Source organism: Aythya ferina (assembly GCF_964211825.1).
Source record: "Aythya ferina genome assembly, contig: HAP1_SCAFFOLD_29, whole genome shotgun sequence".
Taxonomy (NCBI): domain Eukaryota; kingdom Metazoa; phylum Chordata; class Aves; order Anseriformes; family Anatidae; genus Aythya; species Aythya ferina.
Window position 1 is genome coordinate 1445013 of NW_028181463.1, and position 70752 is coordinate 1515764.

Consider the following 70752-nt stretch of genomic DNA (forward strand, 5'->3'; position numbering starts at 1 on the left):
GCGCTCCTCAGTGCCTCCAAGCCCTCTCTCCTTCTCTCCTGTCTGCCTGCCAGCTGCGGTCAGAGCCCCCAGCCCTGCTGCGCTGTGCAGAGGAGCTGCTCCTGGGCACAGCTGTCTCTCTGCAGCGCTTGCCAGGAGCTCCCCTTGTGCCCAAGAGCCCGGCCCAGCTCAGCAGCACAGCACCCGACCATGGCATTGCTTGTTCTGTGCCCTTGGGCTCCCTCGAGGTGTCCCCAAGGCCTCAGGGTTGACAGCTCCCCAAGGCAGCAGGGTCTCTGCTGGGGTGTGGTGGTTGAAGCAGACTGAAGGCATCACTGACTGCTTCTCTCTGTAGATGTCAGAGACTGATTTTTTAAAGTGTGATTTTTGCTGTTGGACTGTGGTTGTCAAACATGAGTACAAATGTTTCCCTCCCTTAACCCCTATTCTGTTCCCACTGCATGGCAGGACACCTCAGCCATGACTGACAGGGATCATTTCACCATTCTGAATGTGTCCTAACAAGAGAGGGGGGAACTGAATACTCTAAAAGGTTTTCCAAGAAGGAAATTGGACACTAAGACATCACTTGTTGATATTTCCCAGTAATCCACATGGAAGATCCTCTACTGATACACAAATCTCTTCTTCCTCTCTCACATGACCAGCATGGAGACTGGGACGTGGAACACCCTCAACACTGTGCTTGTGCCTGCCACCAAACACCTGCAGATGTAGTGCTTCCTTCTGGGGACCATGCCCTACAGTCAGCCCTGGGCTGTATGCCATCCCCATTGTCTGCAAAGCTCGGGAAGTGGAAGGTCTGACTCCAGAAGGCAGCTGTACCTGAACCAGGGCAATTTCTCTCATGTACACTAATTCCTTCTCCTCCTCCCAGCTACTGTTCTGTGGCCCCAGTGTCATAGAAACCTCTTGTACAGTTTTGCCCCATTGCTGGAGCTGTCCTGCAGTGCCACAGTGATACTCATGGTCTTTCATTTCATAATCTACATTTTGGACCCAGTCTTCCTCTTCCCTCTCATGCAGTTTTCAGGTGTGTGTGTGTCCTGTGTTGGGAGGCCCAAAGCCTTATCCACCTGCTCTTCTGTCCACACAAGTGTCACTCTTTTCTATGATACTGCCATCACAGTCTGTGTGAAGCCCATGACAGCCCTCATCAGAGATTTTAATGAAACCCTTTGCCAAGCAAACATCATCCTCCCGGTCACTCCTCAGGTTGCCTTAGAGGTGGTGTGGTAAGGATGAGAGAGGTGCTGGTGGAGCCGCAGATGTTGTTATAAGACCTCTCTCAAAGACCATGGAAAAGCCAGATATAGGAGAGACGTTGCTCAGGATTTGGAAAAGGCAGAGGTAAAAGGCATCTTCTACAAGAAAGGTAAAGAGAAGGATGATTAAGACTAACTAAGGATTGATGAAAATGCCAGCCTTAAACCTAGCTCTCTAACCAAACCTAAATTAAAAACCTCAAAACTTGTCCTTATCCCAGACCTTGAGAAGGCACCTTGAACAGAACGTTAGTCCCTCACTTGAAGCCTTTGCCATTCCCTTAACCCTGGAGGGTGACCTCTACTTTCTAAACATTAACCTGATCATCTAACCCTCAAAGCCCTCCACCATGCACACAGCACGTCTCATCCTCAACCCCACTGCTATCCCTAACTTCAGCTGCTTGTCCCCTTGGGATAGGGTAGGGACTGTGAGGTCCTGCAGCAGTCCCATGGCATTGAAAGAGGCATGTGAGGTGACAGGTATGTGATCAGATCAGAAGTCACAAGGAGGAGCTGGCTGGGAATGCTGGGATGAGGTCAGGTGTGCCTCAGGATGTGCTGGGCCTCCAGGAGGCCCATGGCTGTGAAGGAGGCTGGGAGGTCACTTCTGTCCGTGGAGCTGACGGACCTGCAGGAGGAATGGGGTACAGATAGGGACCGTAAATGACAGAAGCATGCACAAGGCATTGAAGATGATGGTGAGGCACCTTCTGTTCTGGTCAGGTGAGAGACCACAGGAAGGCTGATGGCATGGGAGTCATGCTTGAGGTATAGCTAGTGAGACCATAGAATGAGAGAATGGCTCCTGTTGGAAGGGACCTTAGAGGCATCTAGTTCCAAGCCCCGGTCCATGGACGCCATAAGCAGGGATGCCCCCCTTGAGATCAGGTAGCCCAGGGCCTCATCTCACATGCTCTTGATCAGTTCCAAGGATGGGGCATCCCTAAGGTCTCTCAGCAACCTGTTCCAGTGCTTCAACAGCCTCTGGGTGAAGAGTTTCCTCCTAATCTCTAGTCTAAATCTCTAGTCTTTTACTTTAAAAACATTTCCCTCTTGTCCTGTCATACGACTGAGCAAAGAGTCACTCTCCATCTTTTCTAGAAGTCTCCTTTGAGTGCTGAAAGGCCACAAAGAGGTCACCCTGGAGCCTTCTCTTCTGCAGAATGATCAGCCACCAAGTATGATGGAGAGAGGTTTGGCAACTACATCAGCCAGTTCCCTCAGGACCCTGGGATGCATGCTATCAGGCCCCATAGACATGTACCTGTTTAGTGTCATCAGGTGGTCTTGGACCTGCTCTTAACTCCCACCAGGTTGGACTTTGCACCCCCAGCCTCCATCTACAGGTTCAGGGAAATGAAAGACTTGGGAAGCCTCACTGGCAGGGAAGATTGAAGAAAAGACGTTGTTGAGTCCCTCAGCCTTCTCCATGTCTGTCATTACCAGTGCACCCTTCTCATCCATCAGAGGGCGTACACTCTCCTTGGCCATCCTTTTCTGAGCAGTGTATCTGTAGAATCCCTTCCTATTATTCCTTGCATCCCTTGAGAAGATCAGTTCCATCTGTTCCTTAACTTTCCTTATTCCATCTCTGCATATCCAAAACAGAACCGTGCATGAGAAAAAAAAAAATAAAATAAATAAAAGCCATTCTGGAAACAAAATTTGTAGGTAGGAAGCGCAGTTTTGTGGCAGTGCAGAACTGATGGGCACATTGTGCAGGATGCACCTAAAGATCTTTGTGTCCTTTTCTCTTCTAACTACCATGCCAATAGTGTCTCAGGAATGGAGGAGCCAACAGAGGTGAGACAGATACTCTGCGATCATGAATGTCATCAGAAGGCTGATCCCAATAAGATATGGAGATGTCAAGAGCAGCCTGGACAAGAGAGATGTGATATGTTGGGGTGGGAAGAAGAGCTTGGCCAGCAGAAACTTATGATTTCATAGAAGTAATAGTGTTTATGTAATGTGGATGCTGTGGTAGCACTGACTTAAACTAGTCACATATAGCCCTTACCTTACATGAGCCAGTAATTTTAATGCCTAAACCTAAATGCTACTACAATACTCAGAAAGGAATTTTTTTTTTTCTTTTTTTTTTTTCTCTTGCTAAACCTAATGCCTTCCCTTAACAGTAACATGAAAACTCTCTGTTTAACCCTAGACTCCTTGGCAGACTTAAAAATACCCTAAATCGTAGAGCTTGTCCATACCTTAACCACAGACACAACACCACAAGCAGAACAACACACACTCCCACTAAAACTTTGCTTAGTCTCTAACCCAAAAAGAGAAAATCAGGTACCTAGATAGTGAGAGAGAGGTCAGCTCTGCCTCAGTATTTCATGGCTCAGCAGGAGGAATGTGATGGTGGCAGGGACTGTGAGGTCACTTCTGTCTCTGCACTTGATAGGGCAGCTGCAGGAACGTGTCACAGAAAGGGACTGTGAGGTCACTTGTGTCTGGAGCTGGCAGGTCACCCTTGCCTTCTCCCTGGGAGCTGCACTTTTGGGCTGACATCTGGCAGTGGCCCTGCTAGGCCAGCACAAGGCACCTGATTGGCATGCTGACTGGGGGATCCCCTCTGCCTCCAGAGCCAGGAGGACCCAGACAGAAAGAAGGCCCCAACATGGGTTGTCCTGTCCCTTCTGCTTGAGTCCATGAGTGGGCAGCAGCAGGCACAAGGCTTGGCTGTGTGTAGCCAAGAAGCTGCAAGGCCAGCAGCAGGCCCCTGGCTTGGAAGCTGTTGCTGAGGTGACTTGTGTCTGGTTGGCTGAGAGGCCGCAAGGAGCCTGCTGGGTTGGGATGCCTACTTCAGGAGTGGTTTCTACCCTGATGGAGCCTGCTTTGGCAGTAGGAAAGAGCAGGAGAGAAAAAAAAAAAAAAAGACACAACCCTAAAAGTTGGGCACTGGCCATGAGGAGGAAGAAAAACCCAGGGAAACAACTGGTCCTGCTGCTAGTAACAGAGGCAAAGAAGGCATTAAGTACCTCAGCCTTTACCTCATCTCTTGGCACCAGGTTTCCCCCCACATCCAATAATTTATGATGATTCTTAATCCTCTTTAATTTAAAGTATTTATATAGGCAGTGTTTATTGTCTTTGACAGGAATGGATTGATTAAGCTCCAGCTGGGCTTTGGCCCTTCTAACTTTGTCCTGCACAGCCCCATAACATTTAGGACACAGCTCCTGAGAAACTGACAGCATGCATGAGAATGAAGAACAGAAAAAGTAGAATCTGGCAGCCTTCCACCCACTACCTTTCTGTGACTGTGCTGCAATTCCATTTAGCCAGTTACTCCTGTATTATCCAAACATTGGTTTAGTGGAGGACTTGTTAGTGTTAGGTCAGAGGTTGGACTCGATTATCTTGAGGTCTCCTCCAACCCAGACAATTCTGTGTGATTCTGTGTCCCCTGTACCTCCCAATACTGCTGTCTTGTCAGAGACAGCACAATCACATGAAGGCTGAACTGTCTGCCTGTGGACAGGAACATCTGACAGAACAGAGCATCGGTGTGGTGGGAGCTTGAGAAACTACAGGATTTTGTCTAAAGAAACCTCTAGACATTTACAAGGAGAAGAGCCCAGTCCTGAACGAGAGGGAGAGTAACGCCACATATCAGAGCAGACTGGGACACTGCAGAGTACACAGGACGAGGAGGGCCTGGGCACCACAAGGGATGCCATATGAGCAGAGGTGCCTCCTCACGAGGAAGCAGACCAGCTTTCTACAAAGCTGCCTCATGAGGAGTACGGCCACCAAAAAGATCTGAGTTATCATGCTCATATCAGATCCGGTATGACACCACAAGGACAAGTGTCTTCAACTAACCAGTGAAGAGGTACAGGTCTGGGATTCTCTAGGCCATCCTGGTTTGGAGAGGAGCAAGGGCTATGGCAAGGCTCAAAGTCCCAGCAGGACCCAGGTCTTTGTGTTCATGGCTATGGCTGTTGTCTCTGCCACTGAGCCCTTAGAGGAGACAGCTGATTGGTAAAGCACCAGGGCCTCATTGCCTCCTCGCCCCCACCCATGAACCAGGCAGGGGTCGTACCATTCTCCTGCACTTGGCCATGCACATCCCCATGTCCTACTGCCCCACAAAGAGCCCTGAGTAACCTGTCAAGGGAAAGGATCCCCCTTAAAATGGGATGGATGTCAAGTCCTGGCCCTTGAGCTTGGTGACACACATCCACTTTTCCTACACATCAGTGTCACCTTCACATTGCCTTTGTCTCCTTGTCCTCACTGCCTCCAGGGTTCTGCTCTAATGAGCTCCAAGGGAGGCTGTGTCAGTGCTGGCCCTCAGGGGGACACTGCAGGAAACTTGCCTCTGACTTGGACTTCTGGAGAGCTGTCTTCAATTGTCTCGGAGTGCCTGAGGTTCGTGGGCTCATCAGCAAAGCCCCCAGAGGGGTGATTGCAGTGCCTTGGGCTGGTGCTGTGCTGCTGAGCTGGGCTGGGCTCGTGAGCCCAAGGGGAGCTCGTGGCAAGAGGGCCGTGGTGCAGAGAGACAGCTATGGCCAGGAGCAGCTCCTCTGCAGAGCACATCAGGAAAGAGACATAGAAGCACAGACACAGAGAGAAGAAAATGAGAGAGGGGCTGAAGGCAGTTGGGAGTGGGAGGATGCTGAGAGCTGCCTGCAGGAGAAACCTGCACAGCCCTTGACAAGGTAAGGGTCTGGCTGCAGGGCCATGCAACTGCAGATCCTGGAAGGGTCTCCTACTGGGTCTTGTTTCTGGGAGGGCAGTGGGCAATGCAGTAGGCTTTGAGAGTCCTGCTGGGTTGCCCTGTGAGGTGAGGAAGTCTGGCAGAAGCCCCTTGGAGTGCCCTAAGGCAGGTGCCCCTGGTCAGCCCAGAACACCCTGCCCTGGCTGGCCATGCCGGGCTCTCTGTCAGCTGCCCTGTAACTCCTGCAGCCATGGAGATGCCCCTTGGCAGGGCCCTGTTGGTGGCAGGGTGCTGCAGGGCAGCGCTGAGCACAGCCGAGTGAGATGGGGTCTGTGCACATCGGTAGGGGGAAAGAAGATGTGGGCGCAGAGCAGCAGCTCCTGGCAGGGACAGCTGCAGGCAGCAGAGAGAGGGGCAGGCGGCCAGAAGGAGCTGTTGGCAGAAACGCCATGGCAGGGGGGATTCGGGCACCTCGTGGCCATGCCCTGCAGTGCAGACACCTTCCCCTGGAGCAGCCCCTCCCTGGCCTCCTCTTCCCTTGCAGCCCATGGGCTGTGGGGCAGATGAGGGTAGAAGAGGAGGTAGAGCTCAGACAGGGATGTTTCCAAGCTCTGTCTGTGTGAGAACTTCACCTCAGGTGAGGTTTCTGTCCAGCTGCACTTGGACTGGGGCTTCTCTGCTCTCAGTTGTCTCCAGTTTCTTCTCAAGGAAACTCCAGAGCTTGATGTTCCTGCGGCTCAAAGACAGCAAACACAGGGTAGATTAGAACACGACTTGTGGGCAGTGGCCTGTGTAACTGCATTCAGATGAGTTGTTTGAAATAACACTGAAAAGCTCATTGATCTGACCAGTGAACAGAACTTGAGCTTCCCCCAAGTTCCTGATTTCTTTCTTTTCTACAGCAGCAAGGACTCCTCTGCAGTCTACAGCAGCCCCTGCTCCCAGTGCACTCTCAGCCAGCACCAGCTGGAGCTCAAGTAAGAGAGCTGCAGAAAGGTTCTCCTGCAAAGACAGATGCTCAAGCTGGAGGGTGCTCTAAGACTTGCAATAAGTCTCCCTCAGAGAAGTGTGAACTAACATTGTTCTGCCTTCTCCTCTTCAACAGACAACTGTGTTCAATGTCAACAAATGCCCAACATCAGCTCAGTGAGTGAGTTCCTCCTGCTGGCATTCGCAGACACGTGCGAGCTGCAGCTCCTGCACTTCGCGCTCTTCCTGGGCATCTACCTGGCTGCCCTCCTGGGCAACGGCCTCATCCTCACTGCCGTAGCCTGCCACCACCACCTCCACACTGCCATGTACTTCTTCCTGCTCAACCTCGCCCTCCTGGACCTGGGCTGCATCTCCACCACTCTGCCCAAAGCCATGGCCAATGCCCTCTGGGACACCAGGGCCATCTCCTATCAAGGATGTGCTGCTCAAGTTCTCTTTTTTGTCTTCTTCTTTGGCTCAGAGTTTTCCCTTCTCACCGTCATGGCCTACGACCGCTATGTTGCCATCTGCAAGCCCCTGCACTATGGGAGCCTCGTGGGCAGCAGAGCTTGTGCCCAGATGGCAGCAGCTGCCTGGGGCAGTGGCTTTCTCAATGCTGTCCTGCACACAGCCAACACATTTTCCCTGCCCCTCTGCCAAGGCAACTCTGTTGACCAATTCTTTTGTCAAATTCCCCAGATCATCAAGCTCTCCTGCTCAGATGCCTACCTCAGGGAAGTCGGGGCACTTTTGTTTAGTATTTCTTTAGTCATTGGTTGTTTTGTTTTCATTGTTTTCTCGTATGTGCAGATCTTCAGGGCAGTGCTGAGGATGCCCTCTGAGCAGGGCAAGCACAAAGCCTTTTCCACGTGCCTCCCTCACCTGGCCGTGGTCTCCCTGTTTGTCAGCACTGGCATATTTGCCTACCTGAAGCCCCCCTCCATCTCTTCCCCATCCCTGGACCTGGTGATGGCTGTTCTATACTCAGTGTTGCCTCCAGCAGTGAATCCCCTCATTTACAGCATGAGGAACCAGGAGCTCAAACATGCAGTGAGGAAACTATTTTATACCTCTTCCTTCAGCATTAATAATGTGCGTAAAATGGTAATAGGATTTCTGCAAACAAACACTCTTAGTGCAAATTCTTGAAAGTAATTTTCTTTATTATCATTTCCTATAATTGGTTGCTTTGATTTAATGTTATTCTAAGCCTCCTAATTATTATTTTATTATTATTATTATGAAGTCAATAATTTCAAATAACTTTACAATCATTATTCTTGTTTAAATAAAGACAATAAAGAAACTGGGACTATTTCATTAGTCTCTGCCACAGTCTCTTCCCATCGCCAGTGCCTCCAGCAGTGAACCCACTCATCTAAAACATGAGGAACCTTGAACTAACGGTTGCAGTGAGGACACTGATTGAATACATATTCTTCAGCTTCGTTGACTATAACAATAAGCTTATAATCAGAAACACCTATTTTTTGAAAACTTTAAGATACATTTTTTTTTCTTTTTATTTGTCTGTGTTGTTATTTTCACTAGCTATTGTTTCAGATATAAATAATATTAATCTTAACCTCCTACTTGTTAAAGATTTACCTATAGAACCAGGCTTCCTGTGTAGGTAAACACAATAAAGAATCCAGAAGAAATTCATTGGTCTGAGCTGCCACCTCTTCTGATCCCCTCAGGAGCTGGGGGAGCACTTGTTGGGGCACTTGTGTTTTAGTATTTCTTTAGCCTTTGGTTCTTTTGTTTTCATTGTGCTGTCCTATGTGCAAATCTTCAGGGCAATGCTGAGGATGCCCTCTGAACAGGGCCGGCACAAAGCCTTTTCCACGTGCCTCCCTCACCTGGCCATGGCCTTCCTCTTTCTCAGCACTTCCATGTTTGCCTACCTGAAGCCAGCTTCCATCTCTTCCCCATCTCTGGACTTGGTGGTGTCACTTTTGTACTCAGTGGCACCTCCAGCAGTGAACCCCCTCATCTACAGCATGAGGAACCAGGAGCTCAAGGTTGCAGTGAGGAAACTGTTTCTATATGTGCTTCTTAAGCATCAGTGCTGTTAACATTATTGTTATTTGTATCATATCATTTTTTGTACTTAGTATTATTATCATATTGTAATAACAATAATAATCCTTTAAATGCTACCATTCTATTTTAAGTAACTGACGAGAGATTTTCATTTCATTTTTCATTTTGATTATTTTCATAACTTTTGACATTGTTTTAATTTATTAAGTAATTTATTTACTTTGACTATGTCTTCTAATCAATCATATTGAACTAGGCTTCCTCTGTAAGTACAGACAATAAAGAAGACAACATAAATTCATTGGACTCAGTATCCCTCTCTTCCCATCTCCTCTGATTCTGGGGGAGCAGCCCCAGCATGCAGGAGGGGCTCAGGGCCAAGAGGCTCACCGCCCGCTGGGCTCTGCCTCTCTGCTGCCTTCGGGTTGGGGCTGCTGCTTCCCTGGAGCCATGGCCATGACCAGCAGCAGGACGTGGTCTTGTCACTGCTACTCCCTTTGGCTTCCTCATTGTTCTCTTGTGCTTTCACATTCAACTAAGTCTTCAGATCTCATGTATCTTGCTGTCTGTACAGTGGCATCTCTTCCATTGCACAGCTCTTCCAAAGCTGGTGGAAGGAATATACCCAAGGAACTGCTGCATGAACGGACCTCTTGCTTTTCTGGCCTTCACTGTGGATCAGAATTTCAGAGTGCTCAGTGTAGTGCTGGACTGGGAGTTCCCTTCTTGGCTGGCCATGGCTCAGCAAACAATAACTGGCCTTGACTGGCCTGGAACTGTCCCCATGGTGCTTAGTCTGATGGCAAATGGCATGCTGGAGAGGAATGTGGAGCTGTGGCAGGGAGGTGGGGAGAGGTGGGCAGGAGCTGAGCTGGGCTGGGCAGTGCCCGGCAGAGGGCAACAGCAGCGTCAGGGAGTGGTGGCAGCATGCAGGGGAGGGCTCCCAGCAGGGCTTGGTGCCACAGAGCCAGGGCTGTGCCAAGGGAGCCCAGAGCTGCAGGGGCAGGGGAGAGGAGGCCGAGGGCCAGGGCGGCTGCTGCAGGGGCAGGGGAGAGGAGGCCGAGGGCCAGGGCAGCTGCTGCAGGGGCAGGGAGCTCAGCATGGCCCTTGCAGCCCCCTGCCCTGGGCCTGCCTCTGCCCTTGGCCTCGGCCTCGGCCCCGGACTTGGCTCTGCTGGCAGGAGCGCTCTTGCCATGCACTTCCTGGCCTCCCCTCGCCTGTGCACAGCTGCTGCCCACTCAGGCTGCTGCCACAAACGTGTCCTCACAAGCAGCACCAGCCCTTGGGCTGCTTCTGCTGGCCTCCCCCACCCCACTGCCTTGACTCCTTGTCTCTACTGGGCCCCACCCCACCTTCCCCACCCAAATGTGTCTCTTGACTGTTGGCTCCATTCCCCTGTCCCATGGAATTACTGTGCTATGGCAGAACGTGTCTCCATTGGGCCGTCTACCAGACACAGCAATGAATACTATGAGCAGGACTAGAGGGGTCCTGCTTCAAGCCAGGGGGAGGCAGGGAGGAAAGGGAGAAACAGGTATACTTGACTGTATATATTTAATGGCCTGGCACATCAGATCCACAAATGTATCAGGCTCTACTGCACAACGGTGCACAGAGTACCCTAATGCCATCAAGCTAGAAAGAGGTAGAACCCACCTGTATTTCTGGAGTGACAGGGGCAGCCCATTAACTGTACTGGAGGCTGAAGTGAGTCTAACTGGGAAGGAATGGCAAAAGCACCCCACTGGGACTGGCCCAGAGGCTATGTGCATCCTTGGCATAGACTGCTTCAGGAGAGGGAATTCTGAGTTTCAAGAGGGCACCACGGGTGGGGCTTTGGCAGAGCTGCCTTGGAGACAAAGGACATGAAACAGTTGTCTACCTTGCTTGGCCTTCTACAGAACCCTTCTGTTGGGGGTTTGCTGAGGGGTGAAGAACAGCAGGTGCCAATGGCTACCATGGTGGCGCACCTGAGGCAGCGTCGCGCTAACCGAGAGTCCCTGATTGCCATCCATGAGCTGGGTCATCGACTGGAGAGCTAAGGTGTAGATGCAGAGCTTGGGAGCATGGTTTAGTGATGGACTTGTCAGCAGTAAGATAAATTTGCCTGACCTGGGTTACACGTCCCAGAGTAGTGTCAGGCACAATGCAATTCTTTTTGCCTTCTGCATCTACAGCACAGGAAGTAGGATTTTTCCCTGCTCCATTGACTGGGGAGGTCTTTTCACATTACTCAATTTAGGTTTCTGTGTCTGGAAGGGGAAAATTTTCCCAAAGAGGCCAAGATCATGGGTACAGCTACAGCCAATAAAAATATATTTTCTTTAGTTTTCACCCTGAGTTTTCCACAGACGATCCAAGAGAGTCCATGGATGTCCAGGTGTCTACTGAGATTCAGGCTGAATTTCTCAGGATTCAATGGTCATTTCAATCTTTTTATTTTATTTTATTTTATTTTATTTTATTTTATTTTATTTTATTTTATTTTGTTTTGTTTTGTTTTGTTTTGTTTTGTTTTGTTTTGTTTTGTTTTGTTTTATTTTAATTATCTGAACACAACCCTGACTTATCTTAGAAAGGGTTTCATGTGCTAGGCTGGGCTGCAGTTACAGGGATAAAGACCACTGCTGGCAGTGGAGCTGTCAGACCTCCAGTCTCTGCTTTTCCTCCTGATGCAGGTCTCCATAGAAGTCACCCTGGATGAAGAACAATAGGAGAATGATCATCCAAACTGAAATGCAACAACATTCAGCCTTTGAAACAAGAAAATATATTTATTATTTGCTTTGTGAAATCTTTTCCCTTAACTACGTCATGGAAGCTCTGCAGTTAACAGCACAAGACATGAAACCTTGAAGAAAACTTTGGAGGAGATGTTAGGACTTTCTTCATTTTAATGAATTCCATGGTGTATTGTGGTGCTGAGTCTATGAAGCTCAGGTACTGAGAGGACAATGATGCAACTGCTAGAGAAAGTAAAGTCAGAAGGAAAAGCTGAAGTGAATTGGAGTATTAATGGGCCCCACTGAGGGCTGTTACTAACAAAGCCTCCCCAGAGACTAGTTAGGGTAGATAATTGGAGGCCATGATTGCAGACAGGCAAAGCACTGTGCTGAGAAAGGTCTTGGTTGGTTTTAGTGAAGCAGAAGAGCCAAGGCCTGACCCCAGCCACTGGGAGAGGAGATCCTGAACCGCCACGTCTGGCTCAAGGCTGTTCCTGTTGTCTGAGGGATGTGGTGGGCAGTGTGATGCCATGAGAAGAACAGTGGTATGACACCTCTGAGCTGCTGCACAGGGTTGCAAGGAATCAATGAGGCCCCATTGCAATGAGTATAACATATCTCCTCCTAAGCTACTGCCAAGGGGAAAAACCTTCAAGGCTGTTGGGCCTTCCCTTTTTACCAGCACCCTCTGCCTTCTCCTCTGTAGCTTTTCCTATGCTGTCCCACACATTGCCCTATTTTCTTGAAGTCTGGAGACATCCATCTCTGTTCACCATCTTGCTCTCATGCCTTGCTTTCACTGATGTCTTGTCAACCCTCACCAGCTGTTCCTTGAAACACAAAGCCAGGGTCTGATCAGAGGGTGACCTCTGGCACCACAGCATGACCCTTTGAGGGACATTTCTCCCTCTTTGTGACCAGTGCCAGCCTTTCTGGAACACTTTGTGGCAGTTTTTTTCTCTTCTGCTCTTTCTTGCTACCGCAGAAAGCTCCATCAGGGTGGAAACCACTCCTGAAGTAGGCATCCCAACCCAGCAGGCTCCTTGCGGCCTCTCAGCCAACCAGACACAAGTCACCTCAGCAGCAGCTTCCAAGCCAGGGGCCTGCTGCTGGCCTTGCAGCTTCTTGTGGAGACACAGCCAAGCCTTGTGCCTGCTGCTGCCCACTCATGGACTCAAGCAGAAGGGACAGGACAACCCATGTTGGGGCCTTCTTTCTGCCTGGGTCCTCCTGCGTCTGGAGGCAGAGGGGATCCCCCAGTCAGCATGCCAAGCAGGAGCCTTCTGCTGGCCTAGCAGGGCCACTGCCAGATGTCAGCCCAAAAGTGCAGATCCCAGGGAGAAGCCAAGGGTGACTTGCCTCCTCCAGACACAAGTGACCTCCCAGTCCCTTTCCGTGACACGTTCCTGCTGCTGCCCTATCAAGTGCAGAGACAGAAGTGACCTCACAGTCCCTGCCACAGTCACATTCCTGCTGCTGGGGCAGGAGATGCTGAGGCAGAGATGAGCTCCTCTCATCATCCCCGCCAATCTCCTCCTTGTGGTCCACAAGCTGGTCAGATCAGAGTGAGCAAGAGATTAAAGATAAAGGGAAGAGGCTATAGGCTGTGTTTTGGCTTCAAGGGATACTTTGAGGTCAGGCATAAGAGTAGTGGATTCCTGTCAGGGTGTGGAGTAGCATTTAGGTTTGGGGATTAATGTCACTGGTTAAAATAGGGGAAGGGCTTTACATGACTGTTTTAAGCCAGCGTTACAGCAGAATCAACATTGCCTGAATGTTCTAATCTCACAGAAATCATTCATTTCTGCTGGCTAAACTCCTTTTCCCTCCCTCAAATCTCACATCTCTCCTGGCCAGTCTTCTCCTGTCTTTCCCATATCAGTCATCTTCCTAGGGGCAGCTTTCTGATGGCTTTCATGATCTCAGAGTATCTTTCTCATATCTGTTGGCTACTCCTTTCTTGAGACTGACGTGGCACCTAAGTCAGGATGGAAAAGAACACAAAGGCTGTAGGTGAACCCTGCACAATATGCCCAGCAGTTCTTGTACCACCCCAAAATTTGGTTTCCTGCCTCCAACTTCTGGATACGGAATGGCTTCTTTGCACCCAGGGTATCTTTTTTCCAAACCCTCATGCATGGTTCAGTTTGCCCCAAGCATCTTGGAGGCAGTGGCCCGCTCTGTGTAGAAAACTGAAAGCAGTCCTAAAGGATGACTTCAGGCAAAAGCTGACACCTCTGACATGAAAACCCCTACCCAAGACCTCTTTCACTATGGGGCCTACCAGCTACTTAGGAAGAGCCAATCTCAGAAACGACATGCACAGCAAGTGCCTTCTGCTGCCCTTCCATGGACACTGGCAGATGTGAGCCTAAAGGCACAGATCCCAGCCAGGAGTCAAGGGTGACCTGTCAGCTACTTCAGAAAGAACTCACCTCACAGGCCATTTAACAGCCATTCACTTCTGGCTGGACTTAGTGTTTCTGATGCACCACTGAGCTTATAATACCACACCTACAAAACATCCCCTTTTTTGGCCAGGACCTGCCCAGGTAGAAGTGATCTGGTTGTGATCTCCCAAGCTCATGGCACACCTGTTGGGCTCCCAGCCTCTCTGACACTCAGGAGCCAGTTCCGTGCCAGTCCCAGGAGATGCTAGGGAAGGAGGAACCTTGCAGGCAATGTTCTAGCACCATTCCATGTTGGCGGACTGTCAGCTCCTTGTGCACAATGAAGATCATGTTCGTATCCAGAAGCCGTGAGCCTGTAACTGGCTTAGAAGACACTCAGAAGAAGTGGCCTCCAAGCCCCAGTGCCCCAGCCCCAGCCCCAGCCCCAGCTGGCAGTGCTGCTCTGCAGAGTGAGGGGGCTGTGGTGCCCGTGGCACAGGAGCAATCTGCAGAGGTGTTCTGGGCAGGCTGGGAGGCAGACCCAGCTCAGGGGGTCACTGCCATTGCCCCAGGGCTGCAAGGAATCACTCGCCAGGCTCCTTTGCTGGGGCTGCTGCATGCCCTGGGGCTGCAGGGCTCTCCTCTGCCTGCTCACAGCATACTGAGCACTTGAGCTCTGCTCAGTCCACCTTGGAGGAGATCCCCCCTTAGGAGGGAAGTGCTGCAGTGGAGGCCAGCTGTGCCACTGCCGTGCCCACTGCCTGTCCCTGCCTGCAGTCCCAGCACAGCCCCACAGCAGCACTTGCACCAAGCTGCAGGAGCAGCCGGGCCTGACCCCACCAGCAGGGCTCAGCAGGACAGGGCGGCAGTGGCAAGAGAGCAGCTCTGCATGCCCCAAGCGCTGGTGCTCCCTGGCTGTGCTGCTGGGATGGGACTCTTTTCCTCCTCATCTGTACCATAATGACTGTTTTAAGGTCAAGCATGCTTGACCTTAATGGTCAAGAGGTCAAGCATGCTTGACCTCTTGGATCATTATGGTACAGATGAGGACGTGCTCTGATGGAAGTACCACTGAGTACAGAACTGCCTCCACCAGGTCAAGGGATGGGGAGAAGTTGGAGGGAGCTTCAGGCAGGCAACCATGACAGGCCTGAGGGAGACGGACACCATGGCCAGGTGAGGGAGGCACGTGGAAAAGGCTTTGTGCCAGCCCTGCTATAGAGACAAGAGGACTGTCACCTAGATGCACTAGTTCTAATCCAAATACACTGCTCCTACCCGTGGCAGCTGGGCTCTTGGCCCTGAGCCCCTCCTGGATGCTGGGTCTGCTCCCCCAGCTCGACAGAAGATGGGAAGAGAAGGATACTGAGACCAATGAATTTCTGCTGAGTTTTTTATTGTTTTATCTATCAAGGAAGCCCAGTTCTATATGTACAATAGATGATGTGGTCAAACCTTACAAAAGATGTAACATTCTGAAAGGTAGAATGAGATTATTAAAAACAAAATGAAATATTGTTCAAATACTAACAGAGAAAAATAATTTAAAAAATGTTATGTCATTTTGCCAAACACACTTTTATTTCTCTTGGGATTCTTATTAATGACAATGTTATGATAACACTAGTAACGATAAAAATGATATGATATAATGTGACTCAAAATATTTGCATATTATTAAAAATAAATTTTCTGAACACATAATGGATGCTTAAGAAGAATGTATGGAAACAGATTCCTCACTGCATTCTTGAGCTCCTGGTTCCTCATGCTGTAGATGAGGGGGTTCACTGCTGGAGGCACCACTGAGTATAAAAATGACACCACCAGGTCCAGGGATGGAGAGGAAATGGAGGGGGGCTTCAGGTAGGAAAATATGCCTGTGCTAATGAAGAGGGAGACCACAGCCAGGTGAGGGAGGCACGTGGAAAAGGCTTTGTGCCGGCCCTGCTCAGAGGGCATCCTCAGCACTGCCCTGAAGATCTGCACATAGGACAGCACAATGAAAACAAAACAACCAAATGCTAAAAAGATACTAAACTGAAATGCCCCAAATTCTCTGAGATAGGAATCTGAGCAGGAGAGTTTGAGGATGTGGGGGATTTCACAGAAGAACTGGTCCACAGCATTGCCTTGGCAGAGGGGCAGGGAAAATGTGTTGGCCGTGTGCAGGACAGCATTGAGAAAGCCACTGCCCCAGGCAGCTGCTGCCATCTGGGCACAAGCTCTGCTGCCCACGAGGCTCCCGTAATGCAGGGGCTTGCAGATGGCAACGTAGCGGTCATAGGCCATGATAGTAAGGTTATAATACTCTGCTGATATGAAGAAGAGAAAGAAAAAGACCTGAGCAGCACATCCTTGATAGGAGATGGCCCTGTTGTCCCAGAGGGCATTGGCCATGGCTTTGGGCAGAGTGGTGGAGATGGATCCCACGTCGAGGAGGGCGAGGTTGAGGAGGAAGAAGTACATGGGGGTGTGGAGGTGGTGGTCGCAGGCTACGGCGCTGAGGATGAGGCCGTTGCCCAGGAGGGCAGCCAGGTAGATGCCCAGGAAGAGTGCGAAGTGCAGGAGCTGCAGCTTGCGCGTGTCTGAGAATGCCAGCAGGAGGAACTCAGTGATGTTGCTTCTGTTTGACATTTGCGTTTTTGGGATGTGGTCCTGCACATAGAAGAGGAAGAACAGTAATAACGTACAACGGACTTATCAGAAAAACTCATCCCATTTCTCATCTAATATCACCAGAAAAGTTGCCCACTTCCAGAAAGGTATTTGGTGGTTCCCTTTCTTGAGTTCTTCCTGATGATGCCTGAGGTTATCCCTCGGAGAAGGGGACTCCTCTGTCGACAATGGAAGAGTCAAGTTTGCCCTACAGCCAGAGATAAGGTTGAACATGGGGTAAACTCAGACTCACTTCACTGCTGGTATCAAAGAACCTTGCCCCAGTGTTGCTCCCAGGTCACCCAACTTCAGAGCAGATATATATATATGGATTTTTTAAATTTTTAATTCATAGGGTCAGATTTTTGTTGTTGCTACCCTACCACACCAGCTGAGCTTTTCTAAAACAGAATTCCTGGGCTTTTCTCCTGCACTTAATGGGAAACTTTGTGCATCCTAAGAGAAAAAAGGATTGTCCCTATAGCGTAGTGTGTCCTTTAGTGAGGACAGACAATTTGTCCATCAGTGCTGGTCTCAGCCACCTCGTGTGAGCTGCAGGAAAGTTCTACTCAGAGGTTGACCTGAGAAGAACCTGGACACTGCTGAGAGCAAAGGAATCTAGGCTCAAAGTGCACATCTCCAGACCCCTAAACCAGTCCCTGTACTCCCCTTCCTCCAAGCACACCGAGTGCTCACTCCATGGGCATGTGAAACCCCCATCCCCAGACAGCCTGGGAACAAGACCAGCAGCAGCACGGCCAGCTGGAGAAGCCAGGAGGAATGCCAGCGTGCTGCTGCCAGGGGAGGCAAGGCCAGGGAGGGACAGACGGACACTCAGCAGACCCTCCTGTGCTGCAGCTCTGCCTGCAGACGAGGCAGATCATGCTCATTGCAGGTGATCTGTGCTCACCTCAAGTCAGCAGAGACCTCCAAAAGACAGGGCACTGGTCACTGGAGGATTTGCAGCTCTGAAAGATCAGCTAGGATAAAACCTGAGAGGACCACAATGATGATGTTGGTGTAGTTTCTGGGCTGAAGTGTGGGGAGGGACTTTATGAAGTTCATTGATTAAATATTGATCTCTCACTGCAATGTTCTAGGAGTCTCAGTCTGCAGTACAAACCTGACCACCTATTACCATGAAACCGGCCTCCGCTCTACCACAGGTATCTGCAAGCACAGGCTACAGAAAAAGTCTTGCCATTCAGGTAGCCCCTGCCTTGGTCTTTCTTTTCAAAAATCCAATCATAAATGCCATTCTCTAAAGCATTTTCTACTCATTTCTGGAGAAACAGAGAGACCCACCCTGCCAGATGCTATCAGCCATCAGATGTGCCAGCTGTAGAAGACCCCTCTGGCAACCCCACTTGCATGTCCCTACTGCCAGAGCCTCACGGTGTCAAGAGCCTGCAGATGTGTCCTGCCACACGCTGCCCTCTGTTGTTGCGCTCCTCAGTGCCTCCAAGCCCTCTCCTTCTCTCCTCTCTGCGTGCCAGCTGCGGTCAGAGCCCCCAGCCCTGCTGCGCTGTGCAGAGGAGCTGCTCCTGGCCACAGCTGTCTCTCTGCAGCACTTGCCAGGAGCTGCCCTTGGGCCCAGGAGCCCGGCCCAGCTCAGCAGCACAGCACCCGACCATGGCATCACTTGCTCTGTGCCCTTGGGCTCCCTCGAGGTGTCCCCAAGGCCTCAGGGCTGACAGCTCCCCAAGGCAGCAGGGTCTCTGCTGGTGTGTGGTGTCTGAAGCAGACTGAAGTCATCACTGTCTGCTCCTTGATGAATTTGGGAGAGACTGATTTTATGCTATTAAAGTTTGCTTGTCAAACATGACTACAAATGATTCTCTCCCTTAACTCCTATTGTGTTCCCACGGCATGGCAGGACACTTCAGCCATGACAGGCAGGGATCATTTCACCCCTCTGAATGTGTTCTAACAAAAGAGGGGGGGGGAACTGAATGCTCTAAAAGGTTTTCCAAGAAGGGAATTGGACACTAAGACATTATTCATTGAGTTTCCCTCGCTGTCCATCTGGAAGATCCTCTACCCATACACAAATCTCTTCTTCCTCTCTTGCTTGACCAGCATGGTGACTGGGATGTGGAACACCCTCATCACTGTGCTGGTGCCTGCCAACAAACACCTGCAGATGCCCGTGGCCTTCTTCCTGGGGGAAAGTTGTCCTCCTTGCACAGCTCCAGCACCCTGTGCCAGGTGCTGGCCAGCTTCCTGGCTGGGGACAGCACCCCCTTTGCTCACAGAGGTGGCAGCACTCTCAGCTGCACCTTCTGCATTACCGCAGTGCTTCCTGCTTGGGGTCGTGTCCTACAGTCAGCCCTGGGCTGTATGCCATCCCTGTTCTCTGCAAGGCTCAAGAAGTGGAAGGTCTGACTCCAGAAGGCAGCTGTACCTGAACCAGGGGAATTTCTCTCATGTACAGGAATTCTTTCTCCTCCTCCCAGCTACAGTTCTGTGGCCCCTGTGTCATAGACACCTCTTGTATTGTTTTGCCCCATTGCTGGAGCTGTCCTGCAGTGCCACGGTGATACTCTTGGTTTTGCTTTCAAAATTTGCATTTGCATCCAATCTTCCAATTCCTAATCATGCAGATTTCATGTGTGTGCGTCCTGTGTTGGCAGGCCCAAGGCTTTATCCACCTGCTCTTCTGTCCTCACGAGTGTCACTGTTTTCTATGGCACAATCATCATTTTCTGTGTGAAGCACAGAACAGCCCACCTCACAGATCTTAACCAAGCTCTTTCCAAACCTTCATCATCCCCCTGGTCAATCCTCAGGTTTCTTAGCGGTGGTGTGGGAAGGGTGAGAGAGGTGCTAGTGGAGATGCTGACATTGTCATAAGACCTATCTCAAATACCTTGGAAAGGACAGATGGATCAAAGACTTTCTTCGGGACTTGGAAAAGGCAGACGTCAAACCCATCTTCTAGTAGAGGGGAAAGCAGAAGGATGATTAAGCCTAACCAAAGAGAAAAGTGCCAACCTTAGCCTTAGGCCCTCAAACCAGACCTAAACTGAAGTCCTCAAAGCTTACCCTTATTCAAAACCCTAGCAGGATCCTTAGGCACAACACCAAACAATTCCTTGAAGCCCTTGCCATTCCTGTAACGCTGGAATATGACCTCTAATTCCTAAACATTAACCTGATCATCTAACCCTCATAGCCCTCCACCCTGCACACAGCACATCTCAGCTTCAACCCCACTCCTACCCCTACCTTGTGTGGTTTTTATGCTTGGGGTAGGGCAGGGACTGTGAGGTCCTGAAGCAGTCGTATGGCACTGGAAGAGGCATATGAGATGACAGGTATGTGATCAGATCACAGGCCACAAGGAGGAGCTGGCTGGGAATGCTGGGATGGGATCAGGTGTGCCTCAGGATCTGTTGGGCATGCAGGAGGCACATGGCTGTGAAGGAGGCTGGGAGGTCACTTCTGTCTCTGGAGGTGACGGACCTCCAGGAGGAATGTGGCACAGATAGGGACCGTAAAGGCCAGAAGCATGCACATGGCATTGAAGATGATGGTGAGGCATCTTCTGTTCTGGTCAGGTGATAGACCACAGGAAGGCTGATGGGGTGGGAGTCATGCTTGAGGTATAGCTCGTGAGACCATAGAATCAGAGAATGGCTCCTGTTGGAAGGACTTTAAAGATCACTTATTGCTAACCCCCTGGCCATAAACAGGGATGCCCCCCCTATGAGATCAGGTTGCCCAGGGCCCTTTGCACAGGAATCCCTTCCTCTGTTGCATCAACTACACCTCTCAGCTTGGTGTCATCTGCACACTTGCTGAGGGTGCACTCGACCCCACTGTCTATGTCACTAATAAACATATTAAACCATACGGGTCCGAGGACAGACCCCAGAGGTACAAGACATCACCAGCCTCCACTTGGACATAGAGCCATTGAGCACCACTCTCCGGGTGTGATCTTTAGGCCAACTCCTTATCCACTGAATGGTGCACCCATCAAATGCGTATCTCTCTAATTTGGAGACCAGGATGTCATGTGGGACCATGGCAATGATCTTACAGAAGTCCAAGTAGATGACATCGGTCAGTCTTCCCTTGTTGTCTGATGTGGTCACTCCATTGTTAGAAAGCCACCAGACTGGCCAGGCACCATTTACCCTTTGGTGAAGCCATTCTTGTTGTCTCGGATCACCTCTTTGTGCCTTGACACTGATTCCAGGAGGATCTTTTCCATGATCTTGTCAGGCACAGAGCTGAGGCTCACCATTCAGTAGTTCCCTGGGTTATCCTTTCTACCCTTTTTCAAAATGGGAGTGATATTTCCCTTTTTAAAGCCACCAGGGACTTCACACAACTGTCAGGACTCTTCAAATATGATGGAGAGAGGCTTGCCAACTGCATCAGCCAGTTCCCTCAGGACGACGGGATGCAAGTCATCAGGTGCCATAGACTTGTACTTGTTGAGTTCCATCAGGTGGTCTCAAACCTCCTCTTCACTTTCAGTGGGTGGGACTTTGCACCTCCAGCCTCCATCCATGGGTCCAGGGAAATGAAAGACTTGGGAAGCCTGACTGGCAGAGAAGACTGAGGCAACAATGTTGTTGAGTCCCTCAGCCTTCTCCATGTCTGTCATTGCCAGTTCACCCTTCTCATCCATCACAAGGGGTACACTCTCCTTGGCCTTTATTTTCTGAGCGATGTATTTCTAGAATCTCTTCCTATTACTCCTTGCATCTCTTGCCAAGCTGAGGCTTACTCACCCAAATGCCTTCCCTGGACACTAGTATCAAAATGATCTATTTATCCCTCGATTTCTTGGCAGACCTAAATAAAATGCTAAACTACAGAGCTTGTCCATACCCTAACCACAAAAGAATACCAAACATTCCCAAAAAAACTCTGTTTACACTTTAACCCAGAAAAGTGAGTCCTAGTCCCTAAGGGACTAGGGAGATGCAAGCTCTGCCTCAGGATCTCCTGCCCCAGCAGCAGGAATGTGACTGTGACAGGGAATGTGAGGTCACTTCTGTCTCTGCACTTGATAGGGCAGCAGCAGGAACGTGTCACAGAAAGGGACTGGGAGGTCACTTGTGCCTGGAGGTGGCAGGTCACCCTTGGCTTCTCCCTGGGAGCTGCACTTTTGGGCTGACATCTGGCAGTGGCCCTGCTAGGCCAGCACAAGGCACCTGCTTGGCATGCTGACTGGGGGATCCCCTCTGCCTCCAGAGCCAGGACGACCCAGGCAGAAAGAAGGCCCCCATATGGGTTGTCCTGTCCCTTCTGCTTGAGTGCATGAGTGGGCAGCAGCAGGCATAAGGCTTGGCTGTGTCTCCACAAGAAGCTACAAGGCCAGCAGCAGGCCCACAGAATCACAGAATCACAGAATTGTCTAGGTTGGAAGAGACCTCAAGATCATCGAGTCCAACCTCTGACCTAACACTAACAGTCCCCACTAAACCATATCCCTAAGCTCTACATCTAAAAATCTTTTAAAGACTTCCAGGGATCGTGACTCCACCACTTCCCTGGGCAGCCCATTCCAATTCCTAACAACCCTTTCGGTAAAGAAGTTCTTCCTAACATCCAACCTAAAACTCCCCTCGTGCAACTTTAGTCCATTCCCCCTCGTCCTGTCACCAGGCATGTGGGAGAATAGACCAACCCCCACCTCTCTACAGCCTCCTTTAAGGTATCTGTAAAGAGCAATAAGGTCACCCCTGAGCCTCCTCTTCTCCAGGCTGAACAAGCCCAGCTCCCTCAGCCGCTCCTCGTAGGACTTGTTCTCCAGGCCCCTCACCAGCTTCGTCGCCCTTCTCTGCACCCGCTCAAGCACCTCGATGTCCTTCTTGTAGCAAGGCGCCCAAAACTGAACACAGTACTTGAAGTGTAGCCTCACCAGAGCTGAGTACAGGGGGACGATCACCTCCCTAGCCCTGCTGGTCACACTGTTCCTGATACAAGCCAGGATGCTGTTGGCCTTCTTGGCCACCTGAGCACACTGCTGGCTCATATTCAGCTGACTATCCACCATCACTCCCAAGTCCTTCTCTGCCTGGCAGCTCTCCAACCATTCCTCTCCCAGCCTGTAGCTCTGCTTGGGGTTATTGCGCCCCAGGTGCAGGACCCGGCACTTGGCCTTGTTGAACTTCATGCAGTTGACCTCAGCCCATCGGTGCAGCCTATCCAGATCCTCCTGCAGAGCCTTCCTTTCCTCAAGCAGATCGACACACGCGCACCTAAGTTGGTGTCATCTGCAAACTTACTGAGGGTGCACTCAATGCCCTCGTCCAGATCATCGATGAAGATATTAAAGAGGACCGGCCCCAGCACCGAGCCCTGGGGAACGCCACTAGTGACTGGCCTCCAAATGGACTTGGCTCCATTTACCACGACTCTTTGGGCCTGGCTATCCAGCCAGTTTCTAACCCAACGAAGCGTGCGCCAGTCCAAGTCAAGAGCAGCCAGTTTCTTGAGGAGAATGCTGTGGGAGACGGTGTCAAAAGCCTTGCTGAAGTCAAGATAGACCACATCCACAGCCTTCCCTGGCTTGGAAGATGCTGCTGAGGTGACTTGTGACTGGTTGTCCGACTGGTTGCAAGAAGGCTGCTGGGTTGGGATGCCTACTTCAGGAGTGGTTTCCACCCTGATGGAGTTTCCTTTGGTAGTAGGAAAGAACAGGAGAGAAAAAAAAAAATGCTACAAAATGTGCATTGGAAGGATGGCACTGGCCATGAGAAGGAAGAAATGTCCAGGAGAACAACTGGTTTTGTTGCTAGTAAAAGAGGCAAAGAAGACATTATGTGTCTCAGCCTTTACCTCATCCCTTGTCACCAGGTTTCCCCCCAAAAATCCAATAAAGCATTATGATTCTCCCTAACCTTCCATCATTTAAAGTATTTTTATTTTTTTATTTTTTTTATTGTCTTTGACAGTAATAGATGGATTGAGGTCCAGCTGGGCTTTGTCACTTCTAATTTTCACCTGCATAGCCCCATAACATTCAGAACACGATTCCAGAGAAACTGAGAGCATGCATTAGAAGAAAGCACAGCAAATGTGGAACCTGACAGCCTTCCATCCCCTACCCTTGAGTGACTGTGCTGCAATGCCATTTAGTCAGTTACTCCTGAATTATCCACATTTCCCTGCAACTCTTGCTGCTGCTGCTGTCTGGTCAGAGATAGCACAATTACACGAAGGTTGAAATGTCTGCCTGCTGACATTAACAGCTGATAGAATGGAGCATCACTGTGGGTGAACCTTGAGAAACTGCAGGATTTTGACTTCAGAAAACTTTTGACTTTAACATGGAGAAGAGCCCAGTCCTGTACCAGAGGGAGAGAAACCCCACACATCAGGGCAGACTGGGACCCTGCTGAGTGAGTAGTGCCCAGGAGGAGGAGGGCTTGGGCACCACGAGGGATGCCATACGAGCAGAGGTGCCTCCTCAGCAGGAACCAGGGCAGCTTCCTACAGAGCTGCCTTACGAGGAGCATGACCACCAAGAATATCTGTTATCACGCTCAGCTCAGATCTGCTGTGACACCACAGAGATAAGGGTCTGCAGCCAAAAAGGAAAGATGTGGAGGTCTTGGAGTCCCTAGGAAAGCCATTTATAGACAGGTTAGAGGGTTGTGACAAGGCTGAAAGTCCCAACAGGACCAGGTCATTGTGTCCATGGCTATGGCTGTTGTCTCTCTCACTGAGACCTAGGAGGAGACAGATGATCATTAAAGCACCATGGCCTCATTACCTCCTTGCCTTCACCTATGAACCAGGCAGGGGTTGTACCATTCTCCTACACTTGGCCATGCACATCCCCATCTCCTACTGCTCCACAAAGAGCCCTGAGCAACCTGTAAAGGAAAGGATCTCCCTTCCAAAGCACTTGGAGTCGAGGCCTGACCCTTGTGTTTGGTGACACACATCCAGTTTTCGTACACATCAGTGTCACCTTCACATTGCCTTTGTCTCCTTGTCCTCACTGCCTCCAGGGTTCTGCTCTAACGAGCTCCAAGGGAGGCTGTGTCAGTGCTGGCCCTCAGGGGGACACTGCAGGAAACTTGCCTCTGACTTGGCCGTCTGGAGAGATGTCTTCAATTGTCTCTGAGTGCCTGAGGTTCGTGGGCTCATCAGCAAAGCCTCCAGAAGGGTGATTGTGGTGCCTTCGGCTGCTGCTTTGCTGCTGAGCTGGGCCGGGCTCGTGGGACAGAGAGAGCTTGTGGCAAGAGGGCCCTGGTACAGAGAGACAGCTGTGCCCAGGAGCAGCTCCTCTGCACAGCGCAGCAGGGCTGGGGGCTCTGACCGCAGCTGGCACACAGAGAGGAGGGAAGGAGAGAGGGCTTGGAGGCACTGAGGAGCACAACAGAGGGCAGCGTGTGGCAGGACACATCTGCAGGCTCTTGAAACCGTGAGGCTCTGGCAGCAGGGCCATGCAGGTGGGGTTGCCAGAGGGGTCTTCTACAGTGGGCACATCTGATTACAGATAGCATCTGTCAGGATGGGTTTCTTTGTTTCTCCAGAAAGGAGTAGAGAACGCTTTAGAGAATGGCATTTATGATTGGAGTTTTCAACAGTAAGACCAAGGCAGGGGCTACCTGAAAGGCAAGACATTTTCTGTAGCCTGTGATTTTGTTAGAGTGGGCGCCATTTTCATGGTAATGGATGGTCAGGTTTGTACTGCAGACTGAGACTGCTAGAGCATTGCAGTGAGGGATCAATATTTCATCAATGAACTTCATGAAGTCCCTCCCCACACCTCAGCCCACAGACTTGTGGTGCTCTCATGTTTTATTCTAGCTGATATTAAGGAGCTACAAACCCTACGATGCCCAGTGCCCTGTCTTTGAGAGGTCCCTCCTTGCTTGAGATGAGCACAGATCACCTGCAATGAGCAGGAGCTGCCTCCTCTGCAGGCAGAGCTGCAGCACAGGAGGGTCTGCTGAGTGTCCGTCTGTCCCTCCCTGGCCTTGCCTCCCCTGGCAGCAGCACGCTGGCATTCCTCCTGGCTTCTCCAGCTGGCCATGTTGCTGCTGGTCTTGTTCCCAGGCTGTCTGGGGATGGGGGTTTCACATGCCCATGGAGTGAGCCCTCAGTGTGCTTGGAGGAAAGGGATTATGGGGACTGGTTTAGGGGTCTGGAGTTGGGCACTTTGAGCCTGGATGTCTCTGCTCTCAGCAGTGTCCTGGTTTGTTTCAGGCAAACACAGGAGTGCAATTGTCCCGTAGGTCAAAGAGACACCAGCACAGGGCAGTTGACTCTAGGACTAACACACAGACTTGATGTGCTCTCTCAAGGACACTACACTGAATACATCGCCACGTTGATGAAACACAAGGTTTTACTTTGAGTACAGTAGGGCTGCTAGAACAAAGGAGAAAATAAAAATCACTATATGATCTTTGCCACTAGCTTGGTGCAGGACTGACTCCCGCATTGCCCACAGCAAGTCCCATGCTCTCAGTGACACCCTCTAGCAGCACCAGCCAGAACTCATGAAAAGGACCTGTCAAAAGTCTGAATGGAAGTGGAGAATCATTTGGGATGGATTAAATGAAAAATGGAATGAGTTTCCTCTGAAATGTGAAATTAAGTCATAAAAGAATTATTATTTTTTATTTTTTTTTGTAAGACAACTCTGTTAAGATAACTCTGATAAACTCTCAGTGTTTTTCTGTTCCTTGTGCAGGACCTCATGACCAGAAGCAGGAAATGCCCAACATCAGCTCTGTGAGTGAGTTCCTCCTGCTGGCATTCGCAGACACGCGCGAGCTGCAGCTCCTGCACTTTGCGCTCTTCCTGGGCATCTACCTGGCTGCCCTCCTGGGCAACGGCCTCATCCTCAGTGCCATAGCCTGTGACCACCGCCTCCACACCCCCATGTACTTCTTCCTCCTCAACCTCGCCTTCCTCGACGTGGGCTGCATCTCCACCACTCTGCCCAAAGCCATGGCCAATGCCCTCTGGGACACCAGGACCATCTCCTATCAAGGATGTGCTGCTCAAGTTCTCTTTTTTGTCTTCTTCTTTGGTTCAGAGTACTATCTACTCACTGTTATGGCCTACGACCGCTACGTTGCCATCTGCAAGCCCCTGCACTACGGGAGCCTCGTGGGCAGCAGAGCTTGTGCCCAGATGGCAGCAGCTGCCTGGGGCAGTGGCTTTCTCAATGCTGTCCTGCACACAGCCACTACATTTTCCCTGCCCCTCTGCCAAGGCAATGCTGTGGACCAGTTCTTTTGCGAAGTCCCCCACATCCTCAAGCTCTCCTGCTCAGATGCCTACCTCAGGGAAGTTGAGGCACTAGTTTTTAGCGTTTCTTTAACATTTTGTTGCTTTGTTTTCATCATGTTATCCTATGTGCAGATCCTCAGGGCAGTGCTGAGGATGCCGTCTTCTCAGGGCCGGCACAAAGCCTTTTCCACGTGCCTCCCTCACCTGGCCGTGGTCTCCCTGTTTGTCAGCACTGCCGTGTTTGCCTACCTGAAGCCCCCCTCCATTTCCTCTCCATCCCTGGACCTGGTGGTGTCATTTCTGTACTCAGTGGTGCCTCCAGCAGTGAACCCCATCATTTACAGCATGAGGAACCAGGAGTTCAAGGTTGCAGTAAGGAAACTCTTTGGATACGTGTTTCTTTGCAATCAATGTCTGTGAGTTCCCTGATTATTTCAGGAACTGTGAGGAAAATTTTTGTTACTACTCTATAAATATTTTCTACAAATTATTTGTTCGGATTTAACTTATGTCATCGTTAACCTGCTACCTGATTTTCTTATTTTTATTTTTTCATTTACAGTCATCTACTCAGTCATCATACCCAGTCATCTAATTACTGAAAGAAGCAGGTTATGTAGAGAAACACAATAAAAAAGGAAATAAAACAACACATCAGAACTACACTGTTATCAGCTGCCATCTCTTCCCATACACTCAGGAGCTGGCGGAGGAGCCCCAGTACACAGGAGGGTCTCAGGGCTAAGAGCCCAGCTGCTACATGGAGTTTGGGTAGGGGCTGCTGCTTCTCTGGAGCCATGGCCATGGCCAGCAGCAGGACATGGCCTTTTCACTGCTGCTCTCTTCTGGCTTCCAGTGTGTTCTCCTGTGCTCTTTTATTTCGACAAGCTTTCAGATCTCATGTACCTTGGTGACAGTCCTGTTCTCTCTGCAGTGGCATCCCTGTGACTGCAGGCAGCAGCAGGCACTGTGCAACCCTGGGTCACAGCTGCCTCCCTGCAAGCACAACAGTAACAGGAGGGTCTTGCTCTGGGCAAACCCAGAAGCCTGGACGCCTCTCCAAAGATGCTGCCAGGAACATAGCCAAGAGGTTGTTCCCTGCTCTTCTGTTTTCTGGGGTTCTAGTGCCGGGTTCCTCACCTGGGCCGCAATAACCCCAAGCAGAGCTACAGGCTGGGAGATGAGTGCTTGGAAATCTGCCTGGCAGAGAAGGACCTGGGAGTACTTGTTGATAGTTGGCTGAATATGAGCCAGCAGAGTGCTCAGGTGGCCAAGAAGACCAACGGCATCCTGGATTGCATAAGAAGCAGTGTGGCCAGCAGGTCCAGGGAAGTGATTGTCCCCCTGTAATCAGCTCAGGTATTTACAGGAGAGTGATGTAACTGCTTGAGAAGCTAAAGTCAGAAGGAAAACTTGAAGTGACTTGGAGTATTAATGGGCCCCACTGAGGGCTGTTACTAACAAAGCCTCCCCAGGGCCTTGTTAGGGCAGATATTTGGAGGCCATGGTTACAGACAGGTAAAGCACTGTGCTGAGAAAAATCTTGGTTGGTTTTAGTGAAGCAGAAGGGCCAAGGCCTGACCACGGCCACTGGGAGAGGAGACCCTGCACACCCATGTCTGGCTCAGGGCTAGTCTTGGGGTCTGTGGGATATGGTGGGCAGTGTGATGCTATTTGAAGAACTTCATTTTGACACCTCCGCAGCCCTGCACAGTGTTGCAAGGAAGCAATGCCAACTGTCAGCATGCCAAGCAGGTGCCTTCTGCTGGCCTAGCAGGGCCACTGCCAGATGTCAGCCCAAAAGTGGAGATCCCAGGGAGAAGGCAAGGCTGACCTGACACCTCCAGACACAAGTGACCTCACAGTCCCTTTCTGTGACACATTCCTGCTGCTCTCCTACAAACTGCAGAGACAGAAGTGACCTCACAGTCCCTTTCTGTGACACGTTCCTGCTGCTCTCCTACCAACTGCAGAGACAGAAGTGACCTCACAGTCCCTGCCACAGTCACATTCCTCCTGCTGGGACAGGAGATGCTGAGGCAGAGCTTAGCTCCTCAGAGCATTCCCACCCATCTCCTCCTTGTGGCCCACAAGCTGATCAGATCAGGGTAAGCAAGAGAGTAAAGGTAAGGGAAAGGGGCTACAGGCTGTGTTTTGGCTTGAAGGGATACTTTGAGGTCAGCCATAAGAACAGTGGATTCCTGTCCGGGTGTAGAGTAGCATTGACGTTTGGGGATTAATATCACTTGTTAAAATAAGGGAAAGGCTTTACATGACTGTTTGAAGTCAGTGTTACAGCAGAATCAACATTGCCTGAACGTTCTAACCTCACAGAAATCATTAATTTCTGTTGACCTCTTCCCTCCCTCAAATCTCACATCTCTCCTGTCCAGGCTTCCCCATATCAGTCATTTTCTTAGGGGCAGCTTTCTGATGGTTTTCATGATCTCAGAGTATCTGTCTCATATCTGTTGGTTACTCCTTTCTTGAGACTGATATGGCACCCAAGTCAGGATGGAAAATATCCCAAAGGCTGTAGGTGAACCTTGCACAATGTTCCCAGCAGTTCTCGTACCACCCCAAAATTTTGTTTCCTGCCTCCAACTTTTAGATATGGAATGGCTTCTGTGCTCCCGGGCTATCTTCTTCCAAACCCTCATGCATGGTTCAGTTTGCCCCAAGCATCTTGGAGGCAGTGGCCCTCTCTGTGTCGAAAACTGAAAGCAGTCCTAAAGGATGACTTCAGGCAAAAGCTGACACCTCTGACATGACAACCCCTACCCAAGACTTCTTCCTCTATGGGGCCTACCAGGTACTTAGAAAGAGCCGATCTCAGAAACTACATGCACAGCAAGTGCCTTCTGCTGCCCTACCATGGACACTGGCAGATGTGAGCCTAAAGGCACAGATCCCAGCCAGGAGTCAAGGGTGACCTGTCAGCTACTTCAGAAAGCAGTCACCTCACAGGCCATTTAACAGCCATTTGCTTCCTGCTGGACTTAGTGTTTCTGATACACCACTGAGCTTATAATACCACACCTACAAAACACCCCCATTTTGGGTCAGGACCTGCCCAGGTGGAAGTGATCTGGTTGTGATCCTCCAAGCTCATGGTACACCTGCTGGGCTCCCAGGCTCTCTGACACACAGGAGCCAGTTCCGTGCCAGTCCTGTGAGGTGCTAGGGCAGGAGGGACCTTGCAGACAATGTTCCAGCCCCATGCCTGTTGGCAGTCTCCCAGCTCCTTGTGCACAGTGAAGATCACGCTTACATCCAGAAGCCTGAAGCTGGCCTAGCAGACACTCAGGGGAAGCACCCTCCAAGCCCCAGCCCCAGTCCCAGCACCAGCTGGAGGTGCTGCTCTGCAGAGCGAGGGGGCTGTGGTGCCTGGTGCACAGGGGCACTCTGCAGGGCTGTGCTGGGCAGGCTGGGAGGCAGACCCAGCTCAGGGGGTCACTGCCATTGCCCCAGGGCTGCAAGGAATCACTCGCCAGGCTCCTTTGCTGGGGCTTTTTTGAGCCGTGGGGCTGCAGATCTCTCCTCTGCCTGCTCACACCAGATTGAGCACTTGAGCTCTGCTCAGTCCACCTCGGAGGGGATCCCCCCTTAGGAGGGAAGTGCTGCAGTGGAGGCCAGCTGTGCCACTGCCGTGCCCACTGCCTGTCCCTGCCTGCAGTCCAAGCACAGCCCCACAGCAGCACTGGCACCAAGCTCCATTATCAGCCGGGCCTGACCCCACCAGCAGCGCTCAGCAGGAGAGGCACGTGCTTTGCTGGAGGCACCACTGAGTACAGAACTGCCTCCACCAGGTCAAGGGATGGGGAGGAGATGGAGGGGGGCTTCAGGTAGGCAACCATGACAGGCCTGAGGGAGTCGGACACCATGGCCAGGTGAGGGAGGCACGTGGAAAAGGCTTTTTGCCAGCCCTGCTATAGAGACGACAGGACTGTCACCTAGATCCACAAGGTCTAATCCAAATACACTGCTCCTACCCGTGGCAGCTGGGCTCTTGGCCCTGAGCCCCTCCTAGATGTTGGGGCTGCTCCCGCAGCTCGACAGAAGATGGGAAGAGAAGGAAACTGAGACCAATGAATTTCTGCTGAGTTCTTTATTGTCTTTCTCTACCAAGAAAGCCCGGTTCTGTATGTACAATAGATGATGTGGTTAAACCTTACTAAAGATGTAACATTCAGAATGGTAAGAATGAGATTATTAAAGACAAAATGAAATATTGTTAAAATACTAACAGAGATTAGTAACAGAGATTAGTAAAAAATGTTGTGTCATTTTCCCAAAGACACTTTGATTTCTCTTAGGATTCTTATTAATGACAATGTTATGATAACACTAGTAACGATAAAAATGATATGATACAATGTGAATCAAAATATTTGCATATTATTAAGAATACGTCTTCTGAACACATCATGGATGCCTAAGAAGAATGTATGGAATCAGTTTCCTCACTGCATTCTTGAGCTCCTGGTTCCTCATGCTGTAGATGAGAGGGTTCAGTGCTGGAGGCACCACCGAGTACAGAAGTGCAACGACCAGGTCCAGGGACGGCGAGGAAACGGAGGGAGGCTTCAGGTAGGCAAATATGGCAGTGCTGACCATCAGGGAGACGACAGCCAGGTGAGGGAGGCATGTGGAAAAGGCTTTGTGCCTGCCCTGCTCAGAGGGCATCCTCAGCACTGCACTGAAGATCTGCACATAGGACAACACAATGAAAACAAAACAACCAAAGCATAAAGAAACACTAAACACAAGTGCCCCGAATTCCCTGAGGTAGGCATCTGAACAGGAGAGCTTGAGGATGTGGGGGATTTCACAGAAGAACTGGTCCACAGCATTGCCTTGGCAGAGGGGCAGGGAAAATGTAGTGGCTGTGTGCAGGACAGCATTGAGAAAGCCACTGCCCCAGGCAGCTGCTGCCATCTGGGCACAAGCTCTGCTGCCCACGAGGCTCCCGTAATGCAGGGGCTTGCAGATGGCAACGTAGCGGTCGTAGGCCATGACAGTGAGGAGGCAATACTCTGAGCCAAACAAGAAGAATAAAAAGAAGACTTGAGCAATACACCCTTGATAGGAGATGGCCCTGGTGTCCCAGAGGGAATTGGCCATGGCTTTGGGCAGAGTGGTGGAGATGCAGCCCAGGTCGAGAAGGGCGAGGTTGAGGAGGAAGAAGTACATGGGGGTGTGGAGGCGGTGGTGGCAGGCTATGGCGCTGAGGATGAGGCCGTTGCCCAGGAGGGCAGCCAGGTAGATGCCCAGGAAGAGCGCGAAGTGCAGGAGCTGCAGCTTGCGCGTGTCTGCGAATGCCAGCAGGAGGAACTCGCTCACAGAGCTGATGTTGGGCATTCTCTGACATTGAACACAGTTTTCTGTTAAAGAGGAAAATGCAGAAAAATGTTAAAACACATTTCTCTGAGGAAAACCTATTGTGTGTCGTAGAGCACCCCCAAACAGAGCCTCTCTCTTTGCAGAAGAACCTTTCTGCATCTTTCTTGTGTGAGCTGTGGCTGGTGTTGGCTGAGAGGAACACTGGGAGCAGGGGCTGCTGTGGCTCCATAGAAGTCCTTCCTGCTGTGCAGCTGGAGAGAGTCAGAAACATGGGGGAAAATTACATTCCGTCCAATGGTCAGATCCATGAGATGTGCAGTGTTGTTGCCAAAAACTCATCTTAATACAGAGGCAGAGCTGCAGGGATTTTGTTTCCTTTGTTTTGTTCCAATTATCCCGATAACACTTAGGAGAGGTATTGGATGGTTGATCTCCCTGACATTTCCTGTGCACTCCCAGAGAAACCCTGTGGGTGCCAGGAGCCAAAGGGGCTGTCCCTTGGTGAAGACTGAGCAGAGCAGCTCTGTCGATCAGACCAGTTCTCAGCAGGCAATTGTCACCCCTCTGAGCTGCAGGACAATCGCTCTCAGGTGTTTCCCTGAGAAAAAATGTAGATGACTGCTAATCAAGGAGGGCCAAATCATGCCAGAGTTTGAGAGCATCTCCTCGTATGGGCTCTGCCTGTACTGCTGGCCATGCCTGCCCCACATCCCATGGGCTGCAGGGGGAGAGGAGGCCAGGGAGGGGCTGCTCCAGGGGAAGGCGTCTGCACTGCAGGGCATGGCCACGAGGTGCCCGAATCCCCCCTGCCACGGCGTTTCTGGCAACAGCTCCTTCTGGCCGCCTGCCCCTCTGTGCTGCCTGCAGCTGTCCCTGTCGGGAGCTGCTGCTCTACGCCCACCTCTTCTTTCGCCCTGCCCGTGCCCGCAGACCCTATCCCACGCGGCTGTGCTCAGCGCTGCCCTGCAGCACCCTGCCACCAACAGGGCCCTGCCAAGGGGCACCTCCATGGCTGCAGGAGCTACGGGGCAGCTGACAGAGAGCCCGGCATGGCCAGCCAGGGCAGGGTGTTCTGGGCTGACCGGGGACACCTGCCTTAGGGCACTCCAAGGGGCTTCTGCCAGACTTCCTCACCTTGCACTGCAACCCAGCAGGACTCTCAAAGCCTACTGCATTGCCCACTGCCCTCCCAGAAACAAGACCCAGCAGGAGACCCTTCCAGGACCTGCAGCAGCATGGCCCTGCAGCCAGACCCTTACCTTGTCAAGGGCTGTGCAGGTTTCTCCTGCAGGCAGCTCTCAGCATCCTCCCACTCCCAACCGCCTTCAGACCTTCTCTCCTTTTCTTCTCTATGTGTCTGTGCCTCTGTGTCTCTTTCCTGCTGTGCTGTGCAGAGGAGCTGCTCCTGGGCACAGCTGTCTCTCTGCACCAAGGCCCTCTTGCCACAAGCTCTCTCTGTCCCACGAGCCCAGCCCAGCTCAGCAGCACAGCACCAGCCCAAGGCACTGCAATCACCCCTCTGGGGGCTTTGCTGATGAGCCCATGAACCTCAGACACTCAGAGACAATTGAAGACAGCTCTCCAGAAGTCCAAGTCAGAGGCAAGTTTCCTGCAGTGTCCCCCTGAGGGCCAGCACTCACACAGCCTCCCTTGGAGCTCGTTAGAGCAGAACCCTGGAGGCAGTGAGGACAAGGAGACAAAGGCAATGTGAAGGTGACACTGAGGTGTAGGAAAACTGGATGTGTGTCACCAAGCACAAGGGCCAGGCCTTCACCTCAAGTGCTTGGGAAGGGAGATCCTTTCTTTTCATGCAGTACTCGGGGCTCTTTGTGGGGCAGTAGGAGATGGGGATGTGCATGGCCAAGTGCAGGAGAATGGTACGACTCCTGCCTGCTTCATGGGTGGGGGTGAGGAGGCAATGAGGCCCTGGTGTTTTAACGATCAGCTCTCTCCTCTTTGGCCTCAGTGACAGACACAAGAACCATAGCCATGGATACAAAGACATTGGACCTTTTCAGACTTTGAGTCTTGCCATAGCCCTTGCTCCTCTCCAAACCAGGATACCCTAGAGACTCCCAGATCTGTACCTCTTTACTGACTATTTGTAGACACATGTCTGTGTGGTGTTACACCAGATCTGAGCTGAGTTTTATAACTCGGATCATCTTGGTCACTATGCTCCTCGTAAGGCAGCTCTGTAGGAAGCTGGCCTGGTTCCTGGTGAGCAGGCACCACTGCTCATATGGCATCCCTTGTGGTGCCCAGGCCCTCCTCCTCCTGGGCACTGCTCACTCAGCAGTGTCCCAGTCTGCTCTGATGTGTGGGGTTCCTCTTCCTTTGTTGCACGACTAGGCTCTTCTCCCTGTAAGTGTCAGGAGGGTTCTGAAGGTAAATCCTGGAATTTCTCGTGGTTCCCCCAACCAATGCTGCATTCTGTCAGCAGTTAATGTCTTCAGGAAGATGGCTCACCCTGATTGTGCTGTCTCTCACAAGATAATGACATCAGCAGTTGCAGGACAGTTTGTATAATACAGGAGTAACTAGTTGAATGGATTTCCAGCACAAACTTAGAGAAGGTTAGAGGATGGAAAGTTGCCAGGTTCCACCTTTTCTTTGCTTCTTTCCATCCATGCAGTCATTTTGTGTAGAATTGAATCCTGAATGTCATGAAGTTTTGCAGAGACAAATTCAGAATGGCCAAATCCCAACTGAAGCTCAATCTGACTATTACCTTCAAAGACATATGCTGCATATTTTTATGTGTAAATACATTAAAATAAAAAAAAAAAAATAATAATAAAAAAAAAGAGCACTTAGGGGAATCTTCATCCTGTATGGGATGTAGGGGGAAGCATATTCACAAGAGTTGAGGAAAAGGCTGAGGTACATAACGTTCTCTTAATGTACTCTTTGCCTCAGTTTTCAGCAACATGACCTGTTGTTCTGATACTCAGCCTCCTGAGCTGGTAGATAGGTACAGGGAGCAGAATGAAGCCTTCATAATGAATGAGGAAATAGAGCCCTGCTACTGCGCAAAGATTTACACACATCTATGGGACCACATGGGATCCACCTGTCACTACCAAGGGAGCTGGCAGAATCACTTCCCAAGTTGCTTTCCATCATTGATCAGCAGTCCTGGCTATCGGGAGAGGGACCAGTAGACTGGTGACTGACAAATATAATGTGCGTCTACAAGGGCTGGAAGGAGGTGTCGGGGAACTACTGGCCTGTCAGTCTGACCAGTGATGAGGAAGTTCATGAAGCAGATTATCTTGAGTACCATCATGCAACACTTACAAGACTTACACTTACAAGGTGATCAGGCCCAGTCAGTAGGGCTTTATCAAAGTCAGGATCTACTTGACAAATCTGAACTCCTTCTATGACAAGGTGATGCACTCAGCGGATGACGTAATGGCTGTGGCTGTGGTTTATCTGGACCTCAGTAAGGATTATGGCACTGTTTCCTACAGCATTCTCCCAGAGAAACTGGCTGCTTGAGGCTTGGACGGGTATATGTTTCCTTGGATTAAAAACACTCTGGATGGATGGGCCCAAAGAACTGTGGTACATGGAGCTAAATGCAGATGGAGGCCGTTCTCTAGTGGTGACCTGCAGGGCTCAGTTCTGGGGCCAGTTCCCTTTAATATTTTCATCAATGATCTGGACAAGGGGATCGAGTGCACCCTCAGTAAGTTTGCAGACAACACCAAGTTGAGTGGGTGTTGGTCTGCTCAACGGTAGGAGGACTCTGCAGAGGGTCCTAGATAGGCTGCACCCATGGGCCAAGGCCAAATCTATGAAGAACAACGAAGGCTAAGTTCTGGGTCCTGCACTTGGGGCATGACAACCTGTTGCAATGCTGGGGAATGGCAGGTGGAATGCTGCCCATTGGAAAGGGTCTTGGGAGTAATCACAGAATCACAGAATCACAGAATAGTCAGCTGAATATGAGCCAGCAGTGTGCTCAGGTGGCCAGGAGAGCCAACAGCATGCGGGCTTGTACCAGGAATAGTGTGGTCAGCAGGAGTAGGGAAGTGATTGTGCCTCTGTACTCAGCCCTGGTGAGGTCACACGTCAGGTATTGTGTTTAGCTCTAGGGCCCCCAGAACAAGAAGGACACAGGTCTATTAGAACGAATCCAGAGGAGGGCCACGAGGATGATCAAGGGGCTGGAGCACCTCTCCTCTGAAGACAGGCTGTGGGATTTGGTGTTGTTCAGCCTGGAGAAAAGAAGGCTCTGGTGAGATGTTATAGTGGTCTTCTAATACTTAATGGGGGTTGTAAGAAAGCTGGGGAGGGACTCTTCATCAAATAGTGTAGTGATAGGACTAGGGAAAATGGTTTTAAACTGAAAGAGGGTAGATTTAGATTAGGTATTAGAAAGAAGTTCTTTACTCAGAGGGTGGTGAGGCACTGCAACAGGCTGCCCAGAGATGTTGTGGATCCCCCCTCACTGGAAGTTTTGAAGGCCAGGTTGGATGGGGCTTTCAGCAACCTGGTCTAGTGGAAGGTGTGTCTGCCCATGGCAGAGGGGTTGGAGTGTTATGATCTTTAAGGTCCTTTCATACCCAAACTACTCTCTGATTCGCTGATTCTGTAGAGCACCATACCAGTGACTAGGAAGAAAAATTAAGTCTATCCCATCTAAAACTCAGACTATATCCAGCCCTTATTCCATACCATTGTTCCTATGTCATATTCAGGTCTGACACTTACTTAATAACTATCACCACTTTTCCTGTCTTTTGATATACACACAGAGATATCTTGCCCTTAGCCTATTTGTGTCCTGGTTTTGGTTTGGATTTAATTAATTTTCATCCTAGTATCATAGAATCATAGTATGGCTTGGGTTGGAAGGGACCTTAAAAATCATCTAACTGAAGTCCCCCCAGATTCCACCCACTAGATCAGGTTGGCCAAGGCCCCATCCAGCCTGGCCTTGAACACCTCCAGGGATGAAGCATCTACAACTTCTCTGGGCAACCTGTTCCACTACCTTACTACCCTTACAGTGAAGATTTTCCTCCTAATGTCTAATGTCTAGTCTAAATCTCCCCTTTTTAGTTTAAGACCATTCCCACATCCTCCTGTCATTATCTACCTGAGTAAAGAGTCCTCCATTTTTTTAAAAAAGACTCCTGTAAATATTGACAAGATGCAAGGAGGTCTCCCTGGAGCCTTCTCTTCTCCAGGCTGAACAAACCTAATTCCTTCAGCCTGTCTTCATGGGAGAGGTGCTCCAGTCCTCTGATCATCTTTGTAGCTCTCCTCTAGATTCTCTGTAAGAGGTCCACGTCTTTCTTGTGCTGGTGGCCCCAAATCTAGACACAGTACTCCAGGTGAGGCCTCACAAAGGCAGAGCAGAGGGGGACAGTCACCTGCCTCCACCTGCTGGCCACTCCTCTCTTGATGCAACCCACGATGCAGTTGGCCTTCTGTGTTGCAAGCGCTCACTGCTGGCTCACATCAAACCTTTTGTCCACCAGTACCCCAAGTCCTTCCCCACAAGGCTTCTCTCAATGTGTTCTTCTCTCAGTCTGTACTCATGTCCAGGATCGCCCCCACCCCAACCCGGATGCCACAACTTGCACTTGGTCTTGTTCAACCTCATTAAGTTCACGTGGGTCCAGTTCTCAAGCTTGTCCAGATCCCTCTGGATGGCATCCCTTCCTTCTATTTTATCAACTGCATCACACCGTTTAGGGTCATTTGCAACCTTGCTGAGGGTGCACTCAATCCTACTAAGTCATTGTTGAAGATATTAAACATTTCTGGTCCCAGGACAGACCCCTGAACAACACCGCCCATCACCAGCCTCCACCTAGACATAGAACCATTACCCCTACTCTCTGGTTGTGGCCATCAAGTCAGTTTCTTTTCCACCAGGTAGTCCACCCTTCAAATCCGATATCTTTCCCATTCAGAGAGTAGTATATCATATGGCACCGTGTCCAAGGCCTTACAGAAATCCAAGTAGATGACATCAGTCAGTAGATCGTCCTTTTCTAATTGCACCATGGCTTCCAGGTCCTCCTGCTTGTTTCCCATTCTGCATGCATTGGTGCAGAGGCCCATCAGCTGGGCTATGGGCCACATCACCTTTTTAGAGGAGTCCTTCCTAATTCCTATGGGATGATTCACAGGTGTTTCCCTGATATTTGTTAAGGTTATTGGCACTCAGGGGTTCTTCTGAGTCACTTACAAGTACATCCCCTTCCCCTACCAAATCTAGTTTAAAGCCCTGCTAATGAGTCTGGCCAGCTTGCTGCCCAAAACACTATTGTCCCACTTGGTCAGGTGCATCCATACACCGCCTCCTCCTCAGATCCCAGTCTCTAACTGGGAGGATTGAGAACACTACTTGTGATCCAGATCCCTTCAGCATCTTTCCAAGGGGCAGAAAGTCCCTTTGGATGCTTCTGAGCCTCCTTGTCATGGCCTCAGTTGTCCCTACGTGCAAGAGCAGGAATGGGTGATAGTCCGCCAGCTTGAACAAGCTCGGTAGCTTCTTTGTGATGTCACAAATACCGGCCCCAGGCAGGTAGCAAACCTCTCAAGAGAGATTGTTTGGGCAGAAAATGGGTGCATCACTGCCACTCAGAGAGGAATCTCCAATCACCAACACAGTCTTTGTTTGTTTGTTTGTTTGTTTGTTTTGTCTAACAGGTCCTTAAAGTAGTGGTATGCTGGTCTACCTTTTTACAGTTGTCCTTTCTGGTGCTTTGGTACCATTACCATTGGTGTTATTGACACCCTCTCCTTGTTTGAGTGCCAGAGCATTGTAACTGTTGTGTAGGGGTACGTCAGAGGCAAGGGGGAGGTTCCTCAGTCTGCTCTGAGCAGAGACAAGGGTCTGGTATTCCTCCTCTTGTGAGTCCACCAATTCTGCTGGTTTCAGGTTGGAAACCATTTTACCACCCCATTGCAAGGAGTTAAGGCAAGTTTGTAAGACTGTCGCTCAGTCTATGCCAGCTCGTGATACCACGCGTTGATCTCTCGCTCGGATTCCTGGATGCATCGCAGCCTGCCGAGCTCCTCTTGCAACCTGGCCACTTGCTTAGAGAGTGTGTCTATCTGGTCACGATTGCACCCACGAAACACAACCTCTGCCTTCAGGCCTTAGGGGGACTTCCAAATTCTGGAGTTCCTTCAGCTGAAGGTCTGGGCAGCTATTTCAGTCCTTGGGAGGATAGTCTGGGTAGAGGCATCTGCCAGGATGGGTCGTGGCCCCCCTGTCTGGGTTTCTCAGCCCGGCAGGTGCAACAGGTGGACACCATTTTTGTCTCACTACAAAGCCACTCCATATTGCTCCCAGAAGAGAGAGTAGAGAGCCATCTGCTTCCTGCCCTCCCTGGTCACTCTGCATGTGTGCACTCAAATATTGCAAGGGAACATGGGAATGCAGGCCCTCACTACCACAAAGTATGCAGCCAAGGTTCCCACATTTGGAAATCCACATTTTGGATATCCTCCACATTGCAGGGGCCAGCACACCTGGTGTGCAGGGGATGAGCCTCACCCTGGGAAAACAACCTGCCTGATCACGGAGTCTCTGCTGCCCCAAGTGCAGGAGCCAGCACTTAGCCTTGTTGAACTTCATAGATTTGGCCTTGGCCCATGAGTCCAGCCTATTCAGGTCCCTCTGCAGAGCCCTCTTACCCTCGAGCAGACCAATACTTGTGCCTAACTTGGTGTTGTCTGCAAACTTACTGAGGGTGCACTCCATCTCCTCATTTAGATCACTGATGAAGATGAGAACTGGCCCCAATACTGAGCCCTTGGGGTCACCACTAGTGGCTGACCTCCAAATGGATTTAGCTCCGTTCAGCACGACTCTTTGGGCCCAGCCACCCAGCCAGTTTTTAATCCAAAGAAGCTCTAAACCTTGAGCAGCCAGCTTCTTCGGGAGAATGTTGTGGGAAATGGTGTCAAAAGCCTTACTGCATTGCAGGTGGACCACATCCACAGCCTTTCCCTCATCTACTGAGTGCATCACCTTGTTATAGAACGATATCACATTCGTCAAGCAGGACCTGCCTTTGATAAATAACTTCTGACTGGGCCTGATTACCTGGTGGTCCTGGAACTGTTCCGTGATGGTAGTCAAGACAATCTGCTCCATGAACTTCCCCGTCACTGAGGTCAGACCTACAGGCCTGCAGTTCCCTGAATTGTCCTTCTGGCCTTTCTTGTAGATGGCTGTCAAATTTGCTAGTTGCCAATCGACTGGGACCTCCCCTAATAGCCAGGACTGCTGATCAACGATGGAAAGCTGCTTGGGAAGTGATTCTGCCAGCTCCCTCAGTAGTGACAGGTGGATCCCATCTGGCCCCATAGATGTGTGTATATCTTCGTGGAGTAGCAGATCTCTAACCATTTCCTCATAGATGATGTAGGCTTCATCCTGCTCTCTTTCCCTACCCCCCAACTCAGGGGGATGAGTACCAGGGGAACAACTGGTCTTCCTACTAGAAACTGAGGCAAAGAAGGCATTAAGTACCTCTGTCTTTACCTCTCCTATTGTCACAATGTTTCCCTCACATCCAATAAAGGATGATGATTCTCCTTAATCCTTCTTTATCTGAAGTATTTGTATAAATATTTTTTATTGTCTTTCACAGTAACGGATGGATTGAGCTCCAGATGGGCTTTGGCCCTTCTATATTCGTCCCCGTACAGCCCCATAACATTTAGTACACAGCTCCAGACAAACTGACAGCATGCATGAGAAGGAAGCACAGAAAAGGTGGAACCTGGCATCCTTCCATCGCCTAACCTTCTGTGACTCTGTGCTGCAATTCCATTCAGCTGGTTACTCCTGTATTATCCAAACTTTCCTGCAGCTCCTGATGCTGCTGTCTTATTAGAGAGCGCACAATCACACAAAGGTTGAACTGTCTGCCTGCACACATGAACATCTGACATGATGTCAATTTAGAGCTTGATAGTGTGGTTTAGTGATGGACTTGTCATTACCGAGGTGAAGTTCCATGACCGGGGTTACAGGTCCTCAGCCTTCTATGTTCCCTCTAAGCACTTTTACATTCCTGATGGCCTCATCCTTAAGAGTCTGATGGTATCATCAACCATGGGGCTTGCCAACCTCGATGGCCACACCCCCACATGTCCCCCTTCTTTATGTCAACCATCTTCTTGACACAAATATTACTCCATATATCACACACCCCAATGGGACTAGTTTAGAGGCTATGTGCATCCTCGGCTTAGACTGCATCAGGAGAGGGAACTTCAGCGTTTCAAGAGGGCACCACTGGTAGGGCTTTGGCAGAGCTGCCTTGGAGACAAAGGACATGAAACAGTTGTCTACCTTTCTTGGCCTTCCACAGAACCCTTCTGTTGGGGGTTTGCTGAGGGGTGAAGAACAGCAGGTGCCAATGGCTACCATGCTGGAGCACCTGAGGCAGCGTCACGCTAACCGAGACTCCCTGATTGCCATCCATGAGCTGGGTCATCGACTGGAGAGCCAAGGTGTAGATGTAGAGCTTGGGAGTGTGGTATAGTGATGGACTTGTCAGCACTAAGGTAAAGTTGCCTGACCAGGGTTACACGTCCCAGAGTAGTGTCAGGCACAATGCAATTCTTTTTACCTTCTGCATCTATAGCACAGGAAATAGGACTTTGCCCTACTCTATTGACTGGGCAGGTCTTTTCACATTACTCAGTTTAGGTTTCTGTGTCTGGAAGGGGACGATTTCCCAAAAGCGGCCAAGCTCATGGGTACAGCTACATCCAATAGTGGTATATTTTCTTTATTTTTCACCCTCAGTTTTCCTCAGATGACGCAAGATAGTCCATGGATGTCCAGTTGTCTACTAAGATTCATTTACAATTTCTCAGATCCCAATGGTCATATCAAATTTTATTTTATTTTATTTTATTTTATTTTATTTTATTTTATTTTATTTTATTTTATTTTATTTTATTTTATTTTATTTATTACTTTAATTGTTTCCCAAGGAACCCCTGACTTGTCTTAGAAAGGGTTTCATGTGCTGTGCTGGGCTGCACTTACAGGGACAAAGACCACTGCTGGCAGTGGAGGTGTCAGACCTCTAGACTGTGTTTTTCCTCCCTATGGAGGTCTCCAAAGAAGTCACGCTGGATGAAAAGCAATATGAGAATGATGCTCCAAACTGAAATGCAACAACATTCAGCCTTTGAATCAAGAAAATATTTTTATTACGTGCTTTGTGAAATCTTTTCCCTTAACTACGTCATGCAAACTCTGCAATTAGCTGCACAAGGTGTGAAAGCTTGAAGAAAACTATGGAGGAGATGTTAGGAATTTCTGCATTTAAAGAGTTCGATGGTGTATTGTGGTGCTCAGTCTATGAAGCTCAGGTACTGAGAGGAGAACGATGCAACTGCTAGAGCAAGTAAAGTCAGAAGGAAAAGCTGAAGTGACTTGGAGTATTAATGGGCCCCACTGAGGGCTGTTACTAACAAAGCCTCCCCAGGGCCTTGTTAAGGCAGATAATTGGAGGCCATGGTTACAGACAGGCAAAGCACTGTGCTAAGAAAAGTCTTGGTTGGTTTTGGTGATGCAGAAGAGCCAAGGCCTGACCCCTGGAAGTGGGAGGGGAGATCCTGCACCCCTACATCTGTCTCAAGGCTCTTGCTGGGGTCTGTGGGAAGTAGTGGGCAGTGTGATGCCATGAGAACAACAGTGGTGTGAAGCCTCTTAGCTGCTGCACACAGTTGTAAGGAATCCATGAGGCTCCATCACAATGAATATAACATATCTCCTCCTAAGCTGTAGCCAAGGGGACAAAACCTTCACGGCTGTTAGGGCCTTCGCTTTTTACCAGCACCCTCTGCCTTCTCCTCTGTAGCTTTTCCTATGCTGTCCCACACATTGCCCTATTTTCTTGAAGTCTTGAGACACCCATCTCAATTCAGCATCTTGCTTTCATCCCTTGCTTTCGCTGATGTCTCGTCAGCCCTCACCAGCTGTTCCTTGAAACACAAAGACAGGGTCTGATCAGAGGGTGACCTCTGGCACAACAGCATGACCCTTTGAGGGACATTTCTCCCTCCTTGTGACCAGTGCCAACCTACCATGGAACACTTTGTGGCAGTTTTTTTCTCTTCTGTTTTTTTTCTACTAGAACAGAAAGCTCTATCTGGTAGGAAACCACTCCTGAAGTAGGCATCCCAACCCAGCAGGTTCCTTGCGGCCTCTCAGCCAACCAGACACAAGTCACCTCAGCAGCAGCTTCCAAGCCAGGGGCCTGCTGCTGGCCTTGCAGCTTCTTGGCTACACACAGCCAAGGCTTGTGCCTGCTGCTGTGCAGTCATGGACTCAAGCAGAAGGGACAGGACAACCCATGTTTTCGCCTTCTTTCTGCCTGGGTCCTCCTGGGTCTGGAGGCAGAGGAGATCCCCCAGTCAGCATGCCAAGCAGGTGCCTTGTGCTGGCCTAGCAGGGCCACTGCCAGATGTCAGCCCAGAAGTGCAGCTCCCAGGGAGAAGCCAAGGATGACCTGTCAGCTAGATCAGAGTTAAATGACCTCCCAGTCCCTTTCCTTGACACGTTGCTGCTGCTGTCCTATCAAGTACAGAGACAGAAGTGACCTCACAGTCCCTGCCACAGTCACATTCCTGCTTCTGGGGCAGGAGATGCTGAGGCAGAGCTGAGCTCATCACAGCATTCCCAACCTTCTTGTGGCCCACAAGCTGGTCAGATCAGGGTGAGCAAGAGAGTAAAGGTAAGGGAAAGGGGCTATGGGCTGAGTTTTGTCTTGAAGGGATACTTTGAGGTCAGGCATAAGAATAGTGGATTCCTGTCAGGGTGTGGAGTAGCATTTCTGTTTGGGAATTAATGTCTGGTTAAAATAGGGGAAGGGCTTTACATGACTGTTTTAAGTCACAGTTCCAGCAGAATCAACATTGCCTGAATGTTCTAACCTCACAGAAATCATTAATTTCTGCTAGCCAAGCTCCTCTTTCCTCCCTCAAATCTCACATCTCTCCTGGCCAGTCTTTTCCTGACTTCTCCATTTCAGTCATCTTTGTACGGGCAGTGTTCTGATGGCTTTCATGATCTCAGAGTATCTGCCTCACATCTGTTGACTACACCTTTTTTGAAACCGATATGGCCTCTAAGTCAGGATGGAAAAGAACACAAAGGCTGTAGGTGAACCCTGCACAATGTGCCCAGCAGCTCTTGTACCACCCCAAAATTTTGTTTCCTGCCTCCAACTTTTGGATACAGAATGGCTTCTGTGCACCCAGGCTATCTTTTTCCAAACCCTCATGCATGGTTCAGTTTGCCCCAAGCGTCTTGGAGGCAGTGGCCCCCTCTGTGTCGAAAACTGAAAGCACTCTTAAAGGATGACTTCAGGCAAAAGCTGACACCTCTGATATGACAACCCCTATCCAAGACCTCTTCCTGTATGCAGCCTACCAGATATTTAGAAAGAGCCAATCTCAGAAACTACATGCACAGCAAGTGCCTTCTGCTGCCCTACCATGGACACTGGCAGATGTGAGCCTAAAGGCACAGATCCCAGCCAGGAGTCAAGGGTGACCTGTCAGCTACTTCAGAGAGAGCTCACCTCACAGGCCATTTAATAGCCATTCGCTGGACTTAGTGCTTCTCATACACCACTGAGCATATAACACCAGACCTACAAAACACCCCCTTTTTTGGCCAGGACCTGCCCAGGTAGAAGTGATCTGGTTGTGATCCACCAAGCCCATGGCACACCTGCTGGGCTCCCAGGCTCTCTGACACTCAGGAGCCAGTTCCGTGCCAGTCCTGTGAGTTGCTAAGGCAAGAGGGACCTTGCAGGCAATGTTCCAGCCCCATGCCTGTTGGTGGTCTCTCAGCTCCTAGTGCACAGTGAAGTTCACACTCACATCCAGAAGCTGTGTGCCTCAAGCCAGTCTAGAAGACACTCATGTGAAGCATCCTTGAAGCCCCAGCCCCAGCTGGTGGTGCTGCTGTGCAAAGCAAGGGGGCTGTGGTGCCCGGGGCACGGGGGCACTCTGCAGGGCCATGCTGGGCAGGCTGGGAGACAGACCCAGCTCAGGGGGTCACTGCCATTGCCCCAGGGTTGCAAGGAATCACTCCCCAGGCTCCTTTGCTGGGGCTTTTGTGTGCCCTGGGGCTGTAGAGCTCTCCTCTGCCTGCTCACACCAGATTGAGCACTTGAGCTCTGCTCAGTCCACCTTGGAGGAGATCCCCCCTTAGGAGGGAAGTGCTGCAGTGGAGGCCAGCTGTGCCACTGTCGTGCCCACTGCCTGTCCCTGCCTGCAGTCCCAGCACAGCCCCACAGCAGCACTGGCACCAAGCTCCATTATCAGCCGGGCCTGACCCCACCATCAGGGCTCAGCAGGACAGGGCGGCAGTGGCAAGAGAGCAGCTCTGCATGCCCCAAGCGCTGGTGCTCCCTGGCCGTGCTGCTGGGATGGGACTCTTTTCCTCTGCGCCCCTGCACATGGGCACTGATCCTGAAGTGCCAGGCCTGGTCTCAGAGAAAGGATGTCAGACAAATAAGGCAGTTAAATCTTAACTTCCTTAAGGTTAAATTCACAGAGAGCATGGCTTCACAATCATAGAGTCTATGAGCTATATTCAACAGGTACATCCATATCATTTTAATGGGTGTTCATTAGCTGAATTAATGTAATAATAATATGCACAAACACAACCACAAAACAAAACAAAACAAAACAGTTATACTGGCTATTCTGTCAATTATTTGCATTACAAGCTATGTGCAGAAGCAGATCAAAAATTTCTTGCTTCCAAGACACATCTAGTCATCAATTTCCACAAGGCATGCTTGACCTCTTGGATCATTATGGTACAGATGAGGACGTGCTCTGCTGGAGGCACCACTGAGTACAGAACTGCCACCACCAGGTCCAGGGATGGGGAGGAGATGGAAGGGGCTTCAGGCAGGCAACCATGACAGGCCTGAGAAAGACGGACACCATGGCCAGGTGAGGGAGGCATGTGGAAAAGGCTTTGTGCCGGCCCTGCTATAGAGACAACAGGACTGTCACCTAGATACACAAGGTCTAATCCAAATACACTGCTCCTACCTGTGGCAGCTGGGCTCCTGGCCCTGAGCCCCTCCTGGATGCTGGGGCTGCTCCCCCAGGTCAAGAGGAGATGGGAAGAGAGGGATACTGAGACCAATGAATTTCCACTGGTATCTTTATTGTCTTTATCTACCAAGGAAGCCTGGTTCTGTATGTACATTAGATGATGTGGTCAAACCTAACACAAGAAGTAACATTCAGAATGCTAAGAATGAGATTATTAAAAACAAAATGAAATATTGTTAAAATACTCACAGAGAAAAATAATTTAAAAAATGTTGTGTCATTTTCCCGAATACACTTTGATTTCTCTTGGGATTCTTATTAATGACAATGTTATGATAACACTTGCAATGATAGAAATGATATGATATAATGTGAATCAAAATATTTGCATATTATTAAGAATACATCTTCTAAAAGCATCATGGATGCTTAAGAAACGTGTATGGAAACAGTTTCCTCACTGCATCCTTGAGCTCCTGGTTCCTCATGCTGTAGATGAGGGGGTTCACTGCTGGAGGCACCACCGAGTACAGAAGTGCGACGACCAGGTCCAGGGATGGAGAGGAAATGGAGGGGGGCTTCAGGTAGGAAAATATGCCAGTGCTAAGAAACAGGGAGACCACAGCCAAGTGAGGGAGGCATGTGGAAAAGGCTTTGTGTCGTCCCTGCTCAGAGGGCATCCTCAGCACTGCCCTGAAGATCTGCACATAGGAGAAAACAATGAAAATGAAACAACCAAATGCTAAAAAGATACTAAACAGAACTGCACAAACTTCTCTGAGATAGGATTCTGAGCAGGAGAGCTTGAGGATGTGGGGGATTTCACAGAAGAACTGGTCCACAGCATTGCTGTGGCAGAGGGGAAGGGAAAACGTAGTGGCCGTGAGCAGGACAGCATTGAGAAAGCCACTGCCCCAGGCAGCTGCTGCCATCTGGGCACAAGCTCTGCTGCCCACGAGGCTCCCGTAGTGCAGGGGCTTGCAGATGGCAATGTAGCGGTCGTAGGCCATGATAGTAAGGTTATAATACTCTGCTGATATGCAGAAGAGAAAGAAAAAGAGCTGTGCAGCACATCCTTGATAGGAGATGGCCCTGGTGTCCCAGAGGGCATTGGCCATGGCTTTGGGCAGAGTGGTGGAGATGGATCCCACGTCGAGGAGGGCGAGGTTGAGGAGGAAGAAGTACATGGGGGTGTGCATGCGGTGGTCGCAGGCTATGGCGCTGAGGATGAGGCCGTTGCCCAGGAGGGCAGCCAGGTAGATGCCCAGGAAGAGCGCGAAGTGCAGGAGCTGCAGCTCGCGTGTGTCTGCGAATGCCAGCAGGAGGAACTCACTGACAGAGCTGCTGTTGGGCATTTCCTTGTTCTGGGCATGGGGTCCTGCCCAAGGAAAAGAAAAACACTGAGTGTTTATCAGAGTTATCTTAACAGAGTTATCTTACAAAATAAAAGATAATATATATCCATTTTTCTTTTATGCCTTCATTTCTCATTTCAGAAGAAAAATCATTCCATTTTTCATTTAATCCCTCCCAACGATTCTCCATTTCTATTCAGTTTTTTGGCAGGTCCCTTTTATGAGTTCTGGCTGGTGCTGCTAGAGGGTGTCACTGAGAGCACGGGACTTGCTGTGGGCAATGTGGGAGTCAGTCCTGCACCAAGCTAGTGGTAAAGATCATATAGTGATTTTTATTTTCTCCTTTGTTCTAGCAGCCCCACTGTACTCAAAGTAAAACCTTGTGTGTCATCAACGTGGTGATGGCTTCAGTGCAGTGTCCTTGAGAGAGCACATCAAGTCTGTGTGTTAGTCCTAGTGTCAACTGCCCTGTGCTGGTGTCTCTTTGACCTACTGGACAATTGCACTCCTGTGTTTGCCTGAAACAAACCAGGATACTGCTGAGAGCAGAGACATCCAGGTTTAAAGTGCCCATCTCCAGACCCCTCACCCTGTCCCTGTACTCCCCTTCCCCAAGCACACCGAGGGCTCACGCCATGGGCATGTGAAACCCCCATCCCCAGACAGCCTGGGAACAAGACCAGCAGCAGCACGGCCAGCTGGAGAAGCCAGCAGGAATGCCAGCGTGCTGCTGCCAGGGGAGGCAAGGCCAGGGAGGGACAGACGGACACTCAGCAGACCCTCCTGTGCTGCAGCTCTGCCTGCAGAAGAGGCAGCTCCTGCTCATTGCAAATGCTGTTTGCTCTGCTTTGGCCTGCAAACACCTCTCAAAGACAGAGGATATCAGGGGGGTTCTAGCTCCAAAAAATCAGCGAGGATAAAACCTGGGAGTACCACAATATGATGTTGGTGCAGTCCGTGAGATGAGGTTTGGGAAGGTACTTTACAAATTTCATCACTGACATATCAATTTCTCCTATGCTCCAGGAGTCTCAGTCTCCTGTACAACCCTGAAAATTCATTACCATGAAACCTTCGTCCACTCCACTGCAGAAATATGAATACACTGACTGAAAAAAAACATCTTGCTTTTCAGGTAGTCCCTGCCCTGGTCTTTCTCTTGAAAAAAACAATTTTAAATGCCATTCTCTAATGCATTTTTAACTCCTCACTGGAGAAACAGAGAGACCCACCCTGCCAGATGCTATCAGCCATTGGATGTGCCAGCTGTAGAAGACCCCTCTGGCAACCCCACCTGCAGTGCCCTGCTGCCAGAGCCTCATGGTGTCAAGAGCCTGCAGATGTGTCCTGCCACACGCTGCCCTCTGTTGTTGCGCTCCTCAGTGCCTCCAAGCCCTCTCTCCTTCTCTCCTGTCTGCCTGCCAGCTGCGGTCAGAGCCCCCAGCCCTGCTGCGCTGTGCAGAGGAGCTGCTCCTGGGCACAGCTGTCTCTCTGCAGCGCTTGCCAGGAGCTCCCCTTGTGCCCAAGAGCCTGGCCCAGCTCAGCAGCACAGCACCCGACCATGGCATTGCTTGCTCTGTGCCCTTGGGCTCCCTCGAGGTGTCCCCAAGGCCTCAGGGTTGACAGCTCCCAAAGGCAGCAGGGTCTCTGCTGGGGTGTGGTGGTTGAAGCAGACTGAAGGCATCACCAACTGCTTCTCTCTGTAGATGTCAGAGACTGATTTTTTAAAGTGTGATTTGTGCTGTTGGACTGTGGTTGTCAAACATGAGTACAAATGTTTCCCTCCCTTAACCCCTATTCTGTTCCCACTGCATGGCAGGACACCTCAGCCATGACTGACAGGGATCATTTCACCATTCTGAATGTGTCCTAACAAGAGAGGGGGGAACTGAATACTCTAAAAGGTTTTCCAAGAAGGAAATTGGACACTAAGACATCACTTGTTGATATTTCCCAGTAATCCACATGGAAGATCCTCTACTGATACACAAATCTCTTCTTCCTCTCTCACATGACCAGCATGGAGACTGGGACGTGGAACACCCTCAACACTGTGCTTGTGCCTGCCACCAAACACCTGCAGATGCCATGCTTCCTTCTGGGGACCATGCCCTACAGTCAGCCCTGGGCTGTATGCCATCCCCATTGTCTGCAAGGCTCGGGAAGTGGAAGGTCTGACTCCAGAAGGCAGCTGTACCTGAACCAGGGCAATTTCTCTCATGTACACTAATTCCTTCTCCTCCTCCCAGCTACTGTTCTGTGGCCCCAGTGTCATAGAAACCTCTTGTACTGTTTTGCCCCATTGCTGGAGCTGTCCTGCAGTGCCACAGTGATACTCATGGTCTTTCATTTCATAATCTACATTTTGGATCCAATCTTCCTCTTCCCTCTCATGCAGTTTTCAGGTGTGTGTGTGTCCTGTGTTGGCAGGCCCAAAGCCTTATCCACCTGCTCTTCTGTCCACACAAGTGTCACTCTTTTCTATGATACTGCCATCACAGTCTGTGTGAAGCCCATGACAGCCCTCATCAGAGATTTTAATGAAACCCTTTGCCAAGCAAACATCATCCTCCCGGTCACTCCTCAGGTTGCCTTAGAGGTGGTGTGGTAAGGATGAGAGAGGTGCTGGTGGAGCCGCAGATGTTGTTATAAGACCTCTCTCAAAGACCATGGAAAAGCCAGATATAGGAGAGACGTTGCTCAGGATTTGGAAAAGGCAGAGGTAAAAGGCATCTTCTACAAGAAAGGTAAAGAGAAGGATGATTAAGACTAACTAAGGATTGATGAAAATGCCAGCCTTAAACCTAGCTCTCTAACCAAACCTAAATTAAAAACCTCAAAACTTGTCCTTATCCCAGACCTTGAGAAGGCACCTTGAACAGAACGTTAGTCCCTCACTTGAAGCCTTTGCCATTCCCTTAACCCTGGAGGGTGACCTCTACTTTCTAAACATTAACCTGATCATCTAACCCTCAAAGCCCTCCACCATGCACACAGCACGTCTCATCCTCAACCCCACTGCTATCCCTAACTTCAGCTGCTTGTCCCCTTGGGATAGGGTAGGGACTGTGAGGTCCTGCAGCAGTCCCATGGCATTGAAAGAGGCATGTGAGGTGACAGGTATGTGATCAGATCAGAAGTCACAAGGAGGAGCTGGCTGGGAATGCTGGGATGAGGTCAGGTGTGCCTCAGGATGTGCTGGGCCTCCAGGAGGCCCATGGCTGTGAAGGAGGCTGGGAGGTCACTTCTGTCCGTGGAGCTGACGGACCTGCAGGAGGAATGGGGTACAGATAGGGACCGTAAATGGCAGAAGCATGCACAAGGCATTGAAGATGATGGTGAGGCACCTTCTGTTCTGGTCAGGTGAGAGACCACAGGAAGGCTGATGGCATGGGAGTCATGCTTGAGGTATAGCTAGTGAGACCATAGAATGAGAGAATGGCTCCTGTTGGAAGGGACCTTAGAGGCATCTAGTTCCAAGCCCCGGTCCATGGACGCCATAAGCAGGGATGCCCCCCTTGAGATCAGGTAGCCCAGGGCCTCATCTCACATGCTCTTGATCAGTTCCAAGGATGGGGCATCCCTAAGGTCTCTCAGCAACCTGTTCCAGTGCTTCAACAGCCTCTGGGTGAAGAGTTTCCTCCTAATCTCTAGTCTAAATCTCTAGTCTTTTACTTTAAAAACATTTCCCTCTTGTCCTGTCATACGACTGAGCAAAGAGTCACTCTCCATCTTTTCTAGAAGTCTCCTTTGAGTGCTGAAAGGCCACAAAGAGGTCACCCTGGAGCCTTCTCTTCTGCAGAATGATCAGCCACCAAGTATGATGGAGAGAGGTTTGGCAACTACATCAGCCAGTTCCCTCAGGACCCTGGGATGCATGCTATCAGGCCCCATAGACATGTACCTGTTTAGTGTCATCAGGTGGTCTTGGACCTGCTCTTAACTCCCACCAGGTTGGACTTTGCACCCCCAGCCTCCATCTACAGGTTCAGGGAAATGAAAGACTTGGGAAGCCTCACTGGCAGGGAAGATTGAAGAAAAGACTTTGTCGAGTCCCTCAGCCTTCTCCATGTCTGTCATTACCAGTGCACCCTTCTCATCCATCAGAGGGCGTACACTCTCCTTGGCCATTCTTTTCTGAGCAGTGTATCTGTAGAATCCCTTCCTATTATTCCTTGCATCCCTTGAGAAGATCAGTTCCATCTGTTCCTTAACTTTCCTTATTCCATCTCTGCATATCCAAAACAGAACCGTGCATGAGAAAAAAAAAATAAAAAAATAAAAGCCATTCTGGAAACAAAATTTGTAGGTAGGAAGCGCAGTTTTGTGGCAGTGCAGAACTGATGGGCACATTGTGCAGGATGCGCCTAAAGATCTTTGTGTCCTTTTCTCTTCTAACTACCATGCCAATAGTGTCTCAGGAATGGAGGAGCCAACAGAGGTGAGACAGATACTCTGCGATCATGAATGTCATCAGAAGGCTGATCCCAATAAGATATGGAGATGTCAAGAGCAGCCTGGACAAGAGAGATGTGATATGTTGGGGTGGGAAGAAGAGCTTGGCCAGCAGAAACTTATGATTTCATAGAAGTAATAGTGTTTATGTAATGTGGATGCTGTGGTAGCACTGACTTAAACTAGTCACATATAGCCCTTACCTTACATGAGCCAGTAATTTTAATGCCTAAACCTAAATGCTACTACAATACTCAGAAAGGAATTTTTTTTTTCTTTTTTTTTTTTTCTCTTGCTAAACCTAATGCCGTCCCTTAACAGTAACATGAAAACTCTCTGTTTAACCCTAGACTCCTTGGCAGACTTAAAAATACCCTAAACCGTAGAGCTTGTCCATACCTTAACCACAGACACAACACCACAAGCAGAACAACACACACTCCCACTAAAACTTTGCTTAGTCTCTAACCCAAAAAGAGAAAATCAGGTACCTAGATAGTGAGAGAGAGGTCAGCTCTGCCTCAGTATTTCATGGCTCAGCAGGAGGAATGTGATGGTGGCAGGGACTGTGAGGTCACTTCTGTCTCTGCACTTGATAGGGCAGCAGCAGGAACGTGTCACGGAAAGAGACTGTGAGGTCACTTGTGTCTGGAGGTGGCAGGTCACCCTTGCCTTCTCCCTGGGAGCTGCACTTTTGGGCTGACATCTGGCAGTGGCCCTGCTAGGCCAGCAGAAGGCACCTGCTTGGCATGCTGACTGGGGGATCCCCTCTGCCTACACACCCGGGAGGACCCAGACAGAAAGAAGGCCCCTATATGGGTTGTCCTGTCCCTTCTGCTTGAGTCCATGAGTGGGCAGCAGCAGGCACAAGGCTTGGCTGTGTGTAGCCAAGAAGCTGCAAGGTCAGCAGCAGGCCCCTGGCTTGGAAGCTGCTGCTGAGGTGACTTGTGTCTGGTTTGCTGAGAGGCCGCAAGGAGCCTGCTGGGTTGGGATGCCTACTTCAGGAGTGGTTTCTACCCTGATGGAGCCTGCTTTGGCAGTAGGAAAGAGCAGGAGAGAAAAAAAAAAAAAAAAGACACAAACAACCCTAAAAGTTGGGCACTGGCCATGAGGAGGAAGAAAAACCCAGGGAAACAACTGGTCTTGCTGCTAGTAACAGAGGCAAAGAAGGCATTAAGTACCTCAGCCTTTACCTCATCCCTTGGCACCAGGTTTCCCCCCACATCCAATAATTTATGATGATTCTTAATCCTCTTTAATTTAAAGTATTTATATAGGCAGTATTTATTGTCTTTGACAGGAATGGATTGATTAAGCTCCAGCTGGGCTTTGGCCCTTCTAACTTTGTCCTGCACAGCCCCATAACATTTAGGACACAGCTCCTGAGAAACTGACAGCATGCATGAGAATGAAGAACAGAAAAAGTAGAATCTGGAAGACTTCCACCCACTACCTTTCTGTGACTGTGCTGCAATTCCATTTAGCCAGTTACTCCTGTATTATCCAAACATTGGTTTAGTGGAGGACTTGTTAGTGTTTTGCCATTTGCCGAGGCGATCGCCATTTGCCGAGGTGATCGGCTCCGGGGCAGACGCGTTCTGCAGCGGAGCGGGGGATCGGGCCAGGCAGGGCTAATTTTGTCCGGCATCGAGCCTACTTGAGGGAGCCGCCAGGACCCGGCAGCCCTCGTGAGGGAGGCTGACGAGGCGAAGGCGGAGCCAGCAGCGCCCCCTCCCCAGCCCTTCAAAAGCAGCCCCTAGGGAGCGCGAGCGACCAGGAGCGCGGCGACCAGGGCGGGCAAACAGGGCGTGGCGCGTCAGAGGGAGTGGCGCGGCAGTTAGCGCGGCAGTTCGCGCAGGCAGGGCGCACAGGAAGGGCAGAGCGCTCCCCCTACACACAAGCAACACCTCGTTAACAACAGCCGTAACTAGGCGATAATGGTCGCCACCAGGCACGGCGCGCTCTCCAGAAAGTCGGTACACACGCAGACCGACTACCCGTTAAAAAATGCCGCAGTTCAGGTCACCGGGTGCATGGAGTGTCTGAGCCTGTTGCTGCCATCGGCGGGAGGCAGAGAAACTGCGTGCGTGAGGTGCGAGCAGGTGGATGACCTGGTCCGCATGGTGGCGGAGCTCAAGGAGGAGGTGGAGAGGTTGAGGGCCATCAGGGAGTGTGAGCGGGAGATAGACTTCTGGAGTAACTCCCTGCAGGGCCTCAAGGGGAGGTGCCGAGGTGAGACTCCCCAAATGGGGGCGGACCCCCTGCCCTGTCCCCGTCGGGCAGAGGGAGGGGATCTGGGAGCTGAGGAGGAATGGAAACAGGTCCCTGCTCGACATCGCAGGCGATGCTCTCCCCTTCCGGCCCCACCTTCCCAGGTGCCCTTACACAACAGGTTTGAGGCCCTAGAGATTGAGAGGCCGGTGTGTGAGGAAGAGGTAGCAAATGTTCCCAGGAGGATGCCTGGAGCGAGGAGGTCGACTCCGCGCCTCAGGACTGCCTCCACCAAAAAAGACAGGAGGGTTATTGTTGTTGGTGACTCGATTCTTAGGGGAACAGAGGGCCCTATTTGTCGGCCGGACCCTACCCGTAGGGAAGTCTGCTGTCTCCCTGGGGCCAGGGTCAGGGACGTTGCCAGGAAGCTTCCTAACCTGGTACGCCCCTCTGACTATTACCCCCTTTTGATAGTCCAGGCGGGCAGTGATAACATCGAAGAGAGAAGCCTCAAGGCTATCAAAAGGGACTTTAGGGGGCTGGGTCGGTTAGTGGATGGAGCGGGAGTGCAGGTGGTGTTTTCGTCCATCCCTACGGTGGCAGGGAGGAGTTCAGAGAGGACACGGAAAGCCCACCTGTTAAACACGTGGCTCCGGGGCTGGTGCCAACGCAGAAATCTTGGGTTTTTTGATCATGGGGCACTTTACTCAGCACCTGGCCTGATGGCCGCAGACGGGTCCCTATCTTTTAGGGGAAAAAGGATCCTGGGCCAGGAACTGGCAGGGCTCATTGAGAGGGCTTTAAACTAGGTAGGAAGGGGGATGGGGCTGAGGCTAGGATTGTTGGGGCTGTGCCAGGGGGAACAATGGCAAGGCCGGAGGATAAGGCAATGGCCCAGCTGAAGTGCATCTACACCAATGCACGCAGCATGGGTAACAAACAGGAGGAGCTGGAAGCCATCGTGCAGCAGGCAGGCTACGACTTGGTTGCCATCACGGAGACGTGGTGGGACCAGTCTCATGACTGGAGTACTGCAATGCCTGGCTATAAGCTCTATAGAAGGGACAGGCAGCACAGAAGGGGTGGTGGTGTGGCTCTCTATATTAGAGAGTCTTTCGAGGTTGTAGAACTCGAGGTTGGGAATGACAAGGTCGAGTCCCTTTGGGTTAGGATCGGCAGGGACAACAAGGCTAGTGTCCTGGTCGGGGTCTGCTATAGACCGCCGAACCAGGATGAGGAGACGGATGAGGAATTCTACAGGCAGCTGACAGAGGTTGCAAAATCGTCAGCTCTTGTACTTGTAGGGGACTTGAACTTCCCTGACATATCCTGGAAGCACAGCACAGCCCTGAGAAAGCAGTCTAGGAGGTTTCTGGAGAGCGTGGAAGATAGCTTCCTGACGCAGCTGGTTAGTGAACCTACCAGGGGTGGTGCCCCGCTAGACCTTCTCTTCACAAACAGAGAAGGACTGGTGGAGGACGTGATCGTCGGGAGCTGTCTAGGGCAGAGTGACCACGCAATGGTGGAGTTCACTATTCTTGGCGAGGCCAGGAAGGGGACCAGTAAAACCGCTGTATTGGACTTTCGGAGGGCTGACTTTGAGCTGCTCAGGACACTGGTTGGTGGAGTCCCTTGGGAGGCGGTTCTGAAGGGCAGAGGGGTCCAGGAAGGCTGGGCACTCTTCAAGAGGGAAATCTTAATGGCGCAGGAATTGTCTGTACCCACGTGCCCAAAGGCAAGCTGGCGGGGAAGAAGACCAGCCTGGCTCAACAGAGAATTGTGGCTTGAGCTTAGGAGAAAAAAGAGGGTTTATCATCTTTGGAAAAGTGGGCAGGCCACTAGGGAGGACTATAAGGATGTTGCGAGGCTGTGCAGGGACAAAATTAGGAAGGCCAAAGTTCATCTGGAGCTCAATCTGGCTACTGCCGTTAAAGATAACAAAAAACGTTTCTATAAATACATCAACACAAAAAGGAGGACTAAGGAGAATCTCCATCCTTTACTGGATGCGGGGGGAAACTTAGTTACAAGAGATGAGGAAAAGGCGGAGGTGCTCAATGCCTGCTTCGCCTCAGTCTTTAGCGGCAATACCGGTTGTTCTCTGGATACCCAGAACCCTGAGCTGGTGGAAGGGGATGGGGAGCAGGATGTGGCCCTCATTATCCATGAAGAACTGGTTGGTGACCTACTACGGCACTTAGATGTGCACAAGTCGATGGGGCCAGATGGGATCCACCCAAGGGTACTGAGAGAACTGGCATAGGAGCTGGCCAAGCCGCTTACCTTCATTTATCAACAGTCCTGGCTATCGGGGGAGGTCCCAGTCGACTGGCGGCTAGCAAATGTGACGCCCATCTACAAGAAGGGCCGGAGGGCAGACTGTCCAGGAAACTACAGGCCTGTCAGTTTGACCTCAGTGCCAGGAAAGCTCATGGAGCAGATCCTCCTGAGAGTCATCATGCAGCACTTGCAGGGCAAGCAGGCGATCAGGCCCAGTCAGCATGGCTTTATGAAAGGCAGGTCCTGCTTGACGAACCTGATCTCCTTCTATGACAAAGTGATGCGCTGGGTGGACAAGGGAAAGGCTGTGGATGTGGTCTACCTTGACTTCAGCAAGGCTTTTGACACCGTCTCCCACAGCATTCTCCTCAAGAAACTGGCTGCTCTTGGCTTGGACTGGCGCACGCTTCGTTGGGTTAGAAACTGGCTGGATAGCCGGGCCCAAAGAGTCGTGGTGAATGGAGTCAAGTCCAGTTGGAGGCCAGTCACTAGTGGCGTCCCCCAGGGCTCGGTGCTGGGGCCGGTCCTCTTTAATATCTTCATCGATGATCTGGACGAGGGCATTGAGTGCACCCTCAGTAAGTTTGCAGATGACACCAACTTAGGTGCGCGTGTGTTGATCTGCTTGAGGAAAGGAAGGCTCTGCAGGAGGATCTGGATAGGCTGCACCGATGGGCTGAGGTCAACTGCATGAAGTTTAACAAGGCCAAGTGCCGGGTCCTGCACCTGGGGCGCAATAACCCCAAGCAGAGCTATAGGCTGGGAGAGGAATGGTTGGAGAGCTGCCAGGCAGAGAAGGACCTGGGAGTGATGGTGGATAGTCGGCTGAATATGAGCCAGCAGTGTGCTCAGGTGGCCAAGAAGGCCAACGGCATCCTGGCTTGTATCAGGAACAGTGTGACGAGCAGGGCTAGGGAGGTGATCGTCCCCCTGTACTCAGCTCTGGTGAGGCCGCACCTCGAGTACTGTGTTCAGTTTTGGGTCCCTCGCTACAAGAAGGACATGGAGGTGCTTGAGCGGGTGCAGAGAAGGGCAACGAAGCTGGTGAGGGGCCTGGAGAACAAGTCCTACGAGGAGCGGCTGAGGGAGCTGGGCTTGTTCAGCCTGGAGAAGAGGAGGCTCAGGGGCGACCTTATCGCTCTCTATGGATACCTCAAGGGAGGCTGTAGCGAGGTGGGGGTTGGCCTGTTCTCCCACGTGCCTGGTGACAGGACGAGGGGGAATGGGCTTAAGTTGAGCCAGGGGAGTTTTAGGTTAGATGTTAGGAAGAACTTCTTTACTGAAAGGGTTGTGAGGCATTGGAACAGGCTGCCCAGGGAAGTGGTGGAGTCACCATCCCTGGAAGTCTTCAAAAGACGTTTAGATGTAGAGCTTAGGGATATGGTTTAGTGGGGACTGCTAGTGTTAGGTCAGAGGTTGGACTCGATGATCTTGAGGTCTCTTCCAACCTAGAAAATTCTGTGATTCTGTGATCATTCTCCTGGTTATATTGGTCTAAGGTTTCTTTTTTGAAGCCCTGCATAGGTAGGAAGAACAGGAGTTTTCCTATTTCAAAACAAACAACAGGAAATCATGCTGCAATTAAAAAAAAAAAAAATAAAAAATGTTCAAGTTCCTTATTTTGTTGCCTCCAGTGATGTTTACCTTCCCAAAACGATGACTGTACATGATGTATTTTTCAGTGATTTAAGTAATGTTGTTAATATTAATCCATATTGTGTTAATATTAATCCTAATCATACTAATGATAAACAATGAGGGTCTTACTAACGAAACCATTAGACAGACTGCTGAGAGATGGGCGACCTTGAACTCACTGAAACTCCAAGCAGCAACTGGGTCACTGAGAATGGTCTGAATGATTAAACGGTAAGAGGAGGGCAAACCAGGAGAATGATGGGAAGTGCATAGGTTCAGACAGGCAGCTGGAAAGGCGACATTCAGCAGGGTCTATGTAATCAAGATGAGTTTTGTGCCTGGAAGATGAGGGAGGGAGCACACCATGATAGAAAAGCGAGGACTATGCAACTACAGGTGAACACCAGTATTTCTTCTCCTGGGATGAATATGCATCCTGAAAAATCACATTTCTTCATGATAGAAATTACACTTCACATGAGACATTTTACAGAAAGGATTGAGTCTTTTGAGCTGATGTGTTGTTGCTTTATTATTCAAGTACTGAAAAAAAATCTGGGTATTCTGGCAGAGCTTTGCCGTCTGACCATAAGCAACCAGGGAAAACCTCCAGTGGCCCTGTTGTGTTTGAGGCACTTCTCCGGACCGGCAGATGTCAGAAAAGACCTGCAGGATACCAGAGCCCTTTGGGAAAATCAGGTGGAGCCAGGTGGAGTTCCCAGGGCACCTCCACTGCCAGCAGTGGTCTTTGTCCCTGTAACTGCAGCTCAGCCCAGCACAGGAACACCCCTTCAAAGACAAACCTCTTCTTCAGTGGGTTCCTCTGATTGACCTAGATTTGAAATGGCCACTGGAAACCTGAGATACTCTCCCTTACTTAAACTGGACACTTGAACATCTGTTGATGACCTTCCTGGGTCATCTTTAGCAAACTCAGGCTGAAAAACTCAAGTATAGCATGCTTCAAATGGCTGAGGCAGGACACATCAACTTGCCCCACTTTGGAAATGGCCCCCGTCCAACTAACATTTGGAAAGCAACAAATACGGAATGACCCTGCAGGTCAATGTGCAGAGTAAGGGAAAGTCACACATATTGTGCCTGAGTAGCAGAAGGCAAAAAGCATTGCATTGTGCCTCAGAATAATCAAGGAGACCTAATCCAGTTCATCCATGAGGAAAAGCAGAGAGAGAAGGATGTTGAGTTTGGCCTAACATGAAGAAGGATGTGCATCATTGGTGAAGGAACCAGCATTTGTGCCATCACGAATGTGAATTACACAAGCACCACTGCACCTAATGGTAACCTGTCCGCCCCAGATTAGTATTCCCACAGGGCAGGGGAAAGGGAGACAACAGCCAAGGGAAAGATTTGAGTGTGGAAGGTGGGGCCCAGCAGAGACAAGGAGCCAAGGCAGTTGGTTGGGGAGGCCAAGAGAAGCAGCCCAAGGGGTGGTGCTGCTGGTGAGGACACGTTTGTGGCAGCAGCCTGAGTGGGCAGCAGCTGTGCGCAGGCGAAGGGAGGCCAGGAAGCGCATGCCAAGAGAGCTCCTGCCAGCAGAGCCAAGGCCGGGGCCGAGCCCAAAGGCAGAGGGGCTGCAAGGGCCATGCTGAACTCCCTGCCCCTGCAGCAGCCACCCTGGCCCTCAACAGATGTGCTGGCAGGCTGCGGGGAGGGGACGAATGCCCTGGGCCCCTTTCCTGCTCTGCCCAGGCCAGCAAGGGCCCAGAGCGGCCTCCTCTCCCCTGCCCCTGCAGCTCTGGGCTCCCTTGGCGCAGCCCTGGCTCTGCAGCACCAAGCCCTGCTGGGACCCCTCCCCTGCATGCTGCCACCACTGCCTGAAAATGCTGGAATTTCTAATTATATCTATATTATTATAGGTGAATATGTTGAAAATATGTGTATTCAAGCAGAGTCCTCACTGAATCCCTTAGTTCCTTGTTCCTCATGCTGTAGATGAGAGGGTTCACTGCTGAAGGCACCACTGAGTACAGAAATGACACCACCACATCCAGGGATGGGAAAGAGATGTCTGGGGGTTTCAGGTAGGCAAAAATGCCAGTGCTGACCATCAGGGAGACAACAGCCAGGTGAGGGAGGCACGTGGAAAAGGCTTTGTGTTGGCCCTGCTTAGAGGGCATTCTCAGCACTGCCCTGAGAATCTGAATATAAGAAATAACAATGAAAATGGAACAACCAAATAATACTGAAATACTTATTACAAGTGCAACAAATTCCCTTTGATAGGCACCTGAGCAGGAGAGCTTGAGGATGTGGGGGATTTCACAGAAGAACTGGTCCACAGCATTGCCTTGGCAGAGGGGCAGGGAAAAGGTACTGGCCGTGTGCAGGACAGCATTGAGAAAGCCACTGCCCCAGGCAGCTGCTGCCATCTGGGCACAAGCTCTGCTGACAAGGAGGTTCCCATAGTGCAGGGGCTTGCAGATGGCAATGTAGCGGTCATAGGCCATGACTGTGAGGAGGCAATACTCAGCTACAACAAAGAAGAGTGAAAAGAGTATTTGTGCAATACATCCTTGATAGGAGATGGCTCTGTTGTCCCAGAGGGCATTGGCCATGGCTTTAGGAACAGTGGTGGAGATGCAGCCGAGGTCGAGGAGGGCGAGGTTGAGCAGGAAGAAGTACATGGGAGTGTGGAGGCGGTGGTCGCAGGCTACAGCGCTGAGGATGAGGCCGTTGCCCAGGAGGGCAGCCAGGTAGATGCCCAGGAAGAGCGCGAAGTGCAGGAGATGCAGCTCGCGTGTGTCTGCGAATGCCAGCAGGAGGAACTCGGTGATGGTGCTTCTGTTGGACATCTGCATTTTTGGGATGTGGTTCTGCACATAGAAGAGAAAGAACAGTAGTAATGTACTACAGACTTATCAGGGAAAAAAATCATCCCATTTCTCATTTAGAATCTCCAGAAAATTGCCCACTTCCAGGAAGACATTTGGCAGGTCCCTTTCATGAGTTCTTCCTAATGCTGCCTAAGGGAAGGGTATCCCTGGGAGCAGGGGACTCCTCCGTGGGCAATGGAAGAGTCAGTTTTGCCCAATAGCCAGAGGAAAGGTGGAACATGGGGTAATCTCAGACTCACTTCACTGCTGATATCAAAGAACCTTGCCCCAGTTTTGCTCCCGGGTTACCCAACATCAGAGCATATATATATATATATACAGATTTCTTTAATTTTGATTGTATAGTGTCAGATTTTTTGTTGTTGCTAACCTATCACACTCGTTGAGATTTTCTAAAACAGAATTCCTGAGCATTTCTCCTGCACTTGATGGGAAACTTTGAGCATCCTCAGAGTAAAAGGGACTGTCCCTATAGCGCAGAGTGTCCTTTAGTGAGGACAGACAATCTGTCCATCAGTGCTGGTCTCAGCTGCCCTGTGAGAGCTGCAGGAAAGTTGTACTCAGTTGTTCATCTGAAAAGAACCTGAACACTGCTGAAAGCAGAGGAATCCAGGCTCAAAGTGCCCATCTCCAGACCACTCACCTTGTCCCCATACTCACCTTTCCCCAAACACCCCGAGGGCACACCACAGCCTCTGAAACCCCCATCCCCAGCCAGCCTGGGAACAAGACCAGCAGCAGCACGGCCAGCGTGCTGCTGCCAGGGGAGGCAAGGCCAGGGAGGGACAGACGGACACTCAGCAGACCCTCCTGTGCTGCAGCTCTGCCTGCAGAGGAGGAAGCTCATCCTCTTTGCAAACAATCTCTGCTCTGCCTTGTCCTGCAGACACCTCCCAAAGACAGGGGGTACCAGGGCTTTTGTAGCTCCCAAAGATCAGCTAGGATAAAACCTGAGAGGACCACAATATGATGGTGCAGTCTGTGAGATGAGGTTTGGGAAGGTAGTTTTCAAATTTCATTATTGATATATTAATTTCTCCGTAAAATGCTCCAGGATTCTCAGTCTCCTGTACAACCCTGAAAATTCATTACCATGAAACCTTCGTCCACTCCACTGCAGGAATATGAATACACTGACTGAAAAAAACGTCTTGCTTTTCAGGTAGTCCCTGCCCTGGTCTTTTTCTTGAAAAATCCAATTTTAAATGCCATTTAAAATTGCCATTTAAATTAAATTAAAATTGCCATTTAAATGCCATTTAAAATTTAAAAAAGCATCTTCTACTCCTACCTGGAGAACCAGACAGACCCACCCTGCCAGATGCTATCAGGCATCGGATGTGCCAGCTGTAGAAGACCCCTATGGCAACCCCACCTGCAGTGCCCTGCTGCCAGAGCCTCACAGTGTCAGGAGCCTGCAGATGTGTCCTGCCACACGCTGCCCTCTGTTGTTGCGCTCCTCAGTGCCTCCAAGCCCTCTCTCCTTCTCTCCTCTCTGTTGCCAGCTGCGGTCAGAGCCCCCAGTCCTGCTGCGCTGTGCAGAGGAGCTGCTCCTGGGCACAGCTGTCTCTCTGCAGCGCTTGCCAGGAGCTCCCCTTGGGTCCAGGAGCCCGGCCCAGCTCAGCAGCACAGCACCCAACCATGGCATTTCTTGCTCTGTGCCCTTGGGCTCCCTCGAGGTGTCCCCAAGGCCTCAGGGCTGACAGCTCCCGAAGGCAGCAGGGTCTCTGCTGGGGTGTGGTGGTTGAAGCAGACTGAAGTCATCACTGACCACTCCTTGATGAATTTGGGAGAGAATTTGATGTGGATAAGTTGACCACTCCTTGATGAATTTGGGATTTATGCTATTAAAATTTGATTGTCAAACATGAGTACAAATGATTCTCTCCCTTAATTCCTATTGTGTTCCCATGGCATGGCAGGACACCTCAGCCATGACTGCCAGGGATCATTTCACCCCTCTGAATGTGTTCTAACAAGAGAGTGGGGAACTGAATGCTCTAAAAGGTTTTCCAAGAAGGGAATTGGACACTAAGACAGCATTTGTTGAGTTTTCCCAGTAACACACATGGAAGATCTTCTACCCATACACAAATCTCTTCTTCCTCTCTCACATGACCAGCATGGAGACTGGGATGTGGAACACCCTCAACACTGTGCTTGTGCCTCCCAACAAACACCTGCAGATGCCGTGCTTCCTGCTGGGAGCCATGCCCTACGGTCAGCCCTGGGCTGTTTGCCATCCCTGTGCTCTGCAAGGCTCGAGAAGTGGGAGGTCTGGCTCCAGAAGGCAGCTGTACCTGAACCAGGGGAATTTCTCTCGTGTACAGGAATTATTTCTTCTCCTCCCAGCTATTCTTCTGTGGCCCCAGTGTCATAGATATCTTCTGTGGTTTTGCCCCACAGCTGGAGCTGTTCTGCAGCGCCAAGGTGATACTCATGGTCTTTGCTTTCATAATCTACATTTTGGATCCAATCTTCCTCTTCCCTCTCATGCAGTTTTCAGGTGTGTGTGTGTCCTGTATTGACAGGCCAAGGCCTTATCCACCTGCACTTTTGTCCACACGAGTGTCACTGTTTTCTAAGATACTGCCATCACTGTCTGTGAGAATCCCAAATACAGACCTCCTCAGAGATCTTCATGAAGCCCTTTCCTAAACCACCATCCTCCCAGTCAGTCCTCAGGTTGCCTAGAGGTGGTATGGGAAGGGTGAAAGAGGTTGAAGTGTATCTGCAGATGTCATCATAAGACCTATCTCAAAGACCTTGGAAAGGACAGATGGATCAAAGATATTCCTCAGAACTTGGAAATGACAGATTTCAAACTCATCTGCTAATAGGAGGGCAAGCAGAAGGATGATAAAACCTAACCAAGGAATAAAAAGCCAGCCTTAGCCTTAGCCCCCAAACCAGACCTAAACTGAAGTCCTCAAAGCTTGCCCTTATCCTAGACCTTGAGCAGGATCCTTAAGCCGAACACCAATTCCTCCCTCAATACGCTTGCCATTCCCTTGATCCTGGAGGGTGCCCTCTAATCCCTAAACATTAACCTGATCATCTAACCCTCAAAGCCCTCCACCATGCACACAGCACATCTCAGCTTCAACCCCACTCCTATCCCTAACTTCAGCTGTTTGTCTCCTTGGGGCAGGGCAGGGACTGTGAGGTCCTGCAGCAGTCCCATGGCATTGGAAGAGGCATGTGAGGTGACAGGTATGTGATCAGATCAGACGCCACGAGGTGGAGCTGGCTGGGAATGCTGGAATGGGATCAGGTGTGCCTCAGGATGTGCTGGGCCTGCAGGAGGCATGTAGATGTGAAGGAGGCTGGGAGGTCACTTCTGTCTCTGGAGGTGACGGACCAGCAGCAGGATACAGATAGGAACCGTAAAGGGCAGAAGCATGCACAAAGCATTGAAGATGATGGTGAGGCACCTTCTGTTCTGGTCAGGTATTATACAACATGAAGGCTGATGGGATGGGAGTCATGCTTGAGGTATAGATAGTGAGACCATAGAATCAGAGAATGGCTCCTGTTGGAAGGGACCTTAAAGGTCACCTAGTTCCAACCCCCTGGCCATAAGCAGGGATGCCCCCCATGAGATCAGGTTGCCCAGCGCCTCATCTAACCTGCTCTTGATCAGCTCCATGGATGGGGCATCCCTAAGGTCTCTCAGCAACCTGTTCCGATACCTCACTACCCACAAATTGAAGAATTTTTGTCCTAACCTCTAAGCTAAATCTCCCCCCTTTTAGCTTAAAAACATTCCCCTTTGTCCTGATTGAGCAAAGTGTCACTCTCCATCTTTCTATATACCCCTTTTAATACTGAAATGCCACAAAGACGTCACCCCAGAGCCTTCTTTTCTCCAGGCTGAACAGCCTCAGCTCTCTCAGCCTTTCTTCATAGGAGACATGCTCCAGTCCCTTGATCATCTTTGTGGCCCTCCTCTGGACTTGTTCTAATAGACCAATGTTGGGAATTGGCACAAAGGGTGTGGACATGAGTCCGTGGAACAGTTGTTTGATCTGAGCTTGTTCTAAGCAACCAGGAGTAGGCCTCAGCAAATTTCATGGCCTGCTGTAGCTGAGCAAACCAAGCTACCAGGGGAACTATGAGAAGCTCCCACGACAATGATTCCCACATCGCCCAATTGAGGAATTCAGAAAAATATTGTTACTAGCAGCTGGCTTCAAGGACAAGGTCTACGTGATTGCTAATCACAAGGGGGTTGTTTTCTTGCAGGTGGGGTTGTTTTCTTGTAGTTGTTTGTCTGAGTGCTTTTGACCAATAATCTTGTTTGAAATGCTGTCCGCCCCTGGTAAGTTCACTATAAAAGTTAGGCTATTCGGGCAATAAAATGGAGCATGATCTGACTCTATTGGTGTCTGTCGTGCTTTCGGCCGTGCGTCCTCTAATAGACCCACACACTTCTAGTGCTGGGGGCCCCAGTCCTGGATGAAGGACTCCAAGTGGGGCCTCACAAGGGCAGAGTACAAGGAGTAGAAGTAGAAGTAGAAGTGACCTCCCTCTACCTGCTGGCCACTCCTCTGCTTATGGAACCCAGGATGCAGTTGGCCTTCTGGGCTACAAGCGCAGAATGTACTACATCATTGTCGATCTCACTGTCTGTCACAGATAAATATATTAAACAGCACCAATCCCAGGACAGACCCCTGAGGTACAACACTTGTCACTAGCCTCAACTTGGACATAGAGACATTGAGCACCACTCTCTGGATGTGACCTTCAGGCCAACTCCTTACCCACTGAATGGTTTACCCATCAAATGCGTATCTCTCCAATTTGGAGACCAGGATGTCATGTCGGACAGTGTCAATGGTCTTGCAGAAGTCCAAGTAGATGACATAGGTCGGTCTTCTGTTGTTGTCTGATGTGATCACTCCACTGTAGAAAGCCATCACATTGGTCAGGCATGATTTATACTTTGGAGAAGCCATGCTGGCTGTGTGAGATCACCTCTTTGTCTTGCATGGGCCTTGACATTGATTCCAGGAGGATCATTTCCATGATCTTGCCAGGTCATGGCAAAGGACATAAAGACGTTTGTGTCCTTTTCTCTCCTGAGTACAATGCGACTTCCTTCTCAGGAATGGAGTAACCAACAGAGGTGAGATAGATACTATGCGATCATGGATGTCATCAGAAAGCTGATCCCAATAAGATATGGGGAGGTCAGAAGCAGCCTGGACAAGAGACATATGAGATTTTGGTGTGGGAAGAGCAGCATGGCCAGCAGAAATTAATGGTTTCATAGAGGTAAAAGCATTCCTGCAATGCCGATACTGCAGTAACAATGAATTTAAAAAGCCACATATGGCCCTTACTTAACTGGAAGCAGTAATTTTAATCCCTGAACCTAAATGCTATTACAACACTCTGAAAGAATCAATTTTCTCTCTTGATAACCCTAATCCCTTCCCTTAACACTAACATGAAAATGCTCTATTTAACCCTAGACTCCTTGGCAGACGTAAAACACCCGTAAACCACAGAGTTTCTCCATACCATAACCACAGACCTGACAGCACAAGCAGAACACCAAACACTCCCACTAAAGTTTTGCTTAATGTCTAACCCAGAAAGTGAAAAAGAAATACCGAGGGGGCTAGAGAAAGCTCAGCCCTACCTCAGGATCTCATGGCCCAACAGGAGCCATGTGACTGTGGCAGTGACTGTGAGGTCACTTCTGTCTCTGCACTTAATAAGGCAGCAGCAGGAACGTGTCACGCAAAGGGACTGTGAGGTCACTTGTGTCTGGAGGTGGCAGGTCAGCCTTGACTTCTCCCTGGGATCTGCACTTTTGGGCTGACATGTGGCAGTGGCCCTGCTAGGCCAGCAGAAGGCACCTGCTTGGCATGCTGACTGGGGGATCCCCTCTGCCTCCAGAGCCAGGACGACCCAGGCAGAAAGAAGGCCCCAATATGGGTTGTCCTGTCCCTTCTGCTTGAGTCCATGACTGGGCAGCAGCAGGCACAAGGCTTGACTGTGTCTAGCCAAGAAGCTGAAAGGCCAGCAGCAGGCCCATGGCTTGGAAGCTGCTGCTGAGGTGACTTGTGTCTGGTTTGCTGAGAGGCCGCAAGGAGCCTGCTGGGTTGGGATGCCTACTTCAGGAGAGGTTTCCACCCTGGTGGAGCTTTCTTTTGTAGTAGGAAAGAGCAAGAGAGAAAAAACTGCCACAAAGTGTGCATTGGAAGGATGGCACTGGCCATGAGGAGGAAGAAATATCCAAGGGAACAGCAGGTCTTGCTGCTAGTAACAGAGGCAAAAAAGGCATTAAGTGTCTCAGCCTTTACCTCATCCCTTGTCACCAGGTTTTCCCCCCAAAATCCAATAAAGCATTGTGATTCTCCCTAATCCTCCTTCATTTAAACTATTTATTTATTTTTTTATCTTTTTTTTGTTTGTTTGTTTGTTTGTTTCTTTTGTCTTTGACGGTAATAGATGGATTGAGCTCCATCTGGGATTTGGCCCTTCTAATTTTCACCTGCACAGCCCCATAACATTCAGGACACAGCTCCAGACAAACTGACAGCATGCATGAGAAGGAAGTACAGAAGAGGTGGAACCTGGCAGCCTTCCATCCCCTACTCTCCTGTGATTCTATGGTGCAATTCCATTTAGCTGGTTACTCCTGAATTATCCAAATTTCCCTGCAACTCTTGCTGCTGCTGCTGTCTGGTCAGAGATAACACAATCACAGGAAGGTTGAACTGTCTGCCTGCAGCCATGAATGGCTGACAGAATGAAGCATCAGTGACATGGAACATTGAGAAATTGAAGGATTTTGCCTATAGAAATCTCTTGTTGTTTACAAGGAGATGAGCCTTGTCCTTCATCAAAAGAGGAATAACCCCAGGCGTCATGGCAGACTGGGACGCTGCTGAGTGAGTAGTGCCCAGGAGGAGGAGGGCCTGGGCACCACGAGAGATGCCATACAGCAGTGGTGCCTGCTCACCAGGAACCAGGGCAGCTTCCTACAGAGCTGCCTTATGAGGAGCATGGCCACCAAGAAGATCTGAGTTATCACGCTCAGCTCAGATCTGCTGTGACACCACACGGACAAGGGTCTGCAGCCAGCAGTGAACGATGTGCAGGTATGGGAGTCCTGTTAAGACCCAGGTTTAGACAGGATAGAGGGCTGTGGAAAGGCTGAAAGTCCCAACAGGACCCAGGTCTTTGTGTCCATGTCGTGGTTTAACCCGGCCGGCAGCTAAACACCACGCAGCCGTTCGCTCACCCTCCCCCCTCCCTCTCTGGAATGGGGGAGAGAAATGGAAAGTGAAGCCCGTGAGTTGAGATAAAGACAGTTTAATAAGACAGGAAAATAATAATAATAATAATAATAATAATAATAATAATAATAATAATAATAATAATAATACAATGATGATAATAGTACTACTACTAATAATAATATGTACAAACAAGTGATGCACAATGCAATTGCTCACCACCCGCTGACCGATGCCCAGCCTAACCCCGAGCAGTCCGGCCCCCCTCCCCCGGCTAGCCACCCCTATATATTGTTTAGCATGACGTCAGATGGTATGGAATACCCCTTTGGCTAATTTGGGTCAACTGTCCTGGGTCTGTCCCCTCCCAGCTCTTACTGCACCCCCAGCCTGCCTGTTGGCAGGACAGAGCAAAAGGCTGAGATGTCCTTAGCTTGGTATAAGCACTGCTCTGCAACAATTAAAACATCGGGGTGTTATCAGCACTCTTCTCATCTTAAGCCAAAACACAGCATTCCACCAGCTACCAGGAAGAAAATTAATTCTGTTCTAACTGAAACCAGGACAGTCCATGGGTATGGCTGTCGTCTCTGCCACTGATGCCCATGAAGAGACAGCTGATCATTAAAGCACCAGGGCCTCATTGCCTCCTCACCCCCAACCATGAAGCAAGCAGGGGTCGTACCATTCTCCTGCACTTGGCAATGCACATCCCCATCTCCTACTGCCCCACAAAGAGCCCTGAGCAACCTCTCAAGGGAAAGGATCTCCCTTCCCAGAGGACAGGGGTCAAGGTCTGGCCCTTGTGCTTGGTGACACACATCCAATTTGTCCACACATCTGCGTCACCTTCACATTGCCTTTGTCTCCTTGTCCTCACTGCCTCCAGGGTTCTGCTCTAACGAGCTCCAAGGGAGGCTATGTCAGTGCTGGCACTCAGAGGGACACTGCAGGAAACTTGCCTCTGACTTGGACTTCTGGAGAGCTGTCTTGAATTGTCTCGGAGTGCCTGAGGTTTGTGGGCTCATCAGCAAAGCCCCCAGAGGGGTGATTGCAGTGCCTTGGGCTGGTGCTGTGCTGCTGAGCTGGGCCGGGCTCGTGGGACAGAGAGAGCTCGTGGCAAGAGGGCCGTGGTGCAGAGAGACATCGGTGGCCAGGAGCAGCTCCTCTGCACAGCGCAGCAGGACTGGGGGCACTGCCTGCAGAGACAGAGTGCTTAAAGGCAGGCCGAAGTGGCAGGACGCACAGAGCTCAGTGGTGGAGAACACTTCCCAGCCCTGCACCCGGTAAGTGTCTGGCTGGAGGGCAATGCAGCTCCAATTCCTGGAGGAAGGAGATGCTGGGGTGCAGGCAGTGCTGCCCAGGGCTGTGGTGCAGAGCAGGGTCCCTGCTGTGCCCCAGGGGCTGTGTGCCAGGGCAGGGCCTCTTCTGTTTGCCACACTCAGCACTCAGCCTGCCCGGGGAGCCCAGGGGTTTGGGCAGAGGAAGGGCAGGGCAGGGGCTGCCTGCAAAGAGAAGGAACTTTCTGCATCATCTACCTGCACTTTCATAGTGTGATCATGGGTCAGGCTCTTTGTTAACGGGATGATTGGATTTGCATGGGTGACTGAGCTTCCTATTGCACTGAACAGAGACATGAACACGTTAGTGACGAACCTCAAAATATCGCTTCTCTTCTCTCTGCTTACAGACTGCACCAGGGCTTTTCTGAGATTTTCTTTGGTACCTGCAGACAAGGGGGTGTGGTTTTTCAACACAGCCTCTGTGTGCATCCATCCCCCAGCTGAGTGCTGCAAGCAGCCAGCAGCTGGGCAGCAGGGGATGGACAGAGAAGCACCCCTGGATATGAACTCTGGCTGAGGTTTTCCCCCACAGCAACGACATTTCCCACTGCAGTGGAGCAGAGGTGGCTGCTGTGCACAGGACACTCAGCAAACACAAAGCAGGGCTACAGCCAGGGAGAGACACAAAGGTCACCTTGAAAGACAGATGATGTGAAGGTTTTAATGAGAAAATAAATGAGTATTGTTCAGGAAAATTTCCCCTAACAGTCTGTATTTTTCCTTCTTTGCAGTGCCCTTGATGAAGGGCAGGAAATGCCCAACATCAGCTCTGTGAGCGAGTTCCTCCTGCTGGCATTCGCAGACACGCGTGAGCTGCATCTCCTGCACTTCGCACTCTTCCTGGGCATCTACCTGGCTGCCCTCCTGGGCAACGGCCTCATCCTCAGTGCCGTAGCCTGCGACCACCGCCTCCACACCCCCATGTACTTCTTCCTCCTCAACCTCGCCCTCCTCGACCTGGGCTGCATCTCC

The 70752-nt window shown here is 50.5% G+C and overlaps 3 protein-coding genes and 1 pseudogene across 4 annotated transcripts in view; 2 read left to right on the forward strand and 2 right to left on the reverse strand.

Annotated features, from left to right (window-relative positions):
- Positions 1–1845: 1845 nt before the first annotated feature.
- LOC311428068 (olfactory receptor 14C36-like) lies at positions 1846–11678 on the forward strand (the record flags this gene model as incomplete). Its single annotated transcript, XM_084539629.1, has 3 exons — positions 1846–1912; positions 7052–8022; positions 11643–11678. 3 exons carry the CDS (start codon positions 1846–1848, stop codon positions 11676–11678), a joined length of 1074 nt encoding a protein of 357 aa, XP_084395755.1.
- Positions 11679–12421: 743 nt separating this feature from the next.
- LOC311428069 (olfactory receptor 14A16-like) lies at positions 12422–16714 on the reverse strand (the record flags this gene model as incomplete). Its single annotated transcript, XM_084539630.1, has 2 exons — positions 12422–12517; positions 15821–16714. The coding sequence occupies 2 exons, from the start codon at positions 16712–16714 to the stop codon at positions 12422–12424; spliced, it is 990 nt and encodes a 329-aa protein (XP_084395756.1).
- A 175-nt stretch (positions 16715–16889) lies between these two features.
- LOC311428070 (olfactory receptor 14C36-like) lies at positions 16890–47739 on the reverse strand (annotated as a pseudogene). The gene is made up of 3 exons: positions 47414–47739; positions 31421–31989; positions 16890–16943 (listed from the first exon to the last, which is right to left on the reverse strand). The product of its transcript is annotated as an olfactory receptor 14C36-like (transcript).
- Positions 47740–70021: 22282 nt separating this feature from the next.
- LOC311428071 (olfactory receptor 14C36-like) overlaps positions 70022–70752 on the forward strand; it is a gene marked incomplete at both ends in the record, with an annotated part of 9842 nt that continues 9111 nt past the window's right edge. The window contains 2 exons of the mRNA XM_084539631.1: positions 70022–70080; positions 70512–70752. The exon at positions 70512–70752 is cut by the window's right edge and continues 672 nt beyond it. Of these exons, the coding sequence (XP_084395757.1) occupies positions 70022–70080; positions 70512–70752 (300 nt within the window). The remainder of the gene's footprint in view (positions 70081–70511) is intronic.